The 72,089-nt window shown below is 39.1% G+C and overlaps 1 protein-coding gene and 1 long non-coding RNA gene across 2 annotated transcripts; one reads left to right on the forward strand and one right to left on the reverse strand.

The window, feature by feature from the left end:
- The first annotated feature begins 4,761 nt into the window (after positions 1–4,761).
- LOC103102780 (uncharacterized) lies at positions 4,762–42,147 on the forward strand. Its single transcript, XM_056813926.1, has 8 exons — positions 4,762–4,889; positions 20,433–20,546; positions 21,592–21,736; positions 22,801–22,914; positions 31,489–31,633; positions 35,051–35,199; positions 40,442–40,581; positions 41,046–42,147. Exons 2-8 carry the CDS (start codon positions 20,441–20,443, stop codon positions 41,258–41,260), a joined length of 1,014 nt encoding a protein of 337 aa, XP_056669904.1. The 5' UTR covers positions 4,762–4,889; positions 20,433–20,440; the 3' UTR covers positions 41,261–42,147.
- Positions 22,470–27,293, reverse strand: LOC130456566 (uncharacterized). The gene is made up of 2 exons (XR_008915625.1): positions 26,893–27,293; positions 22,470–22,900 (listed from the first exon to the last, which is right to left on the reverse strand). It is a non-coding gene; the product is annotated as an uncharacterized LOC130456566 (long non-coding RNA).
- Positions 42,148–72,089: the final 29,942 nt, after the last annotated feature.

Raw genomic sequence — 72,089 nt, forward strand, 5'->3', positions numbered from 1 at the left:
CTTTGGGGTACAAACCCAGCAGTGCTATGGCTGGATCAAAGGGCAGACAGTCTTTTATCGCCCTTTAGGCATAGTTCCAAATTGCTCTCCAGAATGGTTGGATCAATTCACAACCCCACCAGCAATGAATTAGTGTCCCCACTTTGCCACATCCCCTCCAGCATTCATTACTTTCCATTGCTGTCATGTTAGCCAATCTTCTAGGTGTGAGGTGGTATCTCAGAGTTCTGAGTTCAAATTCTTGCTCATTCATTTACTCCTTCTCTGACCAAGGTCAAATCACAACTTTTCTGGGTCTCAGTTTCCTCATCTGTAAAATGATAATGTTGGACTGGATAATCTCTAGAGCTCTATAATTAGTGGTGAAGAATGATTTGGCAGAAAGGGAAGGTGAGGAGCAAAGAAACTAGAAGTTTGAATGTTAGCTGCCTTCTGTCAATGAAAGATGACAATGAAAACAGATGAATTCTGTAATGATCAGATAAGCCACAAGGAGAAAATACACTCTGACACAGCCATACTCTTTCAGGATATATATAAGACCAATGTACAAAGGGTTCCTTCTGCTGTTTTCCCATCACATAAAGTAACAGTGGTTAGTTCAATAAGTGAACAAGCATTTATTAGGCACCTACTATATGCTAGGCATCATTTTAGGGGTTAGAGATACATAGGCAAAAAAAAAAAGGGAACAGTTCTCTATTGGAGACAATAGCATGCACTTATATCAAAATATACCAAAAATACAAAATAAATATGAGGTTGTTAAGGGCAGAAACTGGGACACTAAGTGGGTGGTGGAAAATAACATAGGCTAAGCCTAGAAAATAATATATAGGGTCAGATTATGTAGGAGGCTGGATGTGAGAGATGCTGTAGAATTAAGAAGGATCTGGGAACTGACTGGATATGTAGGGTGAATAAGAGTAAGGGTTCTAGGATGAAGCCAAAGTTCCAACCTGGAAGATTGGAAGGATGATGTAGTCAGGAAAAGGGATTGGGGGTGGGGGGAGAGAGGAAGGGGAGGAATAGAATTAATTCTGTTTTAGACATGCTATAATTTGCTCTCTAAAAACAAAAATAGCTGATAGGTCAAGGAGATAAGAAACTTACTCATTCAGACTGATCCTGAACTGGGATTTATTTTTTTGAGGGAAGTTCCCGATTTATGGAATTTAACTTGGTAGAACATGCAACTCAGACCTGGGCAAATGGAAGGTTAATGACCAAACTTCAAGCCACCTGAGAGGTCTCTTCTGCCGTAAATGTGGCATTCTACCTCTCAGTTTTTTATTCCTTTGTCTCCAGGGGATGAGATTGGGGAACTTATTTTCCAGCCTCTTGTTGAACCTCTTGTCCCTAATTCCTGGAGTGTGCTGAGATGATCATTTCTTTTAAAATTACCTCTGGGGTCAGGATCATAAATTTAGAGTGGGCAGGAACTTTGCAGATCATATAATCCAAGAATTCTTAATCTGGGATCCATGGATGGGTTTCGGAAGATTTAAAAAATAATTAATTGCATAGCCTTGATTAGGCTGCCCGCACCTGTAATATATAAGCAATTTTTATCCCAGCTTCTCCTAGAACTGGTAGTCTAGGGGTAAAGGGTAGAACCAGCAGGGTCCTGCCTAGGCATCCTGGAAGCAGCTTTTCCATGGTGGTGGGGCTGGTCTTTGCATGTAGAAGGCAAGAGGAAATATGGTAGATAATTGAGGGGAAGAGATCAAGGACAAGGAGAGTAAATGGAGCACAAACATGTACTCAATTGTGACCATGGATTAGCATTTTTTGAAAAGCCTTCCACAGGATCTGTGTGTGTGTGTGTGTATGTGTGTGTGAGAGAGAGAGAGAGAGAGAGAGAGAGAGAGAGAGAGAGAGAGCATGGATTGAGCATGGATGGCTTTTGGATGAGAAAAAAGTTACTCTTTATTTCAATATAATTAGTTTCCTTTGCAAATCATAAAATTTATTTTATGCATTTAAAAACATTCTGAGGAATCCAAAAGCTTTATCAGCCCATTGAAGGATAGATGACACAAACAAGTTGAGAACCCCTAGATTCTAATCCAAACCCCTCATCTTTTTTGTTCTTATTTTAAGAATTTCCATTCTTCCCAGTGTTTTCATTATCACCACATTTCTCATAATGGCAACTCACATTAATATCATGCTTTAAAATTTATAAATCTAATAAATACTGATTTTTTTCAACTGCTGTGTATAGATGAAGACAGCTTGGTTTTCCTTGCCCATAGCTTCACCGTGGATGTCTCAGGAAGCAGCCCACATAATTTGAATCACCTTGCCCAGTTGGTTTGGAAGGACTTTTATGACTTGAGAAATCAAAGGGAAATTGGGGTTCTTTGGCAGCTTTGGGGTGGGGGTGGGGAGAGAATACTGATGTAGATGGGAAATAGCACCTGGATGTTGAGGGAGAAAGAACTTTGGGCTATGCCTTGCCCCACTTCATACCATGCCCCAATTCAGAATCATTTCTAGAGATCAATTCAGAAGTATAAGGGGCAGAGTATATTCCTGACTCTTGGGTGGACAGAAGAGATGCTCTAGTCTGGAGCTACATCTGAACTGTAACATGGAGGGAATACTTAAATTGCTTGGATTCTGAGGAAATTGAAGTATCTCTACTCTGCCATACTGAGATGGGAAGCCCACAGTAAAAGCCTGCTTTCTAGAAAAGGGATAGAAATGCCACTTCCTATAGGAGCTGACTAAGATAGCACATGCTAATGAACCCTGAGAAGCAACAGCTTGCTGGGAGTATCACTTAATGGTGCATGATTGTGAGTAAACGAAGCTATCTTTGTGGAATTCTGCCTCACTTAAATCCAGTTCATGCACAAGTCAAGACTTCACCCCCATGATGTCATCAAACCTCTTTGAAGACAAAGGACAAATGAATGAAACTCTACAAGTCTCTGGGAATGAGATGCTCTTTGAATGGAGTTGATATTTTCCATGAGCTCTATTTATTTCCTTTTCCCCAATATACACATTTTCCCTTTGAGCTTTGTGAATTGTATGCTTGAAAGGGGGAGTTTGGCAACAACATACCAGGTAATGTCACCTGATGAAGTTCCCAGATTTTCTGTTTGAGAACAGGGGACCAGAGAGGTGAGAAATCCTTCTAAATGTACCCAAGTTTTTTTTTTGTATCAAGTAGAATGCCAAGGCTACCCAAGTCAAAAAGCATTTATTAAGTGAATCCTATGTGTGAAGTACTGTGCTTAAATGCAGTGGATACAACAGAGAGGCAGAAAAACAGCCCCTGCTCTCAAGGAGCTCCCAGTCTAACATGCAGACAACTATGTACAAACAAGACAGATACAGGATAAATTGCAGATAATCTCAGAGGGAAGGCACGAAGATTAAAGAGGATTAGGAAAGGCTTTTTATAGAAGGAAAGACTTTAGCTGAGACTTTCTCCACAGCAACACTGAAATGTATTAAGTAAAATATGTAATCTTCATTTTACAGTTGTTTTCTTATTGCCCCATATCATAAATGCCAATCAGAATTTGAAAACAGATCTTTTCACTCCACATTCAGTTCTCTAACCACTACCAAGTGATCTCCCTTTAATTAAGTCAAACACTCATTCTTTCATTGGATTAAGTTTCTATTAATTTGGACCTGTCCCCACATTGTTTGTAGAAAGTGGGCAACACCTATATTCTAGTCACATCTCCTGACATTTTAAAGTCATCTTGGAGCCAAATCATAAATCCTGAAGAATCGCCTTTGGAGGTTTTTCAAATAAACAAACAAAAAGTCATTTTCTTTCCAGCAAGCCTTAAGTATGTCTGTGATCAAGAAGATGGGGAAAAGACTAGAAAACCTATTAAGGTCTTTCTTCTGGCTCTCAGACTCAGTGAGAGAATAAAAGGAAGATAGGAAAGGAAGAAATAAAAAGATAGGAAAAGCTCTTGGCCACATGGATGCCAAAGGTTCTGACTAAAATTTTCTGCATCAGCAAATTCAGGCATCTCACTTCCTGGCCTGGATCCCAATGCAGTTGTGGCATGGAGAAGCTGCCTTGTGCAGATGGGCCAGAAACACTGCTCTGCAGGAATGAATTTAGGGAGGGAAGGAGGCCACATCCCTGAGTCACTGGAGGGAGTAGAGGAGAAACAACCCTAGTGCTGTATCTTGTGGTTTTACACAACTCAGCTTAAAAACAAGAAAACAAGCTCTCTGGAAAATGGGAGGGATTTGGCAAGCCCCTTAAACTTCAGGAACATTATGTTCCTTCCAGCATGTCTTGAATAACGGAAGTGGAGGGCTTTGGGGGAGGGAAGAAGCAGACAGAGTGGCTGGAAACATCATTTTTTTTTCCCTGTTAAACAAGCTCAGCCTGGAAATTAACATGGAAGAAATTCAGGATGATTTATACACACCTAAGACAGCCTCACGTATATACATGGCCCTTCCCAATTAAGGACAATTAAACAAGGACAACGACTCCCCAAAGCTGTTGGTTTCCAAAGAAAGGAATGCCAGGGATGGCCTCGCCTTGAGAATGCTCTGCAAAAATGGCAAGATCTCAAGCATGCCCCTTAGGAGAAGGGGACTCTCTGCTCTGCCCCAGACCCAAGTTAAGGGATCCAATTTTTCTCTGGCACAGAGTTTTCTTTCAGTCAATTAGAGGCTGCCCTCCCCAAAAGAATCCAACAGGGCATTTTAGAGAAGCATCATGGGAATTTCCTAAGAGATGGGTTGGAGGGGGCTGTGACGTGTCAGTTTTCTGCCTCTGATCTAGAGGCACAGCTTATACAGGCACAGTGATTCTGAGTAACCAGGGAAGACGCAGCTGAACCAAAGCTGGAGGGTGTTTAACATAGTCCTGTAGGAGGAGAAAAGGGCACACTGTGAGTAACTTTTTTTTTGACTGCTAGAAAATTTGCTGTGGAGTAGGAAGACTGCTACAGATTATTAACCAAGACTTAGGGAAAGAAGCTGGAAGCAACATTTCCTCAAGGGCTCTTCAGTCTCCATCCCCAGTCAATCCAGTTTGAAGCCACCATTTTCCCTTTCCCTATCCCTAGGGATACAAAGGCCTTGGGAGGAGCCTGGGAATTGTGGGCATTCAGGGCTGCTGAATAGATTACTCCAATCTATATGCTGAATAGATTACTCCAAAATAGATTCAGGGTTTTAGGTATTCAAGGATGTTCCATCACCCTATTTGTCATAAATTATAGACCTGTCTAACCAGAACTGGCACATGGAGAAGGCCAGGGGTTGGGCACACTGGTATTGGAAAGATGATAGGACCCTAGAATTAGAGCTGGCAGGAATCTTTTTTTAAAGTTTATTTATTTAATTAATGTAGAATATTTTTCCATGGTTACATGATTCATGTTCTTTCCCTCCCCTCCTCCCATCCCCCTCCCATAGCCAATGAGCAATTCCTCTGGGTTTAACATGTGTCATTGATCAAGACCTATTTCCATATTATTGATATTTGCACTAGGATGATCGTTTAGCATCTACATCCCCAATCATATCCCCATCAACCCATGTGATCAAGCAGTTGTTTTTCTTCTGTGTTTCTACTCCCACAGTTCTTCCTCTGGATGTGGATAGTGTTCTTTCTCATATGTCCCTCCGAATAGTTCTGGATCATTGTATTGCCACTAGTAGAGAAGTCCATTACATTCAATTGTACCACAGTGTATCATTCTCTGTGTACAATGTTTTCCTGGTTCTGCTCCTCTCCCTCTGCATCACTTCCTGGAGGTTGTTCCAGTCCCCATGGAATCCCTCCAGTTCATTATTCCTTTGAACACAATAGTATTCCATCACCAACATATACCACAATTTGTTCAGCCATTCCCCAATTGAAGGGCATCCCCTTATTTTCCAATTTTTGGCCACCACAAAGAGTGCAGCTATGAATATTCTTGTACATGTATTTTTCCTTATTATCTCTTTGGGGTACAAACCCAGCAGTGCTATGGCTGGATCAAAGGGTAGATATTCTTTTATCGCCCTTTGTGCATAGTTCCAAATTGCCCTCCAGAATGGTTGGATCAATTCACAACTCCACCAGCAATGTATTAGTGTCCCAACTTTGCCACATCCCCTCCAGCATTCATTACTTTCTGTTGCTGTCATATTAGCCAATCTTCTGGGTGTGAGGTGATACTTCAGAGTTGTTTTGATTTGCATCTCTCTGATTATCAGAGATTTATAACACTTTTTCATGTGCTTATTAATGGTTTTGATTTCTTTATCTGAAAATTGCCTATTCATGTCCCTTGCCCATTTGACACCAAAATTTCTAAAGGGGATGGGGAGAGAATATATTCTATATCTGTGGGGTATGTTTCCAAACCGGGAACTCTGAGTCTTCAGCAGCCTCAAACACATGGAGGATAATCTCTTTTCTCCTGGCTTATTTCCCATGACCACCTGTGTTTTTGCTTGTTTTGGGAGGACGGTATTGGGCAATTTTGTTTGTTAACTCTGGGATCAAGGCTATGAGAAGCTAAGATGGGGATCTAGTCAGTAGGGGCACCATTTCAAAGTCAGTGATAGGGGCAGCTGGATTGAGAACCAGACCTAGAGATGGGAGGTCCTAGGTTCAAATCTGGCCTCAGAAACTTCTCAGCTGTGTGAGTCTGGGCAAGTCACTTAACCCCTGTTGCCTAGCCCTTACCACTCTTCTGCCTTGGAACCAATACACAGTATTGATTCCAAGATGGAAGGTAAGGGTTTTAAAAAAAAGCCAGGGGTAGGACACTTGTTAGCTACTCTTCCCAAAGGTCCCAGGCCAGGATTGCATAAGAAAATATTAATAAATTCCAGGGAAGTTTGAACAGTCCAGAACCCTCTGATCATGACCTATATGATACAATTGAAAGAATGTTAAAAATACATACTATATATACACACATGCACACATATACACTTTAGCCTCGTCAAATTAAAAAATGAAACAAAACCAGGAAGGAATTTATACTAGAGCCTAGAAACAGAAGAATTACTACATTGCTTAAAGCTTTAAGGAGTATTTCTAAAACAGGCAGAAGATAGGAATGGCAGGGTTGGTTATCATCTATTTCCCATGAAGCTCTCAAGAGCTTCCCTGTGAGATCTCAAGACTCTTAGAGCATCCACCCCAGGCTCTTGGAGCCCTTGCTTTTTAGCCAGGTTGTGTGGACCAGATTCTGAACAAGGGGCAATAGAATTCCTGGAGTATCAGATCCCTTCTGATCAGCTAAGTGGAACCATTGTTAGGACAGTAGTGGAGATTTCTGAGATTGGTGCCATCTTGAGTGAAGTGATAAGCATCAAACTAGCAGTTATTATTTTCTGAAAAAGTTCAGCCTACTTACCTACTACCTATATACCTACCTATCTACTTGCTATTCCTTCTCTCCTCCCTTTCTCTGATTATTGAAGGCTTGAGATAAATAGATCGGTGGAAGAAAAGAAGGGGGCCTAGGTGCTACAGTGTATAGAGTGCCATGCCTACAGTCAAGAAGACTTCTCAGACTTGAATCTGACCTCAGACACTTGTTAGTTGTGTGATCCTGGACAAGTCACTTACCCTTGTTTGCCTCAGTTTATTCATCTATAAAATGAACCATAGAAGGAAATGATAAACCATTCCAGTTTTTTTTGCTATCAAAACCCCAAATGGGGTCATGAAGAGTAGAACATGACTGAAACAACTCAATAGAAGAGAAAGAGGTCAAATGAAATAATATTTATGTCTGGCACATAATTGGCACTTAATAAATGCTAATACCTGTCTCTCCTTAATAGATAATGATCTCAAAGTAAATAATTAGTTAAATATTAATAAAGGACCTACTATATGCAAGGCAGATATATGTTTACTGCAACAGGAACTTTGAGTGTATCTTTCTTTTTGTCTCAATAAACCAAATGCTATCCCATTCCATTTATTAGTGTTTTTTTTTTCAATTAACAGAATTTATTTTTTTCTTCCTCCCTTCTTTCCCACCCCTTTGGGAAAAAACAAAAACAAAATCCTTTTAACAAATATTCAAATTGTCAAGTAACTGGTTCTGTTTAAAAATACCTCTTTTTTTCTGCCTCTCTGCCAGAAGGTGGGTAGAATGCTTTATTGGAGGTCCTATGAAATTGCAGTTGTTTATTGATCAGTGCTCCACTCTATTTAGAGGTATCAGCCACCTATACCCTGACTCAAAACCCAAATAGAGAAATACCTTCTGAGCCAGAATCAAAAGACTCTTGAAGGGACTTTGGTCCACCCTTTTAGGGTGCCCTTAAGGGCAGAACGTGATTAGTTTTTGAAGATAAATAAGTGGTGGGCTTTGAAATGAGTGGGAAGCAGAGCAGCCTTCAAATTGTCTATTCCTTGTGTGCCTGACTCAGAAGGTCTTTCCTGGTCTGGAATAGACATAGTCATTTCATAGATGTTTGTAAATGACCCTTGGACTAACATAGGATTTGTTAGTCATATTTCAATGGCACTTCTTAGTGAATAACTAAGATGTCTTTGGCCTGGATTCTGACTTATGGACTTTGGTACTTACCTGGGAACTATTGATAGCTTTGATCATTAGAGAAATCAAAAGTTATGGAAAATATATTTTTAGAAGCATTTTAAAAATTTTCTTTAAAATTAACAGAAGGAAATAACACAAATAAACAGAATTTAAATTGTGTTTTTATAGAATTTTTATGTGAAAAAATCACATATTAGTGACATATAAACTGGTCATATGTGTTATGACTTTCTGATCTTAAACACATTATAGCTTAATGAAGTAATTTCATATACTATATATTTTTCCAGTCTCTTGTCTCATTACTATTTTTTTGGGGGGGAGTATATTATTGTGTCATGATTTTTTATTTCATTAATACTTGTCAGTTTTTTCCTCTTTTCCTTTGAGTTTAATTAGACATTTAAATTTTAAAACTTAAAATTGATACTATTTTTACATATTCTAAAGTATAGAACCTCTATAAATTATAAGTCTTATAGTCTAAAAATATAATACAGCAATTTAATGGATTGTTTTTATCTTTTTTAATTTTATAATGGCTTATTTTATCTTATTTCAATCTTAAGATATAAATTCAGTACTTCAAAAAATAAAGGTTTTGTAACTCAATCCATGTAGATACTCCTTTAGGGCAATTAGATGGCATAGTGGATAGAACACAGGGTCTGGAGTCAGAAAGCCTTGAGTTCAAATCCTGCCTCAGATACTTACTAGCTGTGCTGTTGGGCAAATCATTTCTCTCAACTTCACTCTCCTCCTGGGGTGGTTGTGAGAATCAGCTATAATCATATCTGCAAAGTGTTTTGTTGTTTTTCAATCATGTCTGACACTTTGTGACTCCATTTGGGGTTTTCTTGGCAAAGAAACTGGAATGGTTTGCCATTTCCCCTCTCCAGCTCATTTTACAGATGAGGAAACTGAGGCAGAGTACAGTGACTTGTCCAGGGTTATATAGCTGAGCAAGTGTCTGAGGCCAGATTTGAATTCAGGAAGATGCGTCTTCCTGAGCTAGGTCTGGCACTCTATAACCACTGTGCAAACCTTAAAATGCTATATAAATAAGTGTCGGCTCTTACTACCATCATGGTACTCTGCTTGCATGGCTTTCAAGTTACCTCCATGCCATAATGACAGATCAATCCTGAGGTCATTTTGGAGTAGGTAGCCTCTCCCAGCTCTTCCACATCTGACTTTTTCTACACATTAAATACTTATAAAGAGAATAACAAGTGTTTTCCATTTTAAAAATATTTATTTTTAAAGAAACAATTCATTATTGTGTTTCTCTATTTCTAAAAATACTTCCGACAGTGAAGAAAGGTCTCTTCTTGCTCAGGGGCCCCAGAATGTCGTCCTGATCTTCCTCTGGCCGGAGTTATTAGCTGAATGGCTGAGATAACGGAAATGTAAATCCTCCTATTTTATGGATATGTCGAGATCATAAAAAAGTCCCCCGAGCTGGGAAAGCTCCTCACAGAGGGCACAGAGCAAACCTTTGAGGGCAACATGCCTAATCAATATCATTTTCCTGTTTTGCAGAAGTCCACAGTCTGTCCTTCTAGGAATGGTAAGCCAAACGGCTGGGGCTGGGAATTCAATGAGGGGTGGCTGCGCCACTCATGGTGTTCCCGGCCAGGGCAGGGCTTGTCTTGGGGGCCTTCATTTCTTCATCTGTAATCAGAGGGGTGTGTGTGGGCCAAAGGCTTCCAGCGCCGACATTCCAGGATCCTAGAAAAGCCCTGATAAAAATCTGAATGAAAGCAAAATGAAACGGGGAGGCTAGAGGCGAATCCTTTGCATCGCCGAAGAATTCCTTGTTTTACGAGAGAATCTGCTCTCTGTATCTAGCGGGGAGTTCCCGGTGTGTGGGGACTTTTCAGGAACCTGCGGATTGCACGAAGTAAGGAAAAGCACTTAGTCTAGGCTCTACCTCATGTGCCAGAGGAACTCTCACTCAAGGCAAACGCGATTGGGGAAGACAGACATTTCCTAGCTGCCCCGGAGCCGACACTTAATGTGATTTTAAGACAGAAGGTTTAAAGGCTTAAAACCGAAACAAAACACAACACCCTGTTGGGGAAGGAGCAGAGTGCTGGGGACACAAGGGGTTAATCCCCTCCGCCCCCCCCCGGGTGAAGCCATCCCAAGAGAGGGCTCCTCTCTCCCCCAACTCAGCCTATATCTCTATGGGAGCTGAGAGAGTCGCCACCAGGAAGGAGGGTAGCTGTGCCTCACCACTGTGTAGGCTGATGCGGGCTAGTGCAGGACAGAGAAACACATTTCAGAGTAAATACAAGGAAGCATATTCCACCCACGAGCCAATCCTTGGGGAAAAGCTCCATTTGCCCCATGCTAGTGATGTTATGGCTCTGATTTCTGTCCTGAACTGGAAGTCCAGAGTGATAGTGACTAGGCTTAGAACATCGTCTGGGGATAGATTTCAGGGAGTCAGTGAATTTGAACAGGAAAAAACAACCCACATATTTATTTCCATATTACTTGTTTCCTTTATAATCTTATGTATTTTATTTCATACATTTAAAAATATTTTTCTGCCTGGGTTCATAGGCTTTACTAGACTTCCAAAGGGGTCCATGTCATATGAAAGGTTAAGAACTTCTGGTGTAGAGGCAAAAATATGTGAACAGAATTGGAGCCAGCAGAGGTGGGATATAAAAAGGCACATCCAGGACACAATACTATGGGGATACTTTTTTAAAAAAACGCTTCCTTACCTTCTGTCTGCAGTGAGGAAATTAGGATATTGATTAAGTATTGGTTAAAATAAGAATATCTTTTTTATAAGGGTTTTAATGAAGTATTAATATATTATTTTAATCAATTCTTAATGTCCTGTTTTCCTCCAATCCAACATCAGTTAGGATATTGATTAAGTATTGATTAAAATAAGAATATCTTATTTTTAATAAGGTTTTAAAAAAGTATCAATATCTTATTTTAATCAATTCTTAATCAATGTCCTAATTTCCTCCAATCCAGTATTAATTAGGATATTGATTAAATATTGATGAAGATAAGAATATTTTATTTTTAATAAGGGTTTTAAAAAGTATCAATATCTCATTTTCATCAATTCCTAATTACTATCCTAATTTCCTTACTACAGACAGAAGGTAAGGGTTTAAAAAAAGTATCCCCATTGTATTGTGATTAAGTATTGATTAAAATATTTGTCATATATCTTATTTGAATCAATACTTAATATCCTAATTTCCTCACTACATGTCTTAGTATCAATCGTGAGACAGAAGACAAATAATGGCTAGGCAATTTGAGTTAAGTGATTTGCCCAAGAACACATGGCTAGGAAGTGCCTGAGGCCAGATTGGAATCCAGGTCCTCCTGACTATGGGCCTGAAGCTCTATCCACTGTGCTATCTAGCTGCCTTGGTAATACTTTTTAATAATATTTTTTTTCTTGCGAATGCTTATATTCTTAGTAGCAGAAGTTTTTCTTCCCTTCGACACATTTGGTATTATGTGATGTCAGGTTCCATGATGATGAATGGCCAAGTACTAAAGAGGAGTGGAGAGTTGACTGGATTTGATCAGAAGGAATTATATAGCACTTCCAGTTTTACTCTAGCATAAAGTGGTGGGCACATAGTAGGCACTTAGTACATGTTTATTGGCTGATTGATCTCAAAATTCTCACATATACACACACATTCCCCAACCATTTCTGTAATATCAATATTTTCCTGGTGATTCAAATCATATAGTATCATGATCTCTGAAGAATTCAAACAAAGGGCAAAGGAAAGATCTAGTGAGGGTGTCAGTGGGGGATGACACATTACCAGTGATGACTTAACATGGCAATGTTGGTATGAAGATGTTATTTCTCACATCTATAGCCTGCAAAGGAGTTGGCCCAGTCATAGTGATAATGATGGATCGTGCATCTGGAGCCCAGCATTGTACAAGTATTTATGAAATATTTAAAGAGTTTTGGGAAGGTCTCTAGCTCATTAATTCTATTCTCTAGGGGGGATTTATGGAATAACACAACCAGAATTGCATGAGGCAAACTAAAAGCTAATAATAGCAGCAAGCTCTTATTTGATTCTCACAACTCTAAGAGGTAGGTGCTATTAGAATTCCTATTTTATAGTTGAGGAGACAGAGGCAGACAGAGGTTAAGTGACTTGCTTGGAATCACATAGCTGGTAAGTGGATGAGGCAGGTTTGGAACTTGGGTCTTCCTGATTCTAAACCCCATGCTCTATCCACTGTACCATCGAATTGCCTTGTAAGAAGGCAGGGTCAAGTCCCAATTTGTACCTTTAAGAGATATACTCCTACTGCTGAGATTACAGAATCATTAATATGTTAACAAGTTGCATGTGTTACAGCGAAGATTCAGAAGATTATAGGAATTATGGTTGAAAAGAGACTTATGAGATTACCCAACAGAACTCTTATTTTACATACTAAAAATAGAGCTCCTGAGAAATCATAGGATCACAGATACAAAACTGTGAAGGACCTTAATAATCATCATTATGATTAAAATTCTCTAGAGACTATATTAATTTATTATTATTTATTAAATAGTGAAAGTGGGTTGGTTGGAGGGAGGAAAGGGATATAATAACATGGCAAGTCATCTGCTAACTTGACCTCAGTCTGGGTCAGAATCTGGTCTTCCAGATACCAGGAGTCATGTGGGACAAGAGGGAAGCATCTTCTGAGACACCAGGGAGCCACAAGGCTTCTGGATGGCATCCCCCTTATACATATAAGCCTCAGGTCTTGTTCTTAATCCATTCTAAGGGTGGGGGCTGAATGGAAACCCAATTCACTAGAGAAACACCCCAAGACTGATCTTAGGCTACCAAGAAAAGGAGGAGGGTAGCAAAATGGCATCCATTTCTCACAATCCCCCCTCTGACTCTTTGGGAGACAGTCTCCTCAGAGAATCATTCCACATATAATATCCTTATATTTATTATAAGATTATACAAAGATATCATACATTTAATGGAAGGTCTAACTACATTTGACTGTATATTAAAAATTACTGACAGATGCATTGACAAGGAGCCATTGGGGCATTTCCTTTTTTGGCACAAAGGTTTTAGAATGAAGAAAAAAATGGTGGCACAGGAGAAGGATAGAAGTGGATGGAGGGGCCCAAACTCCCACAGTCTGATTCATTATATCCAAAGGCTCATACTGAGTCTCATGATGTAGTGTCTGATTTCTGGGGACATCCTCTATTACTGTCATATTTTTAGTCCATTTGGAATCATGATGGTCCTCACAGTATTTTCTCCAGGAGATCTGCTTTCCTGGTTCAGGTTATTGGCAATATCTTTCCCTACAATTGCTTAAAAAGGATCTTAGTCTATGCACTTTTAAGATAATTTCACAATCCCCTTTTAGGAGAATCAGATACTGTCCAGGTTTTAATCCTACATACAAGTTGATATATCATCTGATGGTAACACAAAATAATGTTCCAACACCATCAAGTCCAACCATCTCATTTTATATGTAGTGTATCTCTAAGATTCTCTTTTCTTCCCCCATCTTGGAAGACTCCAGTTTGATTCTGTAGGAGGCAACTTTTACTGCAGGTTCAAGGCACTGTATGGGTCCACACACACTCACTAGCATCCTCCAGCCTACTTACCTTTAGTGGGTAATCAGTAGACACATTAGTTCACAACAAAGGCATTTACTGAGATGGTGTGTTAAAAACAATTGCTAAAAAACGTCCCCTCACCCTTTCTGGTGTGTGCTCCTCTCCATAAATCTGGGGCACACTCTTCCACAAATACACACTGCATCAGTGAAAAGTGTGGGCATGTACACAGAAGACCTAGAGAGTGATTGGGTAGAGAACATCTATAGCAGAAGTCATTCACATCTCCAGGATTCCAGGGATCTGATGTCTTTTCTCTTCCTGAGGTATCATCCCATAGCTCTCTCAAAGTTGTAGCATTTCTGCTAGACAGGTCCTTCAGCTGGGCACTCTCCTGTTTTTCTCCAGTTTGGTTCCCTTACCTTCCATATTGGAATCAGTTCTAAGTCAGAAAGCAGCAAAAACTGGGCAATTGAGGCTAAGTGACTTGCCAAGAGTCACACAGCTAGGAAACATCTGAGACTAGATTTGAATCTAGAACCTCCAGACTCTAGGCTTGGTGCTCTATCTGTTATGCTACCTAGCTGCCCCTGGCTTGCTTTTTTAAAAAGGCATAGAGGGCATTCCAAATTTTAGTGCAGTTTTTTGTTCTTAAGAGCTTAAAACTCCACTAATAATAATAAATAGCTAAAATTGCTATTAAAAATGCCAGGTACTGGGCTAAGTGCTTTAAAATTTTCATCTCATTTGATTTCATTTAAATTAAGCAATGAAGCTCCTTCCAAAATTGTAATGCTTATATTCTTTTCCTTCTGAATTTCCTTCTGTTCTTTTCTGTGCCTTTCTTTTTGATGTTTCAGTGACTCCCCTTTTCTTTAATTTTTTTGGGTAACATTATCATTAGCCTCCTGTACTCACCAAATACCCCTCTCAATTGAAAAAAAAACCAAACTAGATCCTTGTAACAAATAGAAATAGTCAGGCAAAAAACAATGCATACATTTGCCATGTCCAAAAATTCATGGCTCCATCTGCATTTGAGTCTATGATCTGTGTGTCTACCTGACAGAAGGCAAGTAAGTTGTTTCACTATTACTCCTCTTGAACTATGGTTGGTCACTCTATCTTGCCATCCAGGAGCATTTACCAGCCAATGTCAAGCTACCCTCTCCTTCCATTAAAGAGAACTTCCTATGTTATAAAAGGGGTAACTGATCATAGATGGTGTTAATACTTTATTTAGAAGTTCTTGCCAGCTATTTGCCTTTTTTTTTTTTTAATAATTACAGTAACTTCTCTGAGGAGAAATCAATTGACCAGAAGAGTTCTGATCAGCTCCTTCCTTCTGCCCACCTCCCCCTCAACACAGGCATATAGAAAGGAAAATTGCTAGGAAATTCTTGGGACCTCATTAGGATGGTGGTGGTGCTTGTGATTTTCAAGTCATGTCTACCTGTAGGTCAGCCGCCATATCTTCCAAAACAGGCTTCATGATTTAACCAAGTGTTTCTTTCTTTTTTTTAAATTTTATAGTATTTTATTTGATCATTTCCATGCATTATTCATTAAAGACAAAGATCATTTTCTTTTCCTCCCCCCACCCCCCATAGCCGACGCGTGATTCCACTGGGTATCACATGTGTTCTTGATTCGAACCCATTGCCATGTTGTTAATATTTGCATTAGAGTGTTTGTTTAGAGTCTCTCCTCTGTCATGTCCCCTCAACCGCTGTAGTCAGGCAGTTGCTTTTCCTCGGTGTTTCTACTCCCACAGTTTGTCCTCTGCTTAAGGATAGTGTTTTTTCTCATAGATCCCTGCAGATTGTTCAGGGACATTACACCGCCACTAATGGAGAAGTCCATTACGTTCGATTATACCACAGTGTATTAGTCTCTGTGTACGATGTTCTCCTGGTTCTGCTCCTCTCGCTCTGCATCACTTCCTGGAGGTCATTCCAGTCTCCATGGAATTCCTCCACTTTGTTATTCCTTTTAGCACAATAATATTCCATCACCAACATATACCACAATTTGTTCAGCCATTCCCCAATTGATGGGCATCCCCTCATTTTCCAGTTTTTGGCCACCACAAAGAGCGCAGCTATGAATATTCTTGTACAAGTCTTTTTGTCCATTATCTCTTTGGGGTACAAACCCAGCAGTGCTATGGCTGGATCAAAGGGCAGACAGTCTTTTATCACCCTTTGGGCATAGTTCCAAATTGCCCTCCAGAATGGTTGGATCAGTTCACAACTCCACCAGCAATGAATTAATGTCCCTACTTTGCCACATCCCCTCCAGCATTCATTACTTTCCATAACTGTCATTTAACCAAGTATTTCTTAAAACTTCTTATTATAAATTGATCAGTACTTTGTAATTAGTACTGCTCTGGAAAATCTGGAGCATGTGATTACCCTGCCAACAAATGTCACATCCTGGTGCAAAAAGGGAAAGACCTTTCTCTAAAAAACGCTGTCTCTAAGCCTGTGCCAAAAGATAAATGAATCCTTCCTTTATGCTAAAAAAGAATGCTAACTACCTCAAGATGACCAAACTGTCCTCCCCTTTAAAAAGGAACATTACTTCAATGAACCACCTCTGGGAACCAAAGTGGGGTAAGAACTTCCTTAATGGGTAGAGGATAATAGCTAATGGTTCCCTAGTATCTTAAGGTTTGCAAAGTGCTTTACATACATTATCTCATAATACCCCCATGAGGTAAGTACTACAGGGATTCTAGAAATAATCTAGTTCAACCACTTCATTTAAAGATGAGTTGCAGAGGGGACTAACTGATTTGCCCAAGGCCACGGAGCGAGTACATTCCATCCATTACTCCATCCTGCTCTTACATGGTCCTAATGTGGCACACAGAACTATGCTAAGTCAAGCCATGTTGTTTTCTTGGTTTGGATTTGGATGAGGAAGGAGAAGCCATGGTTAGATTCTCATGATTCTGATTATTCCAGAGATTCTCAAGGATTTAAGCCCAGCCTGATTCCACGCTTTTCATACTATTGATATCACTATTGGGTAGACAACAAAGGAGAATAGTCTCTTATTCCAACTCAACCATTTCTTCCCCCATCACTGTCAAAAGGGAATATTTAGGGTCCAGATGACCACTGCTCTCTTCAGGTTCCTATGTGCAAATTAGCTAAAGTTAGCCCAGCATCAAATACTAACTGTCTACCTTTAGAAAAAGGGTTGACCAGGTCAAATTGCTTTCTATCTTTGAGAGGGGGGAGGTAAGAGAGAAAAGGTGACAATTTGGATATTATTTCAGAAAATGTATGTTGAACATTTTTATGTGTAATTGGGAGAATAAAATGTCTTTGAATAAAGAAAAAAAGAATAAAGATTGAGGAAAGATGCTCCTGGGTAAGGACATTTTCTTATAGTCACTTTTCCCAAATACTCTTGCCATGTTCTTTTCTTGGATTCCTAGACTTAAGACAGTTCATCACATAACCCCTGATATTACACTTTGTTTTCCAATACCCTTGCCTAATCAGTATAGAAAAGACACATCTTTTGGGATCTGGGTCTCTCTTAAGAATTAGATTATCAGGGGAGGGAAAGAACATGAATCATGTAACCATGGGAAAATATTCTAAATTAATTAATTAAATAAATAAACTTTAAAAATAAAAAAAAAAGAATTAGATTATCTCTTGCAGAAGTATAGGATTCATGTTCTCTAGTGAGAGGAGACAGTACCCAAGGTTCTATATTTCCTAAGTGCTTCATCCAAATGGTTTACACTAATGAGTCATAGATAGATAGATAGATAGATAGGCAGACAGGTAGATATAGATATTTGTGTGTCCTAAGGAGACCTCCATTCTAATCTGCAGAATCTTCATTGAAGTTTCAGAAATCCAAGGCCACCATTAATTTTCCCTTCTCCAAACTGGCATTTCTAGGTTTTTCCAAGTCTTTCTGGAGCAAAGGATGCTCAGAGAATGACAGAGGGAGGGAGTCTGAGGAAGGAGGAACCTATTCATACTCAGTGGAATTCTCAGAATCACGAGGAAGGGACTCACCTGCCAGCCAAAGTGAGAACACCGAAGAAAGACAGGGCTCCATTACCCCCACAGTGATGTTAGTCTTGGATTACCCAGATATGTTTCTATAAATCATTTACAGTTAGAGTTAAGGAAGAGGGCAGTCTGGGAAAATCTGTAATCACAAATTCTTTGGGCAAGACTTAGTTCTGAGAAACAAATGGGAACCAAGATCCAATTTCATCTCTCTGACTGATGCAGAATTTGTCCTGAGCAGAATTTGGAAGGCTGGTCCCTCACAGAAGGAGATGGAAACTTTGCTCAGCGAAGGAAGTTTGCGGAGTATTGAATCATTTATATAATAGGAAAAGGGATGTGCAAACTCTGGAAAATGAAAAGAGGTTATGCTTTGGAAGGTAGCTTTTGGAAGGTAGTGAAAAGGAAACTTCTGGGAGGAGCTGAAAGTTGTTTCCTCTCAGTAGATCTGACTTCCCACACCTTCTCTTTGGGGCCCCTGGATTTGACTGCCAACCATCTCCATCAGCATTGGTGCTGAGAAAGGCATAATGAATGAGGATGATCCTTGAAAAGTGATGAAAGGGCTTGACTTGTGTACCATTTGATATTACATACAAATTTACATTTAACTTTCACAAAGAGCTTTCTTCACAACAACCTGGTGGGAAGTGAGCTCAAGTATTATTATGCCTATTTTATGGATGAAGAAACAGAGGTCACTGTGGGAAACTGGCTTGCCCAGGATTATATAGTAAGTATCAAGGGCAAGGAGAGTTTAGGTAAGATATAATAGTATCTTATCCTCAGCAAGTCACTTAACCCTGTTTACCTCAATTTACTCTTCTGTAAAATGAGCCAGAGAAGGAAATGGCAAACTGCTCTAGTTTCTTTGCCAAGAAAACCCCAAATGGGGTCACAGAAAGTCAGACACAACTGAAACAACTGAACAAAATACCTACAAAAATGAAAAAGAATTTAAAATATTCTTGACATTCTCTCCAAGAAGTTTCACTATAGATATGTTTCATTTTGTGAAACAGAAGTGAGCCTGAAAACTTAAATTCTTATTTTAAATTCAGAAAAGCTTGTCATTTTCTCTACCGGCAGCAATGCAATGATCCAGAACAATTCTGAGGGACTTCTGAGAAAGAACACTATTCACATTCAGAGGAAGAACTGTGGGAGTAGAAACACAGAAGAAAAACAACTGCTTGACCATATGGGTTGATGGGGATATGATTGGGGATGTAGATCCTAAATAATCACCTTAGTGCAAATATTAATAATATGGAAATAGGTCTTGATCAATGATACATGTAATTGTGGAATTACATGTTGGTTTTGGGGGGGAGGAGGGGAGGGAAAGAACACATGAATCATATAACCATGGCAAAATCTTCTAAATTAATTAATTAAATAAAAATTTTCAATTCAATTAAAAAAAGAAAAGCTTGTCGTTTAAAAGAATATTACATTAAATCATTTAAGGAGGTTTTTTTTTTTTTGGTATTGAAAATCATTCTCTAATTGTCTTAGGTGGTAAGTTTGGGATTTCTGGTTAGAGTTTTCTTAATTCTGAATATAGGTATGTACCTAGGTGGTAAAGTGGATAGAGTACTAAGCTTAGAGTCAGAAAGAACTGAATTCAAATATGACCTCAAACTCTTACTAGCTGTACGACCCTGGGTGAGTTGTTTAAACTATCTGAGTCTTAGGTCCCTCAACTGTAAAATGGGAATAATAATAGCATCTACCTCAGGGATCAGATTAGGTACCATAATATAGTTAAATGAAATCTGGCCTTGAGCTCTCTTTAAAGCATGTGGCACACCACCTGGCATATAGTAGGGGCTTAATAAAGGCTTGTACTCTCCCCTCCTTCCCCCCTCATGTATATTAAATAGATTGGGAATCAGAGCTTACTTTTGACTTACTTCTCCCAACTGGAACCTTCTTCAAATGTGTACTTCCTGGACATTTAGACATCTTCTGTGGGGTATTGGTTTCAGGTGGATTTTGCCCAAAAAGACTAACTCTAAGCAAGACCTCTGCCACACTTAATGAAATTCTCCTGATGTCATAATCACAAAAGATCGTGATCTAATTAAGCATAAATGGCACTTGTCATTTTGAAAGATCATCAGAAGCCCTTTAGGAACAGCTCATCTGCCTCCTCCCATCAGCATAGAAAACTAATGAGCTTGGTGAAAGCAAAGCATGATCCCAATGACACTGATTCCATTTTCTTTTCTGACCTTTTTTCAGTCTTCAAAATGTCTACACATAACAAGGCCAAAATTTTCTTAATTTCTTTGAGTATGGCCACTTTTGTGGTTATGGTGGTGTTGAATGGTGGAGCAGGTTCTGGAGCATTCAAAGGTAAGGGCACAATTGGTGTCTGGTTTTTACCAAAAGTTTCCCTAGTTCTAGAACCCTGTTCAGCTGGGACCATGTCATAGTGGGTACATTTCTCTCAAAACTTGTTCAAGGCCATCAGTTCAAGGTAGTTTACCAGTGAGTTAGGACCTAAGGAAATATGTAACTAGAACTACAATCAGTGAATGAATAAAATGGCAAGAAGACAGATTTCATTTCAATATAAGAACAAAAATTATGCCTGGTACATACTAAATACATGTTTTCAATAAGAAAACAAGAAGATTTAGCCATCAAGAAAATGAATAGGAAGCCTCATGAAGTACTGGAAATATCCAAATAGAGAATATGTGGCTATGGTTAGGGATGATGTACAATGGCATAGGTGGGCTGGGGAAACTTTGGATTAAATGATTTCCAAAGTCTCTTCCCACTCTAGGCAACTGAATTCACTTATATTCTGGCTCTTTCATTCAATTACTTGAAAAAAAATCCTTGGCTACCAACTTCCTTTCTTAATGATTTCCTATCCGTACAAGGGGGAAGAGTGATCAGAATATCACACATAGGTAAATGTTGGGGAATAATAGAACTAGTAGAATTTCTTCTTGTGATTCTTGTGTGTATCTTCTCTTGTGGTTCTCAACATGATTGAGAGATCTAAGCCTCCAGTCCTACAAACTCCATTTGTTGACTCTCAAGTTACTTTGCACTCAAGCCTGGGGGACCAGCAGGGCTGGTTTGTCTAGTTCTAATTATTATTTAGCATGTAGTTCTGTTTTTTCCTGGGCATGGCTTGGTTAAAGCTGGACTTGCTTATCTGAATTAGTGTTATATAATCACATCTAGCTGCTTAGAGACTATCTATTAGGTCAGAGGCCAAATGTCTCATAACTGTGCTTTAGTAAGGGTCAGGAATTGATATTATGCTTTATTTATTATTTATTTCATACATAATTAAGATATAAAACCCCACAACTAGAGGGGGAAGAAGGAAATGTTGGGTCTTTTGTATAACAGCTATAATATTTGGCTATTGTAATGTCAGGTATATTCCAGAGAACTGTTGGAAACATCTCCAACAAGTACAACACCGACTTGACCCCAGCTGGCTGGACCTTTTTAATTTGGAATGTCATCTATTTGTGGCAGTTAGCATGGCTCGGATATGCCCTATCTGGAATCTGCAGAAGGTATTGTATTAGCAAAAGATCGTTATTTAGCCACCAAAGCCAGAGAGGACCCTCTTCCCCTATGGGATACCAAGATGATCTGGAGCAGACAAGTTACTTTGCCAGGACCTCTTTGGTTGCTGGTGCTAGTATTATGGTTATATTGTCAACGTTCCCCAAATCAGTGGTTCTCAAAATAGAGAAACTAATGTCTACATGGCCTAATAATGGGGCCAGGAAGAACAATTTAGGAGTTATTTAAGAGTATTAATCACTGAACTCTCACAATTTCCAGATAACTTATCTTTTATTTTTTGTATTGCTCATTATGAATGAAAGGACAGCAGAGGCCTCTCTTCTGTCTCTTCTCCCCCTAGTCCCTAAATCTCATTCCTGGTGGCCTGGTGCCATGGCAAGTTAACTAATCTTTGTGGTGGGCATCTAGTTTTTAAAGACAGCTCATCCGACAGGAGCCATTGGGTTTAACTAAGTGATAGTTTTATGTCTCATTTATCAGTGGATCTTAAAGGGAAGCCTGTGCTATAGGTGTAACAAAAGTTGTAGGGAACTAAAGCGTCTCATCACATGTCCAAGTCCCCAGACTCTCCCCTAGTAGAGTGCCATTCCTTGTGCTACTGAATAGAAAACACAAAATGTTTGAGAGCCACTTTTTGAGGAAGTGGTCACTCCACCCACTTGAATCTTTTCACACGTGTTTTACATGAAATAATTAAGCCACCACTGAAGGGACAGGTTGTTTGGGCGAGTTTCATCTTTATTACTAAGTCCAATAGGGAATCTGGGGATGAATTGTGAAAGTCAGGGTGTTTCCATCGGAGGTGGGGTCCTTCAGGGTGGTTTCATCAGAAACATAAATCTTGGGACGTGTTGCACAGAGGCAAAACATGTTTGTGTGTACTATACATGGCTTCCCGCCAGAGCACAGCAGATTTTATTAAGTCAAAATGGAATGTGTAGAAGTCACTGAACCTGCAATGTGCTAAGGGTGGGTGGGTTCACTGGATCCAATGAGAATTAACTATAAGCCTTGCTGAATGGACACCTTTTTTTGGGGGGGGGGCCAGGAATGAACTTGGATGGTTCTACGTGAAACCAGATGTCCTGCCAACTCCATTTTACTTGGTATGGATCCTGAATAATATCTTGAATGTCGGATGGCTCTTTCTGTGGGACAATGAGTAAGTAGCAGTGATATGAGAAACTGTTTCCAGGAGGGTACCTGGAGTCATAGAAATAAATCTGTCATAATCATAGAGCTCCATGTTTCTACATTCAATTAATTTGATTATAGATTTAGCGTTGGAAAGGATCTTAGCAGTCACCTAGTCTGAAGGCATCAAACTCTCTCCTGCAGGTTGTACATCCTGAATCAGATTAAAATGTAATTGGGAAATGTTTAAAAAAATAAATAAACACCATACAACCCAGATAATGTTAATTTGTGGCTTTCTAAGTCAATATATGCCTGCAGGGATCTATTTCTGTTTGAGTTTGATAACATTGGTCTAGTCCATCTTGTCTCCCTTCTCTCTCTCTCTCTCTCTCTCTCTCTCTCTCTCTCTCTCTCTCTCTCTCTCTCTATATATATATATATATATATATATATATATATATATATATATGGATGAGGAACCCAAGGTCCTGAAAAGTTTCAAGATCACAAAAATAGTAAGTGGCAGAACTTATTTATGAATCCAGGTACTGATACGAAATTCAATTCTATGGCCATTGCACCACTTTGAGATGGATCTGTGATCTCATTGGCACTTTAGGGATAAAAATCACAACCTTTCTCTCCTTCTGATATAGTTCCCAGGAAAGTTAAAGAAGAATCTGATTTAGTCCTTTTTTTTTTGTTCTTAATCTATCTGGGTTCAAGTGTAGCACATGGTGTATTCCTTTGTTCTAGCTGGGCGGGATCTTAGAGGTCTATCTATTTCAATCTCTTCATGGTACAGGTGAGGAAAATGAGATGGAGGAGGAAATTGTCACTTGCCCAAAGTCATACAAGTAAGTGGAGGAATCAACATTGAAACTCAAATCCTACTATTCCAAGATCAACATGCTAGAAGAAATTCAGCACATGAGTAAAGGAGAACTGTGTTCAGTGGTGTGTGATGAATGTTTAACAATTGACTCTCCAGGAAAAGAAAAATTGTCAGCATGACACATTTTAAGTTTACCATGTGTTATAACAACTTCTCCATCATTTTAAGTCCAAACCAGAAGCTTCAAACACAAGGCCAGAAGGCCATGTTCAGCCAACAACACTCTCGAGCCTGAATCAGATTAAAATGGCCTGGGAAATATTTAACAAACTTTTAATGTGATATATATTTAATACATAATAATATAAAATATATTAAGTGATGTATTTAACAAAATATTTAAGGTAGGATAAAGCATAGATAATAATATGTAGTTTGCTAAAGATCCCTGTGGCTGGAGAGATTCTTATGTATGGTTTAGTGGCCCCCTTAGATATCTGTATTTGAAAACTCTGGTCTAAACAGTGAAAAAACAAACAAACAATAAATCAAACCCTGATTTGTAGCATCTGCCAATTTCTGGGCATAAAAAGCTTACATGGAACATTTAAAAATTAGTTCTCCACAGTCATTAGAAGAAGCAGGGCCCAGCATACTTCTGATTGTTCTTATAGATATAGACCAATGCAAAGCTTGTTCCTATTATCTAATTAAAAAAAAAACAACTCTAGAGTCAAAGCATCTATTTCTTTAAAAATCTGTTTGTTTGTTTGTTTTTTAATTTTTTAAATGGAGTTTCTCTATCTTGGCCAGGCTGGAAGTGCAGGAGCTCCTCAGAGGCCCAGTGCCATTCTGATCAACATGGAATCTTTATCCTGTTCTTTTCCCTACCTGGGTCAGTTCATCCCTCCTGAGGCAGCCTGGGAGCCCAGAAGAGTTCCAAAGGGCTCACTACATTATTGTCAGACTTAATTTGGAATCCCAATCAGCTGACCCACAGCTGCTCAGAACTCCTAGGCTTAAAGACTCCACCAGTCTTGTTTCCAGGGCATTAGGTATCACAGGCGTGGGCCACCACACCCAGACATTTATTACATCTTTTGGGTGGTTGAATAACAACTTTGCATATGGTAAAAGTGCAACAGTCTACAGTTTCTGGAAGTCTGGGCTGATGATCAGAGATTTTAGAAACCAGACTGTAGAATGTGATAAATTTAATGACATAGAATTGGTAGGCCTGAGAGCTTATCTAGTTCAATTCTTTTTTTTTTTTAATTGAAAAACAAAAACAAAAATAAAAACAACCCTTATCTTCTTTCTGTCCTAGAGTCAATACTAAGTATCAGTTCCAAGGCAAAAGAATGGTAAAGACTAGACAATTGGGATTAACTGGCTTGCTCAGGGTCACATAGCCCAGAAGTATCTGAGGTCAAATTTGAACCCTATCTCCAGACGTGGCTCTCTATCCACTGAGCAACCTAGCTGCCCTCTGGTTCTTTCATTTGGCAGATGAAGAAATTGAATTCTAGAGAGGTTAAATGATTTGTTCAAGGTCACACAGGTAGCAGAGCCAAAATCTGTATTAATCTTTTGGAGAAGCATCCAAAAGTTTCATTTTTCTCTATCAACTCAATATTTACTTGTAATCAACAAACAATAAACAAAGTAGGCTTTTATATTCTATCTATCTTTTGGTAACTTGTGTGACTGAATATTTGGTCTTCTATAGAAATCATATGGGATGGACTGAAATGACCCTCTTGCTTTCACCATGTTTTTCATCTTAATATGTGTGGCAATGAATTACTGCCACTTCCTTTGGTAGCTGGACTGACATAAGATCCCCCCATATGCAATCTTTTTCCCAGCTGATGTACTGATGTGCATTATTACAATATGAGATCAAAAACTTAGAGCTCAAAGGGGCCATCAAGGCCATCTAGTCTAACTTCATCATATAGACAAGGGTGCAACATCAGAGAAGTTTAGGGATTTGCAGAAAGTGACACAGGTAGTAAGCAGAAAGAGTTCGATTTGAATCTAAATCCTATGATTCCAAATTCAGCCCTATGTGATTTAGTGATTTGGTTTAAATCTAAAGTTGTAAGATGGAATCCCAATCTATTAGTGCTACTCTTGACCTTTCAAAGGACTTGGCCTTGGGAGCCAACTCTGTGGAGGAGATTCTTTTTTATTTTTATTTTGTAAATTTCTGAATTTTTCTCTAATTTCTTTTTTTCTGTAATCCTTTTTTTCCCCTCCTGCCATAACCTTGAGGGAATGGTAAAACTCTTAATTAATCCCAGTGCATGTTTTTGTGATTGGTCACCTGGCTGGTGTTGAGCCAAGTCTTCCATGGTGCCTTTTCACCTACTTATTTATTTCCTATATAGAACATCCAGCTCCTCAGTCTGGAGGAAGCAATTACATATAGCTACTCACTCAGCTGGGATTGATGGAGACTGTAAGCATGACCACTCTCTTTGTTGGTCATACATATATTCCATGATGCCTTTTGTGTCTCTTCTCATCCATAGGTCATTGTTGATGGTATGCTGTGGTTTATATACATCCACCAAACATCTTTCCATTATCCTAGGGCAGTGGTTTTTAACCTTAATTTGTGTTACAGACCCCTTGGGCAGTCTGGGGAAGACTAGAGACTACTTAGAATTATGTTCATAAAATTCTCTCCCTTTCTCTCTCTTTCTCTGTCTCTCTCTGTGTCTCTACAGTCTGGTTTCTAAAATCTCTGATCATCAGCCCAGACTTCCAGAAACTGTAGACTGTTGCACTTTTACCATATGCAAAGTTGTTATTCTCCAATTAAAAGAGTTATATATTCAATTATATTGAAATAGTTAAAATAGTCACATATAAAATGCATATATACAATATAAATTATTATCTATGTAATATATACTATATCCACACATATACTATATATTATATAAACATTAAAATGTCTCTCCAATTGCATTGAAGTAGTACTCAATTATATTGAAATATGTATATATGCTTATGTATGTATACCTATGTGACATATATACACACAAATACACTACATATACAGACATACACAATACAATATATAAATATAAAAATATCTCTCTCTCTTTCTTTCCCAAGTTCAGAGACCTCTGGTTAAGAATTCTTTCCCAGGAATACCTGAAGTTTGATTCTTGAGATGGCTCAGAGATGGTACTGCATGATTCACAACTTTGTAGCCTCACTAGAGAAATACTGGTGTTAAAGAGATAGATTTTGGCAGCTGCAAACCTCTTAGGCTGACTGAAAGCATGATCTTCCAAATGTGATATGATCCTGCCCCATCTCCTCTTTCAATTCCAACTTGGGTCTATACCATTGTCCATCTATAGCTCCTGTACAAGATATAAGATTTGGCTACTTCTCCAGCTGTGGATCTGATCACCTCTGGTTTGATGTGGGATTGAATGCTCTTTTTTTCTTAGTCTTTAAGACAGCAGTATTTATCCTGTAGGCATCAGTCACCCCTTGGCAGCAGTGAACAAGATGGCCTATCAAGTCAGGTGGATAGAGGTATTAGAATACAGGCTAGGTTGTTGTTGCTAGGAGATAGAATGTTTCAGGTTAGCAACAGGGGGGAATTGGGGTCATATATTCTAGGACAGTTTCTATAGAAAACCTGGCCACAAGTCCATGTTCTTGGATTACATGATAAGGGAGAAGCATGAGTCTTCCTCTTAAGGAGGTTAGATTTAATGGAAGAAACTAAACAAACAAATAATCAAATAAACTATCGGCTCCCAATTACTTCTTTCAAAAGATTCCTGGTCCCAGTTCATTTTGTTGTCACAAATGCCATCTTTCAAACTGTATTGTAAAGTCTTGTCTGGTATAGTCAGGAAATAAGAGTTCTGGCAGATATATCACCTGTTTATTTAAATGTTTAAAAGCTTATACATATATGTATATGTATGCACATACACATATGCATGTATATATCTATACACACACAGGAACATTCTATATTTTTATCAGTGTGGCCTGGTGAATAGTCCCTGGGCTTCAGAGTTAGGGAGATGAAGGTGTAAGTTTCACTTCTGAAACCTCCTGATATGTGTCCCAAGGTAGGCCACTTAACCTCTTAGTGCCCCCAATCAACTCTGAGTTGGAAAGTTGCAGAGAATTTGCTGAACTTTATGGGTAGAGAGGAATGTCCCCACTAGGAACTCCCTACTCCATTGAAATTTCATACCCAGTCTCACACACACACGTATATGAATATATATGTATGTGTGTATACATATATATTTACCAGCATATATGCATATATATGCGCATGCAAAAATCATTCCCCCAATACATAAATCTTTATGCTCATAGGTGCTTCTATGTATAGGTGTGTCTAAATGATATGGAAACTTTCTCCAAAGGGCAACTAGGTGGTGTAGTGGTTACAACATCAGACCTAATGTCAGGAAGACTCATCTTCCTCAGTTCAAATCTGGTCTCAGACACTTACTAGCTGTGTGACCCTGGTCAAGTCACTTAACTATTTGCCTCAGTTTCCTTATCTGTAAAATGGATTGGAGAAGAAAATGGCAAACCACTCTAGTATCTTTGTTAAGAAAACCCCAAATGGGATTATTAAAAAGTCAGACATGACTGAAATGACTCAACAATAATAACAACTTTCCTCAATAATGCAGCTAATAATCCATTATGCATCTTAGAATTAGTTTAGCTTCCTGCAAAGCTCAACTCGAGTTACCTCTTGCATGAGGCATTTCCTGATTCTCTCAGCAGCTAGTCTCTTTCCTTCCCCCATCTCTTCCTATGTATTTACTTTGTATATAGCTCTGTGTTAATATTTGTACAAGTGTTTATACCAGTAAAGGAAGCTCCTTGAGAACAGGAACTGGTTTTTTTTCTTTGTATTTTCAATGTCTGATACTGTGTCTGGAAAATAATGTCAATGCTTAATTGCTTAATGAATGCTTGTTGATTTAGGCAACTAGATTGTATAGTAGATAGAGCACTGGGTCTGGCATCAGAAAGTTTTCGGTTCAAATCCAGCCTCAGAGATTTACTCCCTGTGTGACTTTTGGCAAGTCACTTAACCTCTAGGACTGCCTCAATTTCCTCAAGTGAAAAATGGAGATAATAATAGTATCAATTTGTAGGGTTTTTGTGACGATCAAATGAGATATTTGTAAGGCAGAGAGAGAAGTGCCTGACATACAGTAGACTCTCTTTAAATGTTAATTATCATCAATGATTTATTAATTTATTGCCTTTTCTTCATGATTGCCCATACCTTTCTATCATGATCATTTTGTGTCTATATGCATATATACACACAAATATACACATAATATTACATCATAGATAGAGAGCAGATCTCAGATAATCAGGAAAACCTAGGTCCCACTAGCTATGATTCCATGGCATATCTCAACTTCTCCTTGTCCTAAACAATTTTCTAAGTCAAATTAGTAATTTACAGCATTGGAGGGAGTTTACATACCTCCCTTATCCTGATGAAATCGCAGGGACTAATCAAAGATATGTGTGTATGTCAATCAGTCTTTAGTCAATCAATTAGCATTTATTAATTGCCAACTATGTGCTAGGCATTGTGCTAAGTGCTGGGGATACAAAAATTAAAAAGCAAAAGATAGTCCCTTCTTTTAATGAGCTCACAGTCTAATGAGAAAACATGAAAACAATTAATACAAACTATCTACAGGACAAATTGGAGATAATCTCAAAGAGAAGGCAGTGGAATTAGGAGTGTCTTATAGAAGATGACATTTTAGATATGTACACCCATACCATAGATTAATAGGTTTAGAGCTGGAAGGGATCTTAAAGGTCATTTAGTCCAACCCTTTAATTTTACAGATGAGGAAACTGAGGAAAAGAGAGGATAAATAACTTTGTCCAAGGTCATACAAGTAGCAAGTAGTGGAGGTGGGATTTCATTGTAGCCCTTTTGATTATCAGTCCAGAGCTCTTCCCACTACATAAGCTTGCCTTTCTAAGGGCATGGTCCAACAGTTTGGACACCTGGATTCCAGGCCATTTTTTTTTTTTACTAAATAGCTTTATGGCCTTGGGTAATTTACTTCATCTTTCTGGGGCTTATCTGTTAAAAGAAGAAGTTAGACAAGACAATCTTCCATGGTCTCCGGTCTCCTTTCACACCAACAATCTATGATTACTAATTTTCAAAGAATGAGAATATTATAAGATATACTTCACCCTAAAATTATATTGAAAACAACTTAATTGTTGATGATTCAGAAGGATCTTGCAATTCCTCTGGGGCATCATTAGGATCATTATTATGACTGCAGAAGTGCCAAAGTGCAGGTTAACAGAAGGCAGGATAAACTGGTTTTCCCAGTATTGAGCCCCCAGGCCTCTCATCCTGAGAGTATGTGCCTAATAGTTAAACTACTTTTACTCAAACCAGAATTTAGAAATTAGTCAAAAGAACTAAATCTCAAGGAGCCGGCTTGGTAAAAGAGAATTCTTTTTGGAATTTGAGGATCTGGGTTTGAAACCTGACTTTGCTAGTAACGATTTGCATGACCATGGATAAATCATTTTACCTCTTCAGGCCTCAGTTTCCTCATCTTCAAAATGAGGGGGCTAAATTAAATGATCCTAAAGGATCCTTTCAGATAAGTTTATGACCTTAAATATGGTAATGCCATTTAAGGAGATAGCCCCGCCCAGGCATCTCCTTATTTCCCACATTTGGACTTCCCGGAACATCCCCATACTGCCCCCTTTCTGCATAATTTCTCCTCTTCTCTGTATTTTCAGCTTCCTTTTGCATGTTGTCTTTTCCACCATTAGACTGTAAGCTCCTCAAGGGCAGGGTCTATCTTTCCTTTTGTATTTTCATGCCCAGTATTTAGCACAATTCTTAGCACATAGTAGGGGCTTAGTAAAGGTTTTTTTTTTTTTATGGCATCAGACACTTCTTAGCATTGGGGCAAGTCACTTAATCCCTATTGCCTAGCCCCTGCCTCTCTTCTGCCTTGGAACCAATACACAGTATTGATACTGAGGTGAAAGGTAAGAGTTAAAAAAAAAAGTTTATTGACTCTTAAAAAACCCCAACCTACCTCCTAAACCTCCATTATATTTTTTGATTGTACTCATCTGCATCATCAAAAACATCTGTGATTTTTCTGCCCCACCAACCCAATAGACTTCCTTGACAGCTTGCTCTCCCTTGCACTGATTTTTTTGCTGACTTGTAAAGGGAGATTTTCCTTCCTCATCTGCAGTATTTGTGCCAAGGGGTTGGTGGGAAACCTTACCCCAGAGATGACAAATTTTTCATTGTCTGGTATCATCAGAAGAAGACGTTTCTATAAACAAGACTCCAGACTCCAGCTTCCTTTGAGCTTTGCATGAGAATCAGAGTGCTGGTTTTGGAATCCAAATCTGGATTTGAATCCTCAGGGAAAATATCTCACCTCACTTCCAGGGTGTCCGAAAGGCTGATCTCTAAGATTCTTCCAGCTCCAACATTCTGTTATTCTATGATCATTAAGGGCATGAGTACATATGCACACACACACACACACATCTCAACCCTAGAAACTGAATTGCCAGAGCAATGGGTTCTGGTTGGCTCTTGGAATGGCAGCATAGACCTTTTGGGTTGATCTGAAGAGCGCCAGGTGATTAATCTATGGAACAAGTGGCTAGGGCATTGGGCAGGTACAGTGCATCTCACGACCTCTTTCTCCTCCTCAGATGTCTCAGCCCTGCCCTGCTTGTCCTCACAATGCTCACAGGTTCCAATTATATGATTCTCTTCTTGGCTTGTCGAGGTCTCTATTCCCATAGAACTTGGCTCCAGAGTCACCACAGGATGGACCTATGGCTCTTCTGCATTCTGGTAGGCCAACCTGGAGAACAGGGTCAAGCCTGGGAATGTTTTTATCTGGGTTGGGCAGAGGAGAGACACAGGGAGCAGAGATGCTCTGCACAGGGGGCAGCCTGCCCATGCGTGTGCTTCTGTTGAGAGAGAGGGCACTTTGGCCTCTGCCTCCATGGAAGTGGCTCTCCCCCCTGGGCACCATAGCAACAGGACCCTGGCAGGGTTGGCTGTACTGCCTGGCAGCATTGTAAGCTGGCAGGAGATTCTAAGGCAAGAAAGGAGACTTGGGGAGAGGAGACAGTAGAGAGGAAATACCATTCCCTCCACCCTCCATGGAGGCAACTAGAGTTGAGGACAGTCCAGAAGACCTGATTTCAAGTCATACCTCAGACCGTTCTTAGCTCTGGTATCCTGGGTAAGTCATTTAGCTTTTCAGCCTGTTTTCTCTTCTATAAAATGGATCTTTCAATAGCACCCATATCTCAGGGTGGTTGTGAGGGTTATATATGGAAATAGAGAATTGCCCATGTTGCCTTTCTCTGTCTTGGCTCTCTCTACACCATTAGGCATCAATAGGACTTTAATGATAAGCTAGAGAAAGGATTGATTCCCTTTCTCTTGTTTCCAACCCATAGAGTTTTTATCATGCCCACCCAAAACCACACAAATGCTAGAGTATTCCATCCTGGGCTCAGAAACCCAAGACCAGGCCATGCTATGAACAATCCCAGGCTCTAAACTCTAGGTCTATGGTGTCAGTGACTATTAATAGAGATGCCACTTATATTCCAGAGGACTTCTCCAAAAGCAAGGATTGGCCAGAAGTTGGGAGATGAGGGTAAAGGTTAAAGTCACAAGAGGGTCATTTGAAGGAGAAAGAATGGGAATTATTGGAATATGGAATATGGGCATTGGAAAAGGAAAGAGTGTTGCAAATTCCATGGTTATAACAAACCATCTCTTATGAAAGAGATGAAAACTGCCTGAAACATAGTAGGCTTGGCATAGCCAGGCTTAGTAGGGATTTAAATATCAATTGAATTAGATTGAATTGAACATATAAACTGTGCTCTTGATATTATCACTCAATTGATTAATCAATAAACCTTTATAAAGTGCCTACTGGGAAAACTGAAATAGAAATGAAATAGCTCCTGCCCTCAAGGTGCTTACTGAAATGGCAGTTTTGTTTATTGAAATGGCAGCAGGTGCAATTCAATTAAATTAAAGGCATTTATTATCCACAGAACGTCTCAAACTGTCCTTTGCCAGCCCTGAACAATGCCCAACACACAAAACCAATGCTTCAGGGCCCCCAAAGTTCTCCACCCTTTTCCAAATTATCATCTGATGCAACATGGACTGTTTTAATGATTCCATTGTGCTCTTTGGGAAAGAGGTTGGAAGCCTCCTTCTTCTTATAAGCCATCTTTTTCACATGCCCAAGATCTGATACATTCTAAGGGAGCGAGCCTGGATAAAGGAGAAAAAACCCTGAACTTGGAGATGGAAAAGTGAATTTCAATGAATGACTAACTACATGATCTGGCAAGTCATTTTTCCTCTCTCACTCCTAATTTCCTTGACTATAAAATGAGGATATAGTTTATGGCATAGATCTTTGGGATGGTAGAGGAGGGAGCTTATAGGGAGAAATTTAGGCTATGTTAAAACAAAAGATATTAAAAAAGATATTTTAAAATAAAAAAATAAGTTGTTTAGTCTAAGGTACAAATACATGTGAGCTTTAAAAATAATTTTTTAAAAAATCTTTGAATTAAAAAATATTTTTCTAAATCCTTTTTTAAAATACTTGAGGTATTAGGCAGATGTAGTGTGGTAGTTAATAGAGAAGCAAGGACACTTGGGTTCTGACACATATTGGTTGTGTGATGCTGGCCAAATCACTTTCAATTTTCAAGGTCCTACAGACAACTCTGACTCTTAAGTCATAGGTAGCAATCTCCAGTGGTGGAGGAAGTTTCCTCACCTGGAGTTCTTTACAACAGTGAAATCACAAGTCTGGCAAATAATGACATCAACCACTCATACTAATAACTTTTGTCAAAAATCTCTCAGGCTGGAGGGTTTGTGCCTGGGCATTTTTTTAAGTTTTAGCTTTCTTTTATTTTAATAAGAAATTTACACATAAATTTTCCAAAGTTATATGATTCATGTTGTCTCCTTCTTTTCTTCCCTCCCTATTCCTGGAATTGTTAAGCAATTCAAACTGGGCTGTACCTATATTATTGTGTAAAACATTTCCATATTATTCATTTTTGTAAGTGATTAATATTATAAAACCAAAACCCCCAAACATATACCCAAATAAACAGTGACAGTGATCATATGTTTTCATCTGCATTTTTACTCCAATAGTTCTTTCTCTGGAGGTGGATAGCATTCTCTAAGTCCCCCAGAATTGTCCTGGATCATGGTATTGCTGTTAGTAGAAAAGTCTATCACATTTGATTGTCCCACAATATTCCAGTTACGGCATATACTGTTCTTCTGGTTCTGCTTATTTCACTCTGCATCAGTTCATAAAAGTCTTTGCAGCAATTTCTGAAATCATCCTATTCATCATTCCATATAGCACCAGCATATACCACAATTTATTTAGCCATTTCCCAATTGAGGGACATCTCTTAAGTTTCCAGTTCTTTGCCACCACAAAAAAGCATAGCTATAAATATTTTTAACAAGAGGTCCTTTCCCATTTCTTATCTCCTTGGGATACAGACCTAATAGTGGTATCACTGGGTCAAAATGTGTGCATTCTTTTATAGCCATTTGGGCATAATTCCAAATTTCCCTCCAGAATGGTCAAATCAGTTCACAACTCCACCAGCCACACATTAGTGCCCCAATTTTGCCACATCCCCTCCAACATTCATTATTTTCCTTTATCATCATATTGGTGGTACCTCAGAGTTGTTTTAATTTTCACTTCTCTAATCAGGAGGGATTTTGGGGGGATTTTTATTTAATTAATTAATTTAGAATACTTTTCCATGGTTACAATATTCATGTTCTTTCCCTGCCCTCCCTCAAACCCCCTCCTGTAGCCGATGTGTTATTCCTCTGGGTTTTACATGTGTCATTTAATCAGGAGGGACTTTGAACATTTTTTCATATGATTATTGATAGCTTTGACTTCTTCATCTGCCTATTCATATCCTTTGGCCCTTTATTGATTAGAGAATGACTTGTATTCTTGTAAATTTGAGTTTAATTTTTTATATATTTGAGAAATTAGACCTTTATCAGAGTAATTTGATATAAATTTTTTTCGCAGTTTGTTGTTTCCCTTCTAATCTTGATTACATTGGTTTATAAAACCTCTTTAATTTAATATAATCAAAGTTATTTATTTTACATCTTGAATTGTTCTCTATTAGGCCTGGGTTTTTAAAAATCGCATTATCGTTCTAGGTGCAGAATGGAATTTCGCTTTATGCTACATGGACCACAGTGGCAATACTATTGAACTTTGCAGTTGTATTGATATATACTGTAGGGGTGGCCAACCAAACTTCCACTACTGTGGCTCTGTCTATTCTTCTTCTTCTACTGGTACTTTGGTGAGTAATTCATCCCTCATAGACCAGGTAAGGCACTGGATTTCCATTCAACATCAGTCAATTCAAGTCAACTCATCTTGACCCAATTCAATACAACTCAATGCAAACATTATTAAAGGGCTACTGCTTGTAGAACACTGATTTTATTGTTCAGTCATTCAGTCTTTTCTGACTCTTTGTGACTCCATTTTGAGTTTTCTTGGCAAAGATAGTAGAGTTGCTTGCTATTTTCTTATCCAGATCATTTTATAGATGAGGAAACTGAGGCAAGCAGGGTTAAGTGACTTGTCCAAGGTCACACAGTGAGGAAATTTATAAATCTGGATTTGAACTCAGTTCTGACACTGAATATCTACATTCTGCATTCTCCTGGAATTAACATTCCAGCAGAGGGACAACATAAACACAATCACAATATCAGATAATGCACTAAAATATTAATAATGTCTTGCATTTGTATGGCATTTTAAGGATTACAAAGTATTTTCATTGCAACTCTCTGAGATAGATAATATAAGAATTACTCTTCCTATTATACAGATGAGAAAACAGAAGCTCCCAGAAGGGAATTCATATAACTAAAGAGCTAGCAAGCATCCGAGCCAAGATTTGAATCCAGGGCTCCAGATCCCTTAGTAAGTTTTAGGTCTGTTGTTAAGGGAAAATTTTCTAACAATCAGAATTTATCCATAAGCAGGAGGGGCTGCTTCAGGAAGCTGGATGGCTACTTGCCATGTATGGCAGGCAGCATGTTGTAGAGGAGATATTTTTCCAGGTATGGGTTAAGCTATAAATGTTTATCGAGATGCCTTCCATCTCTAAAATTGTATGGTCTTAGGATTTGCAAATCCCTAAATTCTTACTATTATATCAGGTTTATTGTGAAAATATATAAGAGAGCATCAAAAATGAGTGCTCTGTGAAGTGCAAGCTGGGAAAGGTTGTTAATATTGGGAAGGAATCAGGGAAAAGTTTCCTGGATTTAAATTATGTTTGGATTGAACTTTAAAAAGGGGGTATAAATTCAATAGACATTTCACTAGATTTATAGTTATTTTCTAAACCAATCACAATATTTTTGTGATCTTTTTAGCTAATCAGCAGCAGAGTTCATTCAGAGAGAGTTCATCCTTAGAAGTCAGCTTCTTATAGGCAGAATTTTAAGTCTTCATAATTAAAATATATATATTTATATATCAGGTATTATAGACTAAAACTTATACTACATATTCTGAAGATCTGAAGATCAAGAAGGAATATGAATGAATCCTGTGGAACCATGAAAGATCTAGAGATCTAGCTAGAGTTAATACTGACTTGTTTACCAAATTCCAGATTCTAGACCAAATCTAATTCTAGACCAAAAAACTCCACCAAATTCTAGAACTAGAAGGGAAGGAATGGAGGGAATCAATATTTATTAAGTGCTTACTATCTTATAGAGACTGAGCTAAGTATTTTGTAAATATCTCATTTCGAGAAAGACACTCAAATTGCAAAGTACTGGGATTATTTCTTATATAGATCTCTCTGCTTAAATCTCAGAAGGCTAATTCATTTTTGGAAAATTTAAAACATATATATTTATGTCACACATGCTTTTCTTTTTTTTTCCTATCAGTTTCTTTGTGGAAATTTTAAAGCTCTTTTCGTCCACCCCTCTCATTTTACAGATGAGGAAGTTGAAGCCCAGTGACTAGGGATTTGCTCAAGGTCACACAGTTACTTAATGACAGGTCCTCAGGAAACCTAGAACCCAGGCATCCTTCCCCCTAGTCACTTCCCTCTACCAGACTGATTTTTATGAAGCTTGAAATTGGAAAATTTAGGATAATTAAAGGTGAACTTATATAGTGGACATCAAACAAAGAAACGGATATGGCTCTGGGATAGTAAAACAATGATCATGGACTGAAGTTGTATAAATAGGTTCAAGAAGAGGTTGGATGAATTTCTAACAGGTTGCTAGTAATACCTTGAGGTGTTTTAGGAATAAAACCTTAAGTTTTAAGATTATCTCCATGAAAAAGAGCCAGGACCCTCCTCTAAATTTGTTCTTTTGTGCCTCTGTTGAACTAGTTGTCTTTTAGGTCTCTTCCAGCTATAAATTTAGGATTTCTATGAATGATATTGGTCCCATTGTTCAGACTTAGTACTGAAAAAGAAAAACCCAAATCTTCTTTACTGGACTCTTCCAACCAGTCATTTTGTTGCTCCTCTGTTTCAAAGTTGCTGAAATTTGAGGTTCTTCCTAGATGTCCCTACCAAAAATAAAGTCTTCTCGCTCTATCAATCAAGCAATTGGCAGGCATTTATCAAGTGCCTACTATGTCTCAGGCTCTTTTATTTGTTATCTTCCTTCATGAGGATTTCAGTCATAGTATGAATTTCAGATTATTCTTTCTTATTTCATGTTCTCTCCCTCCATCTCCTCCAGTAAGAAGGTGACCCATATTTCATTTATATGGGACACCAGAATTTAGAGTGGGATAGGGTCTTATCCCTTTCCTTAGAAGGAAATTTCATTTCAAAATTCCTTGTCTAGATATAAATGAAATCAAGTAGAATCAGAAATAGATCTATCTAGTTCTACAATATGACTATAATTAACTTGTACCCTCCATTCAGCTCCATTTTTGTTCAAAGTAGGTTTTTCATTCTCAAATATAAAAAAGTCCAGCCTCTGCCTAACTGGGTTAAATCAATCAGGAATGCCAATGGGAAGAAAGGGGAGAAGACTGAAGTAGAAGGTAGAAATTCCAGGTTTTTCTTTTTCTGCTCTTTTAAAAAAAATGTTTTGTTGATGGATTTTGTTTTTTGAGGTGTCATGTAAAATTCTTAATTTTAGTCACTTTTCATAATCTCTCTCCTCCCTTATTAGCTAAGGGAAAAACAGGTGATTCAATGAATATTATCTTACTCCTTCAACTGAGAGGAAAGAAGTTTTATTATTAGTCCTTCGGACCAATATTAGTCACTATATTTTATCTGAATTCTGAGATAAATCTGAGATAAAGACCCCAAAGCCTGGTCATGCCATGCCCCCTGTCCTCCCAGACCAAGTGCCACATGCATGCTCCCACCCCTTAACCCACACGGGGGGAGGGAGAAAGCTATTTCTCATTGGGCTGTTGGGTGGGTGAAATGAGGAATGTCCTCAGCAAATGTAGGGAGGGGAGGGGAGTGGCCCCAGCACTCTGCTCCCCTCCAGCTCTGCCTCCTTATCCTCTGTGCGCTCCCATTGGGCTGCTGAGCAGAAGGGTGGGAGATGTGAAAAAATGTTGTCAGGTGTGGTGGAGAGGGGGAGGGGAGCAGCTCTGTCTGAGTCCCTCTGCCTTTCTAGTAATAAACTGGGGGGGGGGGGGAAGGAGCATAGTGCATGTGTCCACAGAGAGCTCTCTGCATTTCATCTTTGGTACCTGTGCCATAGGTTCACCATCACTGGTCTAGGTCCTGGTGGATCAGGTCCAACTGGGATAATTTTCTCTCTCCAGCTCATTATGCTGCCACCTACCTGAAAATCTCAAAATATAGCTTGGGAATAGCTCTTATCTATGTTTCCTCAAATGTTGATCATAGATAGGGTCTTAAGCTTCTGTGCAAACATTCAAGTAAATAAATTCATGTCATGTAAGGAAGTCTTTATTTCAATTCACAGAAAATGCAGAAGATGCAAAGGACTCATAAGAACTAATAAGTAGAGATAAAAAACATACAAAGTATCCAAATAGTCCTTAAACTCCCCATAAGACAATCATTCATGTTAAGTTGAATAAGCATCTTCCTTCCCGTTGTACCTTCCCTGTTTGGATCTCTCACTGTTATAGCAAATTTCAAGTTCCTTGCTTTCTCAAGCCATAAATCCCCATTACTGCTTTTCCAGCTATGAAGGTGAGCTCCAGGATGGGGAAGTTGAAAAGTGTGATGCCATAGAATCTTCTTTTTCTAAGAGGTCATACTGCTCAGAAAATACCATTCTTCCCCTAGAATTGTAGTTCTTAATCTTTTATGTCTCAGGCCCCTTTGGCAGTCTGGGGAAGCCTCTAGATCTTTTCTCAGAATAATGTTTTTTAAATGCATAACACAAAATACATAAAAAGGAAATCAACAATGTTGAAATATCTATCTATCTATCTATCTATCTATCTATCTATCTATCTATCTATCTATCTAGATATCTATCATTTCATCAACCCTCAGTTAAGGAATTCTGCTCTATAAGATCTGATCCTAGAATTCTTTTTTTTTAAACCCTTACCTTCTGTCTTGGAGTCAATACTGTGTATTAGCTCCAAGGCAGAAGAGTGGTAAGGGCTAGGCAATGGGGGTCAAGTGACTTGCCCAGGGTCACACAGCTGGGAAGTGTCTGAGGCCAGATTTGAACCTAGGACCTCCCATCTCTAGGCCTGGCTCTCAATCCACCGAGCCACCCAGCTGCCCCCTAGAATCCTTAATCATAGTCACCCTAAAGAAAACCCCCAAGGTAGTAACCATTACCAGTTACTGTGGAAAGATGCCAATTCTATACTTCCCATTCAGAATTCAGGTCTTTCTGTTGAATAGTGGATTGTTCTATGAACAGGTGAAAAACAAAAAGGTTTTTTTAAAAAGAGCCTTCTAATTTTTTTTTACTTGATAACACTGATGTTTGGCATTGAAAGCCCTTCATAACTCAGACCTCTCCTATTTTTCCAGACTTCTTTCACCTCAGCCTCTAAAATATACTCTTGGATCCATTGAAACTGGCCTCCTGGTTGTTCTACAAACAAGTCATTCTGGCTCTTGGCTTCTGGGCATTCTCTCGGCCCAAGGGACTGAAATACTCTCTTCTGCACTTTGAATACTACCTTCCCTGTTTTCCTTTAAGCCTCAACTAAAATCCTGCCTTCTACAAGACACCTTGCCCATTCTCTCTTAATTTCAGTGCCTTCTCCCTGTTATTTATTTCCTATTTATCCTGCATATATTTTCTTTTTTATATATGTTTTTGCTTCTTGTCTCTTCCATTAGATTATAATTTCCTTGAGGGTAGGGAATTCCTTTTGTCTGTCTGTATGTCTGTCTGTCTGTCTGTCTGTCTCTTTTGCATCCCTAGGATTGTCTGGAATATCATAGGGGCTTAATAAATATTTATTGATTAATCGATTTTCTTTATGGGATGGTCAAAAAGCTCCAGAAAGTCAATTTGGAGAACTAGAAAGGTATTTATTTCTTAAGTACTGTCATTGCTTCTCTCCTTTAGGTTTTACCTAGAAAACTTCCTCCTGGATAAGCATGTCCGTTACATCCTCACTGTGTACCCGGTGGTCATGGTTGCATTGTCTGGCAATATTGCTCAGCACTATAATACAACTGCTCCTAGTGGAAACAACGTCTTTGCAGGTAAATGAGTCTTTTTTAGCCATCCCAATATCTGCTGTACTCTATCACGTTCCCATGAACCACTTCAACGAGAGGAAAGCTCTTATTTACTTTGACTTTCAATGCAAAAAGGACATATGTGGGATAGGAGAAAAAACTGACTTCGGAATCAGATCTGACTATTTTGAATCAAAGTGAGGCTTTTGGTTCACGTTAGGTCCTCAAATTCTGTAAACAAAACAAAATAAAAACAAAATGGGGGACTATCTGATACCTCAGGTTGATACCAGCTTTATTCAGCTCATTTCTGACCTTTACTTCCAATTCTTTTCCGTGGAAGGTTTCAGAAACACGAGGGTGCACCCTTAGCCTTTGTCGCTGCTATTTTTTCTGGCTATCAGGGATCATCACTTTCTTTTCTACAAATCTCGACAGCAAGGTCTCTCCTTTCTGCCCCTGATTTCATTCTTATGTCTCTCTTTTAGTTGTCCTGATGATTGTGACAAGTGTGATGTTTTTGGTTCGGCTTGGCTTAGTTACCTACAGGCACCGTTACCAGCCACTTCCAATGAGTGAGTCGCTGTTCACAGGGGCAGGAAGAAGAGGAAGGAACCTCAAAGATGTTGAAGATGATCTCAGGAAAGGAAGTTACAGAACTCAGGAGATGGAGGAAGAACACCTTGCTATGAGGTCATTCTGATTGTGGAGAAGACACTAAGGATGATTGCCTTAAAGCCACAGGAAAAGGAAATATGAATGAATGAAATCAATTTATTCAACCTTTACTATGCATTAACTACTATGCTAAGCATTGGGCATACAAATACAGAAGAGAGACTTATCTTTGTCCTCATATAACTTTTAAGGTGAAAACAAAGCATACAAAAGAGTAGTGGCCAGGGAAGAATGTTTTAGCCTAAGAAATTGAAGAAATGACATACAAAGCCATAGAGAGGAATCAAATGACATACTCTTTAAAAATCAATTTTATTTTTCAATAAACAGGCTCTTTTCTATTTCCCCAATTAAAAAAAAGAAAACTTTTGTGCCAAATATACATTGTCAGGCAAAATAAACTCCCAAATTATCCACATTAAAAATGTAGGTTTCTTTCTGCATCTTGAATCTATCACATCTTTATTTTTTTAATTTTGCCATGGTTATGTGATTTGTGCTCTTTCCCTCCCCTCCTTCCCATCCCTCCCCCATATTTGACGCTCAGTTCCACTGGATTTTACATGTATCACATCTTTGTCAGTAGGTGGGTAACACAACTCCATATTAGACCTTTGGAATCATGGCTATTTATTGCATTGATCAGTCTATAATTTTTTTCAAAGTTGTTTGTGTTTATGATGTTATTGTAAAACATATTTTCTTAGTTTTGCTTACTTTTTTCTGTCATGTTATATAAATCTTCCCAGATTTTTTGAAAACCATCCTTTTTGTCATTTTTATAGCACAATAGTATTTTTATTGCATTCATATGTGATAATTTATAAAGCTATTTCCCAATATATAAGTACTCCTTCAGTTTTTAGTTCTTTGATAGTCCCAAAAGGGCTGCTATAAACATATATTTTTTTACATATGGGCTCTTTTCTTCTTTCTTTGATCTCTACGAGGTCTAAGCCCAGTTGAAATATTATTGAGTCAAAGGATATACTCAGTTTAGTGACTTACTGAGCATATTTCCTAATTGCTTTCAATAATGGCTATACTAATTCATAGCTCCACTAATAGTGAATTAATGTGTCAGTTTCCTGCAGCATCTCCAGCATTTTTCATTTTCAGTTTTTGTCAACTTTGTCAATCTCATAGATGTTTGAGATAAAACTTTAGTGTTGCTTTAATTTATATTTCTCTAATTATTAATCATTTGGAGAACTTTTATATGGCTATTGGTAGTTTTGATTTCTTATTTTGAGAACTGCCTATTAATATATTTTGACCATTTATTGACTGGGGAATGGCCCTTCTTTTAAATTTCATTCGATTCCTTGAAAGTGAGTCCTTTATCAGAGAAACTTATTGAAAAAACTTTTCCTCTCTGTTATCTATTTCCCTTATAATTTTTGCTGCATTCATTTCATTTGTGCAAAAACTTAAAAACATTTTATGTAGTCAACATTGCCTATTTTATCCTCTCTGATCTTCTTTATCACTTATTTGGTCATGAACATATATCTGAAAAGAGATTTCTTCTTTGTTTCTCTAATTTGCTTCTAATGTAATTTTTCATATCTAAGTCATATATTTGTTTATAACTAATTTTACAACATGGTACAAGGTGTTGGTCCAAACCTAATTTCTGCCAGACTGATTTCCACTTTTCCCTAAGTAGATTTTGTGTAAGAGTGAGTCTTTACTATAGTAGTTGTGGACCTAGGGTTTATTAAGAGCTAGTCTATAAGGTCCATTTGTTTTTGTGTATTGCGTACTTTATCTATCATTGATCAATATTTTTATTTTTAACCATTATAAAATCATTTAAAAGATAAATGGCTATATATATATATATATATATATATATATTTAGATCCCCAGGAGTTTTCCACATCCTTTTGCTTTTTCCCTCCCAGAAGGCCAATCCATATGACAAAGAATTTGCCAAATTGTGTTGATGGCTACTACTTTGTGGTATAGTTTGAAATCTGGTTCTGTTTTTCTCCTTTCTCTTCTCCTCTTTTTTATTCCCTAGAGATTTTTGACCTTTTGTCTGACATGCCCTTTTCATAATCAATGATCATTACAGTTCCCAGAGAAAGAAATGGGGAAATAGGGAGTGGGAGAATAGTATTGCAAGAATATGTCTGAATTGAAACTAGAAAAGGGAGTCAAACTATAACTCAATCTACTGAAGAGGAGCTAAATATGCAATTGGTTCTATTCTCCTGCAGTTCCCAAGGTCCTTCCAGAGTGTATAAATTCTTATCACTTGTGATCACTGAGAGAGAAATTGTTTTGGTCACAGCAGCTTATGAAGATTATCTGAGGTATGGCAGGATTTATGGTCTGCATCAGGAGAGGGAATGACCACACTGATAATATCATAGCTCCTGGTAAATACCGACATAACTTATTACCTAAAAGTACTTTGGGTTCTGGAAGGACTCTGGCTCAGTTCCTCAGGTGCCATAGAGCATACAAGTGATACTCCCCCAAATACTTCTGAGTTTACCTTGCAGGCCATCAACTCAGCATCTGTAAGTGGGAAAGTCATAATGCCATATTTCTTTGGTCATCCACCTTTCTTGTTTTATATCTGGGAGAAACTAAACAACAAGCCACTCAAATAGCTCTTCTCGAGTCTCTTCCACTCTTCTAAGTATCATTTCTCAACTTCTTCAAATTATATTTTATAGTTCTTTTCTGTTCCTAGAATAACCATGATGATGAAGCAGGGGTAGGTGGGAGTAGGCCAGGTCTCAGGGTCCTTTCCACCCACAAACCACACAAACATTCCTGTTATATTGCATGAAGATGGAAATTGTGTCATTATAGCATGGCTACTCCATTAAAGCATGAGTGATATTGGCACTGTGTCTCTTTGCTTGGGAAACATCACTGGTAAAGTAGAATTGTTGCCCTAATGAGGAATCACTAATTAGAGGAGAGAGGACTCCAACAACCATCTGTTCCAACTCATCCCTGGAAAAGAATCTTTACTTGAGTATGATTGACAAATTGCCATCTTAGCCTCAGTTGGAAGACCTCAAAGGAAGGAAAATGTACTGATTCATTAGGCAGCTCATTCCACTACTGAATAGCTCTAATAATTAGTAAAAAAATTTCTAAATAGCACAGAATTGTTTTTTAAAGTCTGAGAAAAATGTGAAAGAGCCAAGCTTCAGGTAAGAAAGGATTTTTTTTTGTTTATTTATTGTTTTTTTTTTTAAGTAAAAGATGTAGACTTCTTCAGGTGCCAATGTACATATCCATAATCTACAACAAAGTCATGGCACCAAAAAGACATTGGGAAATAACTGGTGGGACTGGAAGAGCTTCAGAGCTTCAGAGCCCATCTACCTTTTATTTCCTATGACAGTCCCTGGATCACTGTCTCCAGAAGTGGGGGGTGAGGTAACCAGGGGACAGCCATCAGAAATATTACCCCATTTCCCAGTCATCTACATTCCTTATGGAACTGGTATGTGCATTAAAAAACTCTGTGGGAGTGCCCATATTTGGATTTCCAAAACCTCGCAAATCTCCACCTCCCATATCCTGAGGACACTTCTGGTATTGTCTGTTTCCTCCTTCAGATCATACTGGATTGCCTATCTTTGGCTTCTTTGAACCCTGATACACCACAAACACACACCCAGTTTCTTGGGATAGGACCTCCATTGGAATGCCAGCTCTTTGTAGAAGGAGCCTTGTTCTACCTTGTTGATTTCTCTGTTTTACACTCGTAAAAAACACCAGGGGCGGCTATGATTCTTCATAAATAAAAAACACTACCACCTTGTTGCTATGGAGATGGGCTCCTCCACCCCATACCCTGAGAAGCTGGTTTGTATGGCCTGACAGCACTTTTGAGAAAGATCCCAATCTCGACAAAGTCATTTATATGGCATCTTGATGCTTCCCAAGGAACTGGAGAAAGGTAACTTCTGAGGAAGGGAGATTGAAGAGCTTTCCCCAGTGAACCTCTTCATATAGTTGGTACAGGACCTCCAGGCTTTCCTGGTACAAAGAATTCTAGAAGTTCACAGAAGCTAATGGTCTGGAGCCATTAGAGGAATCCAGTTCACTAGGGCAAGAGTGGAGCTATCCTAGGAATCCAACTCCCACCAGCTGTGGGTTTAGTAACCAAACATTTCTGGTCCTTGTACTATACCATGGTGCTTGCCTGGGGCACAGGTGTCTCCTTGGGGTGAGAGGAACAGTAGGAATAGGTAGGGTACTTGCCCCACAGACGCCTACAAAGAGCAAGCCCTATCCTGATTGAAACAGCTTCTGGCCTCCCATCAAGGTGTTTAGCCTAGGGTAAACCTCACTGCAAGGGGTCACAGTGTTAATTCCCAGGCCAGTCTCAACTGGAACACTGCCTAGTGAAACCACTTCTGGGTCAGAAGATGTCACTGAACTTCATTTAGTTGAGAGTTCAAAGGTCTTCAAACTAAAGAAATTGAAAATAATTATATTTCCTTGGTTAGGCATGGAAACACAGACTGGGATCAGGGTCTTGAGGACCTAAGGAAGCACCCTCTATTCTAGGAAGGGACTGGAAGTTACTTTGGGCCCCAGTCTGGAAACAGATGACCTGGTTAGGATGAAATGCCCAAAACTTCATGACAAGGGGTGGATCATTTCTGAAAAACCTGTTCCCTTGAAATTCATGCAGAGATCATTTAATCTAGTCAGTCATTTGCAATTTTCTGATTTTTTTTTTGCTTTTTTCTTTCAAAGATAACTCTTGCTCAAGTGATTATTCTAGATTCATAATTTGGAAGTGGACTGAGAAATATGATAGGTGATGATAATCTTCCCTTTGACTTCCCCTTAGCATTATGAGGTTCAGAGATCTCAAGGAAGCAACCCAGAATGTTAGGAGAAGGTTAAAAGCCAAAAGTGTGGGGGAGGAAGCCTGGTAGCCATGCATATTCCTGGGCAGCTCATCTTTCCTCCTTCCTTCTATGTGGAAAAGGATCTCTTTTAAATCAAAGCAGTGAAGCAGGAAGAGGCATGGGATTGTCTGAATCTGGAGGCAGGATTAGATTATTTTCCCTAAGGAATTCCATCCTTGGATTCACATTTACATTACTTTTTCTCATCTAAAAATAAATGTTTGGGGGGAGGAGGTGTGTGGTGATGCAGATCAGAAATTTTTTGTGAGTTTAGCTCTGGACTTGTACAGCTAGAAGTTATACCTCCCAGCTGAGCAAACTTCTAGAACTGGTCCTCGGCATACCCCAAATCATGTGAATCTTGTTGTCTCAATTGTAGGATTGCTTGCCCAGGTCCCTTCTCACCTGGTATACTCCAAATGCCCATTAGCCACTGTTTCTACCCACAAACCCCTGCATCCCCAACAGCCTCTTTCTACCAGGGTGACAAGCTGGAGCTAGAGGAGATGGCAGACTTTTACACATCACAGCTAAACCACAGCTGGAGATCTGAGTTTCTCATATTCCACCTTCAGTTGGCTCATCCCTTTGGAATGTGGCAGAATAATGGGTTCAACCCATTCAACTGAACTGGACTAATTATAGAAGGGGCCATTGTTCTAGGAGAAGAATTACTCATAAGATTCCCCTAATGTGGCACATCTGGACAGGTCTACCTGGTAACAAAATAGTCAGCTAGCCAATGACTACAGCACATTAACTGGTTCCTCCTTGCATTCTCCCTTTCTTGCCCTTCCCTTAAATCTACTCCGATACTAAGGAAAAAAGAATTTATGCAATTTCAGGTGATTTGAAAAGCAAATGAACACTCTCATTGTCATTCTTTCAAATCATCTAACCGGAGGTGGCATCTAGTTATTTTAAATGCTTGATGATGAGATGCTTTGTTTGGTTCATTTGGCTGGCCATAGCATCTGATGGGTGACATTGTGAATTGTAGATTTTCTCCACCCTGATTTAGTCTTTAAAATCTTTGCAACCAGGAATGTATACACCCCTACTTAAGGATTAAGTGTTGAGGAGGATGACAGACATGTGCTAGCAAGTGACAAATAAGAAACAACTTAAAGACCTCCTGGGCTGTCCTAAGTCAAGTTTAAGCTACCATTGGTACATGTGAGACGCAGGAAGTGATGTAAAGAATGGTCTATATATTTCACATCACTCCCTCTCTCTGACCTTTCTCTTGCAGAGACATGGCTCTCTTTGGTTCGTGTGGCTTGTGGCAGTGTGCTGCGTGTCTTGGTGATTTGGGGTGTTTTGCGGTTTTCCGATGAGGTGACTGGGAGAAGTTCTGTAGCTTGGGTTAGGTGAGGCATCTTCCCTGAACATCCTTGGTGAGGTGACTGATTCCTTTTTCCTTTACCTCCTAAAATGCTATCCTCCTAGGAGACCTCTCATCTCGGAGGAGGCCTTGTGTCTGGTAGCTGAGCTAGACTGAAAAGACCTCTTGGCCAAGGCCTCTGAACTCCTGCCTGGCTCAGCCCAGGCTGGAACAGTTTAAATTCTCTTTCCTTTCTCTTTCGTTCTTAATTTCTTCCCTCTATTGTAATTAAACCACCATAAAAATCCCAAACTGAATTGAGTATTTTATTGGGATTGAATTAATCCCTGGTGACCACTAGTAAAATATATTAAGTCAAAACCCCCTAACTTTACCCCTTACAACATCCGGGTCCAAAGAAACAGACCCAGGCTCAGCTTTTTCCCTGAAGCATCTTAAGCTATAAAAGAGAGAAATTATTATTGCAACCAAAGCTTCAGAAACACTCGGCCACTGCTAATGAAGGCTGCTTGAAGGCCTATATCCCTATAAAGATGGCAACACTATTAACTTAGAAGTTTGTAAATTGGATGTACTGTAATTTGACAGAAAGATTATATCTAGTAGGATGGATATCTAATATAAAGACAAACTTTGAAGGAGGATAGCAAAGACCATGGAAACATCAGACCAAAGGCCTCAGGGTCATGTTAATTAATTCCAGGATGAAGCAATCTTCTCTGTAATTAATACCCAGGAGGACGAGGGGCTGGCATTTACAAAATACTTTAAAGCTTTTTACCTGGGTGGTACTTAGACCCTTTTCCTACCTTGGTTCTAGAACTCCTTACTACGTTTCCAAGGTTCAGTATGGGCTGTTTTGGAAAATCAATTTTGTGAATCATGTATAAGCCCCTTACTAGTGTAATAATTTCTATCACAGACCATGCAAAACCTACAAATCCAAGAACAAATCTTTTAATGAAGACACCAAGAACAATATGAATAAGGAAGGAATAAAATAGTGAAATTATTCTTTGCCTCCCCCATGTACATTTGCAATCTCCTACACGTCTTGGAGGTGTTAGATGGGGGAAGAAACAGCTTAAAGTAAACCTAGGAAAGGATGGTGCAACTATCTCTCAGTGTGTAGGTGGAGAAGGTGAAAAAAGAGTCAGCCAGGTTGTCTCCACCTCCTTTCAATATTCTCCTTTCAGTATTCTCTCAGCTACTAGTATGGGGTTCTTCTGTAGCCCCTTGGGATTAGGTTCACTTCAACTCCAGATCCGAGCTATCTGTTCTCTCCATTTGGATTCAAACTCCTGATTTCCTATCCTCTGGTATCTCCAGAATCTGAACATGTAGAATGAAGGCTCAAGGAACAGCATCTTATGTTCCATAACCTGTGTTCCATGGTATCAGACTGCTCCAGTTCAACTTTCTAACCACAGAAGCTCAGGAAAAAATCTTAGGACTCCCCTTTCTATGATCCCCCATTTTTTCCAATATCTTTCCAAATTTGGGGTCTATTGGATATAATTTCTAAATCTAAGTGTAAGGCTCCACTGGAGTCAGCTGTTTTCCCCAGTGTTGAGTAGTAGCATTCTTGATTTAGATTCTAAATCAGCCAACAGGCATTTATTAAGCACTCATTGACTGGTGGGCACAATATTATAAGTAGGGGGTGCAGAGAAAGAGGGAAAAGCATCTTGAGGGCACAGTTCCTGCCCTCAAAGGATATATATTTCAATGAAGGAGACAACATGAATGTAGCTATGTTCAAACAAGATACATATAGTGCAAATGGAAAATAATCCGAGGGGAAAGGCATTAGTAGGTGGAGAAATAAGGAAGGCTTCCTATAATGAGCTGAGCCTTGAAGGAAATCAGGGACACTAAGTGGTACAATTGAAGGTGAAGAATATTCCAGACATGGGAAGCAGTTCGTGCAAAGACAGAGATGAGAGATGGAGAACCTATAAAAGGAATTTTAAGTAGGCAAGTCTCCTGGGTTGTAGTGTATGCAAAAGAATAAAGCACTAGAAATCTATAAAGACAGGAAGGGAACAGAGCTTTAAATACCAAGCAAAGGAATTTATATTTGAGCTTGGAAGTGATAGGGAGCAACTGAAGGTCATTGAGCAGGACAGAAGGGAGGCAGGATTGACATGATCAAACTTAAGCTTCAGCATCATCACTTTGGCAGCTGAGTCGAGAATGCACTGGAGTAGAGAGAGACTTATGGAAGGGAGACCAGTTATAAATTCTTACTGTGGTTAAGACAAGAAGCAAAGAGTGCCTTCACTAGAATTGTGGCTATAAGAGTAGAGAAAGGGGATGGGAGATGTTGTGGACAAAGAAATGACAAACTTTGACAAGAATTAGATATGTCAGATGAATGAAAGTGAGGAATTGAGGTTGACCTTGGCAATGAAATCAGGCAGAAGTATTCTACTATGGATCCTGGCTAATGTCCCTTCTAGCACTCTTTGGTTCCCCCTGGTAAATGTAATCAGAATGATGGCTAAATAAGAAAAAAGTAGAAATCAGAAGGAGGAATGAAGAGGAGACAAAAATAAGGGTCATTATTAGAAGTTAATTCTCCAAAGTGATTAGAAAAGGAGACTCTCACATTCCCACGTCCATGAATTATAAGTCGATCCCTCTGCCACATACCCAACACATACCTCATAAAACCTGTATTCATCCCCATCGACATTTCACAGTCAAAAGGCAGTAGACATTTTCAGAGCCATGAATTTCAGGACTCATGAAGCCATGCCAACATGGAACAATGGAAAGAATAGTGGCTTTAGAATCAGAGGATCTGGATTCAAATTTGCCTCTGATGCTTAATACCTTGTGTCATATTGGGTTAAGCACTTGGTTTCCTTGGACCTTAGTGTCATCATCTGTAAAATGAGAGGAATGAGCCTAGATGATCTCTGAGACCCTTGCCAGTTCTACTCTGTGATCCAATAAGACAAAGGAATCAGGAATGAATCTTGTGGGTAGAGTGAAAAGTCCAGACCATCCACCTGAAAGGCATGTCAAGACTGAATCTCAGAAGTCTCCTACAAAACTCCGCTTTCCCAAACTATATTGTCTGTCTCATCCTTTCTCAGTCACCAGTCTGGAGCAAGAGGGATGCCATAAATGGAAGGAAAATGCTAGCAGTGGAGAGGACAACACAAGGTCTCCTGGGTAAGGCAGAGGCTGAGCTGAGTCTTGGAGGGAGCCAGGGAAAGTAAAGGCGAGAAAGGAAAGCATTCCTAGCATGGGGGAGAGTCAAAAAGAAGTCACAGAGCTGGGAGGTGGCATGTTGTATGGGAGGAACAGCAAAAAGGCTATGGTAGGAGGATTATGGAGGGTGGGAAGAGAGAGAATAAGGTATAGTGGTGCCTCGGTACTGGCCATTAAATCATTCCAGAATGTAGGTGGAGTACTGTTAGGTAGAATACCAAATGAATTTTTCCCATAAGGAATAATGTAAATTGAATTAATCCATTCCAGACACCAAGAGAACCCAGATTTTATAAGGCATTATCAGCATAAAGGGAGTTGTATTTTACTAAATAAACATTAATGATACATAGACATAAATAAAAGACAATAATAAAATTAAGCAAAATAATTTAATTCCACTTTGCCTGTATTGCAAGGAATTTGTGGCCTAAGGGGATGGTGGGAAAGCAAAATTTATTTTTTAGAATAGGAGTTCCCTTCCATGATGTCCAAGGGCAGCTGACCTTCTGGAGTTCTTTTTCTTTCTCTTTTCTGTCCCTCACCACTGAGCCCTGCTTGAGCTTCACCAGGTATCAGCTTTTCAAGAAACCTGTCCCATGATGTTGGCATTTGTCCGTGTTTCAAAAGTCCTCTAAAGTGGGAAATGGCCTGCTTGTTTAAGAAATGTGTCATTCTGCTTGTTAATGCTTTATCAGGGTGGTATTTTTATTTTTCAACAAAGTTTTGTATGTCCACCCATTTTACATGCATTTCTTTCATTAATGAAGTGGGGACATCCTTCTTTGCCTCCTCCTCTCCTGACAAAAAGCCCCCTACTAGCTGCTCCCTTTGAAGTTCCTGCAGCTCCTTAGGGGTGGGCAATGCCTTATGCACCTGAACTAACACCTGATCTTTGGGGGATTGGCTCCCCGAGATCCTGCTGTCAACAAGTTCTAGTGAGCACGACGAGGGCCAAGCAAACAGTAAAATACTGCATGATTTTTTTCTCATCAAAATCTATCTAATATCAACTTAGATGAATACCAAGGTCTGACTGAGAAAACTGGAAAGCTAGGAAGGACCCAAGTTGTGAAAGGCCTTCAGTTCCAAACAAACGATTTTATATTTAATAATGGAAGTAACAGAGGGCTGGGGCAGCTAGATGGTGCGGTGGAAAGAGGGCTGGCCTGGAATCGGGAAGACTCGAGTTCAAATTTGGCTTCAGCCACTCACTAGGTGGCGAGTCACTTAACCCTGTTGGCCTTAGTTTCTTCATCTGTAAAATGAACCAGAGAAGGAAATGGCAAACCACTCCAGTATCTTTGCCAAGAATGTGGTAATGGTAGTAGTAGTGGTGGTGGTGGTGGTAATGGTAGTAGTAGTAGTGTGGTCAAATGAGGCCGTGACTAAAAAGATTGAACAACTGAAAACAGAGCTGCCAGAGTCTGTTAAGTATCTGTGGGTAGGGCAGGGATGGGGCGGATAACAGGGACATGCGTGCATGTTAGAAAAATCACTTTGGCTGCTGAGGTCAGCGTCTCAGATCACCAGAGTAAAAATAATGGTCTTCAGGTTTCAGGGCTGGCCTCTGGCATCAAGAAGACCTAAATTTGAGTTCTGCCTCGGACATGTATTCCCTCAGGAATGCAGGCAAATCACTTCATTAGCTTAGACTCAGTTTCCTTTTCTGTAGAAAGGAAATAATAGGACCAACCTTACAGGGTTCTAGTGAAAATCAAATAAGATAATCTATGTAAAGCACTTTGTAAACAAGGAGACATCACAGAAATGAGAGCCATTATCACTAATGCCCATGCTGCTACCACCATCACCACCGCCATGACCAGGGCATTTACATGACTGCTGCTGCCATTACCACTGTCACTCGGACTACTGCTGCTACCATGACCATGACCATTACTACCACTACCATAACCACCATTAATACTACCATTACTACTACTACTACCATTACCACTACCATTACCACCATTACTACTACTACCATGACTACCATTACCACTACCATTACTACTACTACCACCATTACTACTACTACTACTGCTACCATTATCACTATTACTACTGCTACCATTACTACCAGTACCACTACCAGTATCATCATTACCACTACCATTACTACTACTACTTCTACCAATACCTCTAGCATTACCACCATTACTACTACCATTACTACCATTACCATATTACTACTGCTACCATTACTGCTACTACTGCTACCATTACATCTGCCATTACTACCATTACCACTACCATTATTACTGCTACCATTATCACCATTACTATTATCATTACTACTACTACTATTACTATTACTACTACTACCACCATTACCACTACCATTACTGCAACTACTGCTAACATTACCACCATTACCATTACCATTAATACTACTACTGCTACCATTACCAGTACCATTACCACTATTATTACTGCTACCCTTGCTATCATTACCACGACCATTACTACCATTACCACCATAACCACTACCATTATTACTACTACCATTATCACCATTACTATTACCATTACTACTACTTCTACCATTACTATTACTACTACTACCACCATTACTACTACCATTAATACTACTACTACTAGTGCCTCTACAGTTACTGAAGGTTAACCAGCATATGGCTATGGTCAGGAGTACGCTTGAACCCTGTTGCTGTGAGGTGTTGTGTGGAGGGACTCCAGCTACTGAGAGCTCTGCCTGGCTAAGTGCTTTGGAGTCCTAGGACTGCCTAGTCGGGGAGCTCCCATCTCTCCAGGGTGTAGAAAGGTCAGAGTGGGAGGAAGAAAAGGAGGAGGAGGAGAACGAGGAGGAGGAAATGCCGCAGGACCAGTCGATCCTGGACTGAAGGGAGGAACACGCTTCACAGCTAATGGACAAAAGCCTTGAAGGCAAAGCTGAACTCTGGAGCAGAAGTCTAAGGGGAGGGAGAGCACACACAGCCCTTTGGGGTAGGAGGCGGAAGAAGATGGTGCAGCGGCAGCATCAGGTATTGTTACAAGGGAATCACTTTAAAAGACTGATCTGTATTAATTTAAGGTCGCCAAGGAATTAGCTATGTAATTCCTAAATGAAAAACTCAAGTCAGCCGTCAGCCTTTTTTGGAGTTTAATTACAATAGGAGTAAGAAAGGAATTAGAGATATATATATAGAGAGAAGGGAATAGGGCTTAAATACCCCTTCTGTTTAGGCTGGGCCAAAAGGCCCAAGCCCTTAGATAGCTGGGGCAAAGAAAACAGATCAGTCCCTATTACTCACGTGTCCAAAATGGAGAAACAGTCTCAGAGGCCCCCACCTTCAGCTTCCTTCAGAGCAAGCTTCCTCAGAGCCCAGGAACCACACCGACCAAAAAATTCAACCCCCTCCCAGTCTCCAGACCCTCCTATCTTTAAGGACACCATCCAAGTTGCCTCCCCTCAGTCCTCACATCTACCAATCACTGTCCATCAATTTCCCTGTCAATGGAGGCTCTCGCTTAACCCAGGACCGCCCAGAGGTTTCTGGCTTTTGCACATGTCTGTTGAAGGTCATATTTTCAAATGATTAAATCTATACTCCTTTGCTACAGCCCTTTCTAAATCCTGTTAACTTGAGTATGGTAGAGATTGGAATAATTAAATTTTGATCTAGGCTGCAGCCCTTACTCAATCCTATTAGGACTGAATAGGGTGGAGATTTATTCCAAGTATCTCCATTGTATCAATTCTAAAATCAATCAAGACTCAAAGAAATTCCTGTTCTATGCTTAAGCATAGGTCAAAGTCCTTTCCATTGTTCAGCAAAGGGTTTCTGTCTTAAAGTAATCTTAAGAAGGGAAGAGAAGGAACCTCCCATGCCAATGGGGTTCCCATTCCAATAGACTATCAGTAAGAAATTTTCCAAGTATGAAATATCCCAATGGTGAAATTTTCAACAATTATAAGTCTAAGGAAATTTGAGGTTTACAATCCCCCCTGATGATCATTGGGAGACTAGTCTCCCCATTGATCATTTAACATAATCATTTTGTAGTTCTAAATTCACTTCTAACTAAAGATATACACAATATTCAATTTTCTAAGAGAAATTAGAATAGTGAGAGAGGAAATAGAAAAGAAAAGAAAGCAAAACCAATGTTTGCTAGGCGCATTGACAGAAAGCCAAATTAGGGGCAGTCCCTTTTGGCATAAATGTTACAATAAATGTTCAATCAAAAGTTCAGTCCAATCAATCACATCCAAAGTTCATTCTTGATCTTCTTGATGAAGTGTAGGTTTTTGGCATCTTTCTGCAACAGTTCATTCTCTGGATATAAAAGTTTCAAGCTTCTTTCTTGAAGATCTTTTCTCGAACAAAATCAAAATCTTTGAAATTTTTTATAACAGTAAAATCTTAAACAAAAGTCTTGGATTTTTATAAAAATATAATCTCAAACAAAAAAATTCAAAAATTCTTAGATTTTAAATTAAAATACAATCCCCCCTGAAGTAAGTATTTAAAAAAAAATATCAAGTTTAGCTCAGAATGCAATGTTCAGTTATGGGGGTGTATGTGTCAATTATCAAAAGAATAGAAAAATAATCAAAAACATAAGAAAAATTCAAAATAGACCTTGTATAGGTCCAGTTTAAAGTAATTTCTATCCCACAAGTATGTAGGACAGAATGCAGTAATATTTCACTTAGCCATTTGTAGCCAAGACTACAGGAAGTTGCCATAATATAAGAAGGAAAGAATTAGAATTCTATTTTGATGGGGAAATGTCATTCCCTTGTCTGATTTTTTTCCTTCAGAGATATAGGGAGCCAGCATGATAGTCAAGCTTTGTACTTGTTTGAGTACTTCAAAAGGAGTGTAGATACAAGGAAGTCCTACGACTTAAACATAAGTTAAGCGTCGCAACCTCGAGTCTCACTTTAATATTTCTTGTGTGCTCTATTGGCACTATTCAGGTTTAGTCTGTGCTCCTTGTTTTTATCCCCTTTCCTGGAATCAGACACAAACATTAATCACAGTCCTATAATATTTTATCAATAAATGGCAGGTTCCCATAGTTTAAAGCTTTTAGGCATATATTGATATTATAGCAAGAGTATATATATTAACTTGTATTACTGCAGGGAAAAAATATTAATATTAATTATGTGTACCTTCAGTACAAAATGAGAAAAAATAAAATATTCTGATAAAAAAAATAAAAGAAAAGAAATAAGAAAAAATAAGAAAAAAATCAGTAATTCAATATATTCTTGAGAGAAAAAAAACCAGCATCCATTTGTCTATGGATTATTATCTCCAATTCTTATGATAAGATAGAGTCACAATTCATATGATAGGATAGAGTCAATCAGTCTCAGCAGAAGATGCTTTCTTCACATGTGAGCAGTGAATCCAAGAGTCTCTTTCTCCAATCTTTATAGATGTTGGAGTAGTTAATAATATTTGGAATGGTCCTTCCCATGAAGGTTCAGTTGCTCCAGTTCGCTTGAAATTCTTGATATAAACTTTATCTCCTGGGTTCAGGTCATGCAGAGAAAAGTCTAATGGTCCAGCTTGTACTGCAGCTCCGGATTCATGAAGTTCACGTAGTTTGTGCTGTAACTCCTGTATATAGGAAGCAATAGTAATATCTCCCCCTAATAGCGATGTATAAGCCGGGGAGAAAGGCTTAGCCTGTATAGGCGGATGTCCAAAAAGCATCTCAAATGGTGAAATATGTAAGTCTCCTCTAGGCCTGCTTCTAAGATAAAATAGGGCCAGAGGGAGAATTTCAGGCCATTTTAAATGGGTCTCAGTGCATAATTTGCCAATCATAGTCTTAAGTTCTTTATTCATCCTCTCCACTTGGCCTGAGCTCTGGGGGTGATATGGAACATGGAATTTTGGAGTTATCCCCAAGCAAGAATATATTTGATTTAAGACAGAATCGGTAAAATGACTCCCTCTATCGGAGTCAATACGTGCTGGTAGGCCAAAACGAGGAATAATTTCTTTTAAAAGTATCTTTGCAACAAAATCTGCTGTGGCTCGGGTCGTAGGAAATGCTTCCGGCCATCTGGTTAGTTGATCTACAATTACTAGACAAAATTTATAACGTCCAGCCTTTGGCATTGTTATGAAATCTATCTGTAGATGTTCAAAAGGTGTGTAAGCCAGAGGACGTCCCCCAAAGGCTTTTCCACGATATGCATGTTGGTTATATACCTGGCAAATAGGACAGGCTGAACATACTTTAGAGGCTACAGTAGTTATACCAGGGGCTATCCATACTCTCTTGACAGAGTCCACGATGCCCTGGGTGCCAAAATGACCATTTTTATGAATAGATTGGCAAATTTGGTTATAGAAACTTCTAGGGAGCAGGGGTTTTCCTTCAGGTGACACCCATACTCCATTAATTTGTTTTGCTTTAAATTTTTGTTTCCATTTTTCCACTTCCTTTTCATTATAGGAGAGTGATAAATTTAAATTATCAGTGGTTGTTAATGTTAAAATTAATCCAGGTCCTTCTATGGCTGCTAGTTTTGCAGCGGCATCTGCTCGGTCATTTCCTCTAGAGACAGGGTCAGAGCCACCTGTATGGGCAGAGCAATGAACTACAGCTAGGGCTTTAGGCAGTTTGAGAGCAGAAAGAACTTCATTAATAATTTCTGCATTGGCTATGGATTTTCCAGCTGAGGTTAAAAATCCTCTTTGGAGCCATAGCATCCCGACTGAGTGACAAATGCCGAAAGCATATCTAGAATCCGTATAAATTGTTGCCTTTTTATCCTTGGCAATTATACAAGCTTGTTTTAGAGCTATGAGTTCTGCTCCTTGAGCGCTAATGTTAGAAGGTAGTGAAGCTGACCATTCAGTGGCAAATTCTGAGACTACGGCAGCTCCAGTGTAACGTATGCCATCCCTCATAAAAGAGGAACCATCGGTAAATAAAATCAGATCTGCATTGTCTAAGGGAGTGTCCAAGAGATTATCTCGAGGCTTTTCTGCCATGGACACTAATGTTTCACAGTTATGTAGTGGTTCTCCTGAAGTAGGTAAATCTGGAAGCAAGGTGGCAGGGTTAAGAGTTGAACAGCGTTTCAAGGTAATATTTTCACTATTTAATAAGGTTATTTCATACCTTGTAATTCTCTGATCCGAGAATGCCTGTGTTCTATGTTTTACCAATAATGCTTCAATCTCATGTGGGCACATTATTGTTAATGGACATCCCAATACTAAATCAACGGTTTTTGTTACTAGTAAGGCTGTAGCAGCTACTCCTCTAAGGCATGGTGGTGCTCCTGCTGCTACTGGGTCTAGTTGGGCAGAATAATAAGCAATTGGGCGCTGAGAAGGTCCCAAAGTCTGAGTTAACACACCAGAGGCTACTCCTCTTCGCTCATGCACATATAAAGTAAATGGCTTGTTGTAATCTGGGATGCCTAGAGCAGGGGCAGACATGATAGCCTTTTTCAGATCTGTTAGAGCTGACAAGTGTTCAGGCTCTAATTTGAGGGGTTCAGGAACCGAATCCTTTGTTAATGCTATAAGGGGTTTAGTGATTTCCCCATAGCAAGGAATCCATTGTCTACAAAACCCTGTTGCTCCTAAAATTGCTCTCAGCTGTTTCTTAGTGGTAGGAGCACTTAATTTTTGAATGTTCTCTTTAATACAGACCAGGAAGCTCCGGTGTCTAATAGACAATCATAATAGGTGTTACCCACCTTTAAGGTAACATGGGGTTCATTAGTATGGGGAGGGCAGTGGATAGGGACAACGGGTAGTAGGACATCAGGGTCTGGGAAATCAAAGGTTGTATCCTCTGATTCCTGTGCCCCAGCCCCCCCCGGGCACCATCATTGTGTTTGGGGTATTCCTTGGGCACCCCCCTGAAGGGCACCTCTCTGAGGGTCATTAGTACCTCGAGTAATTTTTGGACGAGCGCCATTTCTCATATATTGTTGAGTATTATCATTAAAATTTTCTTCAATTTGAGCATTGTCATTAAATTCCCAATTCCTATTTCTATAATTCTGGTTTCTAAAGTTCTTATTTCTATATTCATTATAGTTATTTCCATAGTCATTATTATAATTTCTAGAATTCTGGTTTCTATAACCATTATCATAATTTCTATAGTTATTATTTCTAAAACCATTATTAAAGTGTGTATTCCTTCCAAACATCTTAAGAAAGGTTCTACATTCCATCATTTTGTGGCCCTTCTTCTCACAGAAGTGGCAAGTAATGGATTGATAATTGGATTTCTGGAGAGGGGCAATTGTCGTTGGTTCATTATCATGCCCACTTTCTAATTTAGTTATCCTATCTATTACACATCTCATTTTTTTCTTCATTTCCTCCATGTCATCATTATTCTCTTTCTCCTTTTCTTCGTTTCCCTTAAAAACATATATAGCTGTTTTTCGCAATTCTTCAAGGTCCATATCTGACCATCTTGGGCATTGTGTTTTAAAATAATTTTTAATTACTTTGCAAGAATTGTTTACAAAGATTCTTCTAACTTGTCTTAAACTATTCTCTTTATTTAAGTCCCAATCTAAGTATCTGTCCCCAAACTCGATAATTCTGTCCATAAATCTGGAGGGTGTTTCGTTTTCCTTTTGCTTAATTTTTTCCAGTTCCATCCACTTATCTGTACTGTCCGCACATTCCTTCATGGCCGTGAGGATGGCCTCTCTACAACGGTATAGTTGTAGATAGTCCTCAGGATTATTATAGTCCCATTCGGGATCCTGAGATGGCCAATGTGCTGCATTACGCCCCCGGGTTTTGTTGACATGAGCAATTATTTTATTTTTTTCACGTTCACTTAAAAAAGCCTGTAGTAAGCTCTCAACGTCCTTGTAAGATGGATTATATTGAAAAAATATGTCTCCCATCTTTTTTGTTACTAGAAAAGGATCTTGTTCATATGTGGGGATATTTCGTGTAAATTCATTTATTTCTTGGGGAGTAAACGGTATCCTATGTCTTAAAGTCACCACATCCCCATTTCGTCCTATTTCAGGTACTTCTCTTAGAGGAAACAGGCCTCTAGTTGAATTTTGCACCTGTGGGTCAGTTTGACAAGGACAGGTTTCTCTAGGAGGACAAGATCTCCCTTGCATTGGAATTTGGTTTTCTGTAGGAGAAGGAACATGAGAAGCTGGGATTGCAGGGGAAGGGTTTTGGGGATTAAATTCAGACAAGATTTGCACTGCACGAGAGAAGCAGTCTGTTAACTGGGCTATAGGGAAGGTGTTTTCCATCTCTATTTCAGGGAAGGAAATTTCCTCATTCAAAGGTTCAGAAACAGGTCTGTTTCTGGTAGAGTGGGTGTTTGCCCATTGATCCTGTAAGAAACATTTTAGATCTTCTAATTGGGCTTGCATTTTATCCTCAATTTTTCCTATTTTATCTTCCATATCTCCCATTTTATCCTCAATATTTCCTATTTTATTCTCAATATTTCCTATTTTATCCTCAAGTTTTTCTATTTTATTCTCAATATTTCCTATTTTATCCTCAATTTTTTCTATTGTATCCTCAATTTTTTCTATTTTATCCTCAATTTTTTCTATTTTATCCTCAATATTTTCTATTTTATCCTCAATATTTTCTATTTTATCCTCATTTTTTTCTATTTTATCCTCAACATTTTCTATTTTATCCTCAATATTTTCTATTTTATCCTCATTTTGTTTTATTTTATCCTCATTTTGTTTTATTTTATCCTCAATATTTTTTATTTTTTCATCTCTAAATATAGTATTGAGGAGTACAAAAATGACAGTACCTATTAATATAAAAATTTGGAGGTATCCTTCATTCCTCAATGCCCCTACTTCTTCAGCTGCCATATAATTGTCAAAGAATGTAGTACTCATTTTTATATGTATATTTTGTAATTTCACAAAACACGTGGGGAGCAGGGCAAAGCAACACACTTTCCACAGGGTTTTTTTTTTTCCTAATCCAGGAAGTTGTTCCTTAAGGGAAAGGATATTTAGAAACAGTTCTTCCAGCCAGGACTTTAGAGTCCTGTTGCTGAGATTTAAAAACAGCTGTTTTCTGTCTATCAGAGTCACACAGCTGGGAAGTATCTGAGGTCCGATTTGAACCCAGGACCTTCTGCCTCTAGGGCTGGCTCTCAATCCGCTGAGCTACCCAGCTGTCCCTTAAGATTAAAGGGAAGAAAAAGAAAAAACTGCTGATTCCAATTTAACTTAAGGAGAAAAGAGAAAAAGTTTTTTATACTCACGTGTTCTAGCAGCTGTGTCTTTAAGCCAAGTTTTTTGTTAAAAAAAAAAGGACTAAGTGGTGAAACAGTATAGTAAAAAGGCAAGGAAAAAGTTTTATTGAGAGGATTCTTTAGACTCCCGTGTGGTCAGCCACAATGTTACAAGGGAATCACTTTAAAAGACTGATATATATTAATTTAAGGTCGCCAAGGAATCAGCTATGTAATTCCTAAATGAAAAACTCAAGTCAGCCGTCAGCCTTTTTTGGAGTTTAATTACAATAGGAGTAAGAAAGGAATTAGAGATATATATATATAGAGAGAAGGGAATAGGGCTTAAATACCCCTTCTGTTTAGGCTGGGCCAAAAGGCCCAAGCCCTTAGATAGCTGGGGCAAAGAAAACAGATCAGTCCCTATTACTCACGTGTCCAAAATGGAGAAACAGTCTCAGAGGCCCCCACCTTCAGCTTCCTTCAGAGCAAGCTTCCTCAGAGCCCAGGAACCACACCGACCAAAAAATTCAGCCCCCTCCCAGTCTCCAGACCCTCCTATCTTTAAGGACACCATCCAAGTTGCCTCCCCTCAGTCCTCACATCTACCAATCACTCTTCATCAATTTCCCTGTCAATGGAGGCTCTCGCTTAACCCAGGACCGCCCAGAGGTTTCTGGCTTTTGCACATGTCTGTTGAAGGTCATATTTTCAAATGATTAAATCTTTACTCCTTTGCTACAGCCCTTTCTAAATCCTGTTAACTTGAGTATGGTAGAGATTGGAATAATTAAATTTTGATCTAGGCTGCAGCCCTTACTCAATCCTATTAGGACTGAATAGGGTGGAGTATCTCCATTGTATCAATTCTAAAATCAATCAAGACTCAAAGAAATTCCTGTTCTATGCTTAAGCATAGGTCAAAGTCCTTTCCATTGTTCAGCAAAGGGTTTCTGTCTTAAAGTAATCTTAAGAAGGGAAGAGAAGGAACCTCCCATGCCAATGGGGTTCCCATTCCAATAGACTATCAGTAAGAAATTTTCCAAGTATGAAGTATCCCAATGGTGAAATTTTCAACAATTATAAGTCTAAGGAAATTTGAGGTTTACAGTATCCCTGTTGGGGATGGAGGAGAGCCCCTGGCCGGAGCTCTTGTCTTAGGATGGCCTCATGCCCAGGGCAGAAGCTCACAGCGCTGGGAATAAGCCTGAAAGGGGAGAGTCAAAAAGCTCAAAGGAGTGGAGATGTGCCTGATGCTGAGGGTCTTGAAAGGGTCTCGTTTCTCTCCTTGGGGCTCGGCTTGCTTTCTACCAGCCCGCTGGATGATTATGGGCTCCGAGGAGCCTGGATTTAGACCTGGGAGGGATCGTCTTGTGAGCGGGGGTTATTTCTTTCTCCATGCCCGTAGCCTCTGTGCTTGGCATGTAGTAGTAGGTGCTTATATGTACTATATAACATGCATACATAATATATTATATTATACATAATAAATGCTTATTCATCACACAATTAGAGTTGGAGGGGACCTTAGAAGTCAGTGCGTCCAGCTTCTTCGCTTTATAGACAAGGAAGTTAAAACAAGTGACTTGCTTGGGGTCACACAGCTAGTTCAACTCAGCCCTTTCTGCCTCGAGTCCAGGACTATGTCAACTATTCTCCACTGCCTCTAGTGGGACTTATTCAGTTTTTTGTTTTTTTGTTTTTTTGTATGACAATGCTGAGATTTTCTTTTTCTTTTTTTTTTTGTTTAATTAATTAATTAATTAATTTAGACTCTTTTCCCTTGGTTACATGGATCATGTTCTTTCCCTCCCCTCCTCCCACTCCCCTCCCATATCCAACGAGCAATTACACTGGGTTTTACAAGTGTCCTTGATCAAGACCTATTTCCATATTATTAATATTTGCACTAGGGTGATCATTTAGACCGACTTATTCATTTAAAAGATAAGTCAGGGTGGCTCATTGATAGTCAGGTCTAGAGATGGAAGGTCCTGGGTTCACATCTAGCCTCAGACACTTCCTAGCTGGGTGACCCTGGGCAAGCCACTTAACTCCCATTGAGTGCTTTACCTTTCTTCTTCCTTGGAACCAATATTTAGTATTGATTCTCAGATGGAAGGTAAGGATTTTTAAAAAAAGTAACCAGAACCAGGTAAATAATATATCCAATGGCACTGACAATGTAAGTGGAAAAGGCGATCCCATCAAAACAAACAATAGAAATAGAACTATGTGAAATTACAATGAGGCAAACTTGTCCCCAAAGAGTAGATAGGAGAAGACACTTCCCTCTTCTTTTTCGAGGAGAAGAACTCTGGGTGTGAAATCCTGCTCATAAGGTGGCAGGTCATTTCAGTCTATTAATTTTGCTGAATTGTGGGCTTTTCTTTCTTTTTTTATTCTTTGTTCTAAAGGATGGCTCTCTGGGAGGAGAGAGAAGTAAGATAAATGGGGTAAATTTGGGTAACATAAAAGCAAGATTTTAATCACCTTTATTTTTTAAATGATGCACTACATAGGACATTCCTGTAGAAAGGAATTTACTGATGGTTATAGCTAATATTATTATATATAATAGCTATAATGATAGCTAATAATAGTAAGAGTTAGCATTTATGGAGCACCTACTATGTGCCAGGCACTCTTGATAAGTGTTTTACATATATTACCTCATCTGATCATCATAATAACTTTAGGAAATTATGCCCAACTGACAAAGAATTTTGATCATCTTAATTTTAGATAATTAGCCCTTCAAAGTTAGAGGAAGAGTTAAGTAACTCTTAAAGGAGAATAAAAAGAATAAAAAGAGAAAATCGTGTCATAAATGAGGAGAGGCAGCTAGAGGGTTCAGTGGACAAAGCACTGGGACTGAAGTCTGGAAGCCTTGAGTTTAGATCTGAGACCCTTACTAGCTATGCAACACTGGGCAAGTCACTAGATTTCTATCTGCCTCAGTTTCCACAACCATAAAATGGGGATACTATTTTGCAAATCTTAAAGCATTTTATAAATGCTGGCTGCTGCCTCAGATGAGGAAATTGGGGTCTAAGGAGGTCAAGAGGCAGCTCAGTGATTCAATGGATAGAATATTAGGCTTGGAGTCAGGAAGATTCCCATATTGCTTCATAATTTGGATGGCTGTATGATTCTGGGTAAGTTTTTTAGTTTGTTTTTTTTTTTTTGTTTGTTTTTTTACCCTTACCTTCCATCTTAGATTCAAGATTGTGTATTGGTTCCAAGACAGAAGAGCAGTAAGAGCAGGGTAAGGGGATTAAATGACTGGCCAAGGGCATACAGCTAGGAAATGTCTGAGGTTGGATTGGAACCCAGGACCTTCTGTCTCTAGAACTGACTCTATCCTCTGAGCCACCTGGCTGCCCCTAAGGAACTGGATAAATTATTAACTTCTTTTAGCCTCAGTTTCCTTATTTGTAAAATGGGGGTTATAATAGCCACCTCCTTTGTAGTATTGTGAGCACCAAACAAGATGACATATAAAGCACTTTGTAAATCTAATAGGGTCATATAAATGCTTAGGCATATTGACATACCTAGGACCACATAGTATTTCAAGGGCAGATTTTGAACCCATTCCCATTGATTCCAGAGTCAGTTCTTTTAATTGATGACAGCTATTCCCATTTCCTCTTTTTCAGAGGGGTCAGGGGTGTGAATTTTAAAACTATTCCACCCTAATCAGACCATTCTTTAGAAGATCTGATTTAGCTACTTCCTGATCAATAACAATGGAGATGCTTGGAATAATAGAATCAAGTCTTGGAAAACCCACATTCTCCACCCTATTCAGTTTAACAAGATTTTGAAAGGTCTGCATCAAACTCAAGATTTAATTATCTGAGGAGATGGCCTTCAACAGACAAAAAAAAAAAGGACAGACCTCTGGGCGGTCCTAAGTCAAGCTAAGTCCTCATTGGTACAGATGAGACACAGAAAAGTGATGAAAAACGTCCATATAAGGCATGTCAGTTTCTGCCTCTTTCTCTTTCCCTGGAGAGACGATTCTGGCTGGCAGCGTGCTAAGCGTTCTGACATCTTGGAGTGTTGGATGGTGAGTTTGCCCTGGAGTTGATTTCAGGTTTGGGCATCTTAGCTAAGCCTCTTTGGAGTTCAAGGTGATTCTTTCCTCCTTCACACTCAAACCCTTACTTTCTAGATCTCCTATCTTCCTGCCCGGTATTAGCCCCTTCTTTCCTCCTTCTTCTTAATATCTTCTCTACTATATCAATTAAATCACCACAAAATTTAGCAGCTGACTTGGGTATTTTATTATTTGGGATTTCCCTTAACGACCACTTAAATTTTGATTTTTTTTCAGTCTCAACCATAATTTCACCCTTTACAGGGGGGAAACAATCCTGAACGGACATCCTTGGCCATCTAGGAGCCACTTGGCTGATTATAGCAGAGAGGAGCTCCTCCAGGCAAGGAAGTTCAGCATCCTGAAATCTGGGCCATTCTGCATTATAATTCTGGTACCCCTTCCCAATGGACACTTCTTATTTTCTTTCCTTCATTTTCAAATTTTCAAATTTAATTGATAGGTTTTCTTTTCACATCACCTTTTTTCCTAAATATATTTCTCCCCTGTCCCCTACCCAATGAGCCATCTTGTGTAATAAAAGATAACCCCCAAAAAAAGAAAGAGAAGAAAAACGAGAGGAGCTAACACTCCTATATCACTTACTACGGGCCAGGCACTGTGCTAAGTGCTTTCCAATTTTTGTCCACTTCAGATCTCTCCCCATTCTGCCACTAAAATTTTTTTTTTGTTAGATGTGTTAGAAGCAAAGATCTGGCCATGTCGCTTCTCGACACAATGAGCTTCGGTGACTTCCTATTGCTTCCAGGAACAAATACAAAATGCTCTGTTTGATATTTTATAATCCAGCCCATTCCTACCTTTCCAGGCTTCTTATGCCTTCACTTTCTGCTACATATTCTGGCCTCCTGTTTGTTTCACAAACAAAACTTGGCCTTTTTTCTGGCTTTCTTCCATGCCTAGAATGTTCTCCTTCCTCCCCTCTGACTGCCAGCCTCTCTGGCTTCCTTTAAGTCTCACCTCAAACCCTACTTTCTACAGGAAGCCTTCCCCAAGTCCTCTTAAGTACAGTGCCTTCCCTCTGTTCATTATTTCTTATTTATTCTATATTAGTTGGCTTGGTATGGATCTGTTTGCATGTTGTCTCCCCCATTTGACTGTGAACTCCTTGAGGGTAGGGACTGTCTTTTACCTCTTTGTGTATCCCCAGGGCTTACCATAGTGCCTAGAACATTAATAAAAGGTTATGGATGGATCCTGGCTGTTGTGCTGGAGCCCGGACACCCCAAGAGCTCATTTTCCTTAGCATCATGAAAAAAAGCATTGATTGAAGTAACTAGAAATTCTGAGGGGGCAGCAGGACTCAGAGTGGGGACACCCAGGACTGTCTGGGCCTTCCCTCCTCTAGATGTGCCATTTGTGGAGTTCTCAGGGGTAGAATTCTCACCAAGCTGTTGCTACAGCAGGCCTGGCAGGATTCCCATCGAGCTGGTATAAAAGTCTTCTCTCCTCCCACTCTTTTATTCAATAATTATTAAGCAAACCAGAGAGCAGAGGAGTGACAAGACTGTAGAAGATAAGACCCCTGCCACAAAGATCAGTGAATTCTTGTTGGAAGTGGCAAAATATATCCCCTGAAGAAGAGGCAAAAAAAAAAATAGTAGGTGCTTAGGGAATTGGATTTTTGTTGTTTGTTTGAGTTTTTTATTTCTTGCCTTGTTGTTGTTGGGAGGAAGGCCAGGAAAGTGGGGGAGGACACCTTTCCTCACCATTTCTTGAGCAACAACAAGCTTTCTACAATCCAGGAGGCAGTGCCAGAAAAAGTAGACATAGCTCTCTGTAGAATATTACATGCACTCTTTCTCAATCCTCTCTCTCTATTTTCTCCTTTCCTCTCCCTCTCCTTCTCTCTCTCCATCTCCCTCTGTTGCTTTGTCTCTATCTCTGTCTTCCTCTTTCTCTCTCCCTCTCTGTCTCTCTGTTCCTCTCTCCCTCTATGTCTCTCTGTCTCTCCCTCTCTGTGTCTCTGACTCTTCTTTACCTCTCTCTCTCTCTCTCTCTCTCTCTCTCTCTCTCTCTCTCTCTCTCTCTCTCTCTCTCTCTCTCTCTCTCTCTCCTTTCTCCTTTCTTTCTTTCTATCTTCCTCTTTCTCTGCTTTTCTCTTCTCTCTTCTCTCTCTCCCTCCCTCCACTCTCCTTACCCCCTCTATCTCTGTCTCTTTCATTCCCTCCCCCTTCTTATTCTCTATCCCTCATTCCCTCCTCTTTTCTCTTCCTCTCTCTCCTCCCTCTGTGTCTCAGTCTCCTTCTGTGAGAAAAAGAGCTGATATATTTATACATATACATGTATATGCATATGTATACATATATATGTAATGAGGTCCCATGTGTATTGAAGGCCATCTCCAACCTGTGTAGCATGGAGCTCTCCTAGGTAATGTGCTGGGCTTGAAGTCAGAAAAACTCATTTTTCTGAGTTCAAATCTGTCCTCAGACATATACTAACTATGTGACCCTGTGCAAGTCACTTTACCCTATTTGCTCCAGGTCTCTTATCTACAAAATGAGCTGGAGAAATAAATGGCAAATTGCTCCAGTATCTTTGTCAAGAAAACTCCAAGGGGGGGGGCAGCTGGGTAGCTCAGTGGATTGAGAGTCAGGCCTAGAGACAGGAGGTCCTAGGTTCAAATCTGGCCTCAGACACTTCCCAGTTGTGTGATCCTGGGCAAGTCCCTTGACTTCCATTGCCTAGCCCTTACCACTCTTCTGCCTTGGAGCCAATACACAGTATTGACTCCAAGACGGAAGGTAAGGGTTTAAAAAAAAAGAAAGAAAAGTCCAAATAGGGTCATGAAGAGATGGATATGACTGAAATGACTGAACAACAAAAGTCCCATACCAAGGGTCTTTGGGACTGGAGTTACACATAGATAAGAACTCTGTCTGCAGATGCTGCCTACTGGTAAGAAAGGAAAAGGTTAATAGAATCCTTTAATGATCTGAACAGCGCTAGTACCTAATCTGTAAATTTTCTACTTTGGCAGATTATGAGAGCCTGGTCTGGAAAACATGACTGAATATGCACTAACATCATGGCTACTGATGAAGTTCCTATATTTGGGACCTTTCAGGGATAGTGGAGTTGAAGTGAAGGAGATTATCATGGGTAAATGTACTAAGGTATGAAAGAGTAAAAATATAACCTCCCGATTTCCATTGCTCATTTCTACGCCCTTGGAATCACCATTTGGTCCTGGACAGGATGGAGTTAAAAGATCACCATGTATATTTCTGAACTATAGAGCTCTACCAAGAATAAACCATAAGAAGTAACCAACAATAACAGCATTGCCACCCATCACAACCATCCTGAACTAAGTTATCTCATCTCCAAGACTGAAGAATGACAAGTCACAAAATCATACAATAACATAATTCAAAGAGAAATTGAATGGATCCAGGTTCAATCCAGAAAGTGTTCTTTGGGGAAATGGCATTCTTGGTACCACCCACTGGGTAACTAGTCACCTAGCTTTCCAATTTTTTTTTTCCTTTGGGAAAGTCAGGGTAGAAAACATTGTGCCTCCAGACCAAGGAAAAAGAACAGGCTTGACAGCATCTGGCTAGGTGCGTGGGGAGTGACTTCTGCTCAATCATGGTGAGTTCTATCCCACTAATGGAGGAGGGAACAAAGGAACAATGAAAACTTGGATTGGCACAATTCTATGCTAAATATGTTACATGAAAATTAGATTGCAATTATTTGTATTAGAATTTAGTGGGATGGAAAACATGCTACCAGATATTCTGCCAATGACACATAAAGATCTCAATATATAAGGTCATGGAAGTTGGAGGCAATAATACACTCATGCCACCTGACATGGGAATCGGAGTGAACCGGCTATGACCATGAGAGACAATATGGCATTGTAGATAGAGTGATGGACTTAGAGTTAGGAAGATGTCAGTTCAAATCCTGCCTCAGACCCTGAGTCTTGTGTAGCCCTGCCCAAATCATCCAACTTTTCTGGGCCTTCATTTTCTCATCTTTAAAGTAAAGAAAACTAATAGTCCTTGTCTCAGTGGGGTGCTGTGAGTATCAAATGAAACAAAATAGCTAAAACTCTTTTTAGCAAACTTAAAAGCAATAAGTTGAACTCTGAGGTACATGAGAGGAAAACTGCATATTGCTAGTACTTTGATGGCAGTTATAAAACATCCGTTCTCAAATTCTTTCATCTTAGAACCCCTTTATATTCTTCAAATGATTGGAGACCTCAAAGTTTTTGTTTATGTAGGTTAGAAATAAAAAACAATGAAATTTCAAAAAATATATTTATTAATTTATTTCAAAAAACAATAATAAATCCCATTACATGTTAACACAAATAACATTTTAAATAAAAGATGACTATATTTTCCAAAACAAAAAAATTGGAGAAGAATGACATTGTTTTACACATTTTTGCAAATCTTTTAAATGTCTAGCTTCATAGAAGACAGCTGGATTCTTATACCTGCTTCTGCAGTCAGTCTGTTGCAATGATTATTTTGGTCAAAGTATATGAAGAAAATCTGGCCTTATACAGATATGTAGTTGGAAAAAGGAAAAATATTCTAGCAAGTAAATAGCATGTTTGTATTATTAAAAAAATCACCCCCCCCAAAAGCATCTTTTGAGTACCCCATTTTTAGAATTGCTGCTCTGGATTATATCGACCACCTTAAGTGTCATACTTACAACACATGGCACTATATGAACCATTGGGAAGATTCCATCAAGGTGCTGGCACATATCAGGTAATTAATTAATGTGCACACTGAATGAGATTACTATTATTCATTTTAGCTGAAGGGGCTAATTTAGCCCATTTTCTTATACAAATCTCCCTCCTCCCCCAGCTTCCTCCATAAGTCTTTCCTAGATACATTTTGCTGGTAAAAGAAGTTTTTGCAGTGGAGGTAGGGGTTGGGAAAGGGGCGGAGGGTTGGGAATAGATTTCTCTGACATTGGCATGATAGCATGAACCCTGGTGGTGGAACATGATTTTCTCTTTTCTTCTTCCACCAAGTCACATGGTGATCAGAATTTGAAAGGGCATTTATAACCACTTAAATGTCATATAATTTAATCTGAAACTGCTATTATTAATTATTGAGACTGAGATGTTTAGGATATTTAACTCTGAGTAATTGGGTCAACTTTTAGAAGTTTAAATTCCTACCTTTTTATTAGTAATTTCCAAAAAATATTCTTGTAGATCTGAGGGAGAGTACAAAAGACTCTTTCTCTCCTTTCTTTTATACTATCTTTGAACAAAACTGTTTATCTCTATCTAGTGATGATGACCTCATGTATATTAGAAAATGTTTTATTTATAGTTTTATCATTTGAGCCAATTTGGTGCAGGTAGGTAGACAAGGAGATCTCAGTTTAAATCTGGCCTCAGACATGTACTAGTTCTGTGGCCCTGGGAAGTTGCTTAACCTCTGTTTGCCTCATTTTCCTCATCTATAAAATGGGATTAATAATGACTCTCTCCCAGGGTTGATGATGATGATGATGATGATGACAATGAGATAATTTTTGTGAAGTGCTTGGTGTATAGTTAGTGTTTTATAAATGGTAGCTATTATTTTGATTTTTGAGCCCACAACAGTTTCTGAGGATGTATGAATATAGCCACTTTACAACTAAGGAAACCGAGGCTTAATGAAGGTTACACAACAAGTAAGTGTCAAAATTAGGACCTAGATTATTCTATCTGATGGCAAGTCAATGACTTTTCCTTTACTCCACATCACTTGTCACAGAAGATCTTCAAATGTAATGTAGTACTCAGGGCCCCTTAGCTGCCCCCCTCACTTTGGCTATTTCCAGGTCCATTGGACTCAAAGGATAATTGTATATTTCCATTTACTGCTCATGCATCTACTGTCCATGAGTCCCCATTTCTATTGAATCTCCTCTGCCCAGCTAAATCCTATGACATTAGAAGAAAACAAAGCACATTTATTTAAAGAATAACGACCAGATATTAAATCAAGCAGTGAATAATCTCCCCATCAATTTCTCAAGGCTACCATCTCTCCATCTAGTTTCTCTTGGGAGTGCTAGACTACTGATTAGTCATTCTAGGCTTTTCTGCCAAGACCCAGCAGGAGTCATTCATGGAAGGATGTTAGGTTATTATCTGCACAAGCCAGACCCCATAGGCTATCTGTAGCAACAGCATTAGATGTGTGGGTCTCTGAGGCACAGGTTAAATAAGAAAGGGAACTCATGGTGAAGAGTCTCCATAGGAACTGGTGGGTCTGGTTGAGGGTGCAGTTGTTTCTTTTGAGCCCAGGAACAGAGATGCATTGCAGAGTTTGGGTTTCCAGCCTCAGTAATTAGGCAAATGAGATATGGGGGCATCTCAATTCTTCCCTATATTTTTGTCTCTCTGATTCTTACTCCCCAGGTTTGAGCCCTTGTCTTTTTCCATGGCCAGTCTCCTGTTATTCTTCCAAACAGAGTATACAAAGAGTTGCCATGCTTTCTATAGGATTCTGGGAGCTGTACTTCCCAGAAAAAATGGAGTGACCATATTCTCTCACACTACAGAAATCTAGAACAAAGCTCCCTCTATATTTTCAATTTGCAAAAAAAAAAATGCCATTTTCATAATTTTAATAACTGATATTTATCAAGGACTTTGAAGTTTGCAAAGCATGATGGTATTGCAATATTATGATCCTCATTTTATAGATAAGAAAAACTGAGGCTCAGGCAGGGTAAGTTTTCTGTGGTCAGATAGTTAGTATATAATGTCAGAGGCAGGATCTGAATCTAGGTTCATATTGTCTACTATTTGATACTGTCTCACTAAACAATAGCTTGAGATCCTTCCATGCCCCACCCTACCTCATCCCAATAGCAAGGAAAATAAATAATAGCCCAACTAAGTGGTCTCCAAAGCAGGGACCATGGCCAATGCACAAGGGCTATGCCAGATGGAAGGTGGGAAAAATGATCATATTTCACACTCCCCTGTGATGGCCATTCATGAGGTTTATGTCCCTCACAACTGTATCTATACTTATTCTCCATTCCACCTCCTTCC

This window comes from Monodelphis domestica, chromosome 1 (assembly GCF_027887165.1).
Source record: "Monodelphis domestica isolate mMonDom1 chromosome 1, mMonDom1.pri, whole genome shotgun sequence".
Taxonomy (NCBI): Eukaryota; Metazoa; Chordata; class Mammalia; order Didelphimorphia; family Didelphidae; genus Monodelphis; species Monodelphis domestica.

Coding starts and splice junctions, on each gene's coding strand:
- LOC103102780 (XM_056813926.1), top strand. CDS start 20,441: ATGTCTACACATAACAAGGCCAAAATTTTCTTAATTTCTTTGAGTATG. Junction 31,634..35,050: donor TATGGCTCTTCTGCATTCTG/GTAGGCCAACCT, acceptor TTATCGTTCTAG/GTGCAGAATGGAATTTCGCT. Junction 40,582..41,045: donor TGGAAACAACGTCTTTGCAG/GTAAATGAGTCT, acceptor TCTCTCTTTTAG/TTGTCCTGATGATTGTGACA.